Source organism: Lactuca virosa, chromosome 9 (genome assembly GCF_052849685.1).
Source record: "Lactuca virosa cultivar CGN04683 chromosome 9, Lactuca_virosa_CGN04683_v6, whole genome shotgun sequence".
NCBI classification, from domain to species: domain Eukaryota; kingdom Viridiplantae; phylum Streptophyta; class Magnoliopsida; order Asterales; family Asteraceae; genus Lactuca; species Lactuca virosa.
In genome coordinates this window covers 234084941-234157029 of record NC_136434.1, presented here as the reverse complement: position 1 = coordinate 234157029, position 72089 = coordinate 234084941, and the positions used below count along the sequence as shown (strand labels likewise).

Genomic DNA, 72089 nt, shown 5'->3' with positions numbered 1-72089 from the left:
ATTAAAAATACTAAATGAATTTTGTTAAAATTTTGTAGATATAAATAATCCACTCTCGTTACCATGAATAATCTACGCGTACGTGTCATGTGCTAACAGTAGTACTGGCCCATACTACCTTCCGTAGATACTCGTATTTGTCTCAGGAGATCATCACAAAAAACCCTAACAACACACACTAGAATACACATACATCCTATTCTCACTTCCTACATAAAGGCTAGACATTTTTCAACTATCCGGTTGCTTGCATATATCTAGTTGTATAAAGTAAAAGATGGGACAAAGCATGCATTGCTTTTAAGTTATTTAATAAGCTACACCATGCTTGTAAGAGACATGTTCTTTTCTTTGTTTATTATTTGTTCCACGCACGTAAGAGACATGCTTTTACTTTTGCTTTTTTGTCTACATTAGATGGAGGATAAAAAGAGAAGACTTGCAAGAATTTGGAGCTATCGTTTACGTGTCTTTTCCTTCTTCTTTTGTGAAGCAAAACAAAGAGCTCCTTGAGCTCCCAGGGCTACCAAATTTTCATGGTTTAATCCCCTCCCTCTCTTATTTTCTTTTGAAATTTGGTGCTACAAGTGAAGGAATAAAGTGTTGGTTCTCTTGAGACATATTTTCGAAACCTAATAAATTTCCTCTAGACAGAATGAGGCTCTCGTTGGGAGATCCATTAGTGATTTGCCCACCACTCCTTTCTAAGAAAGAATGGTAGGTTCAGGCGATTGATGAAAATATATGTCTTAAAGCTTAAGAACAATATTTTACAAGTGTTATACTAGCATATATGATGGTTCTACTCTTTCTTGGTAGATACTTCTAGAGAGCTTCTATTTTAGAGTTTAAAGCCATCGTCCTCAACTTCCTACTAGCCAAAAGGAAGCAAAGTCTTCAAAGTTTGTAACGCTTTCCTTTCTATGGTTTTTTTTTTATCTTTCAAAGTCTTGCAAAATGATCTTTTGGTGGGAATAAACCTAGTTTGATTTTTATTCAAATCTCAAGTCTTTCGTTGCTATGTTTATGCTTTTGAAACAATTTTTGAATAAAACCCCAGAAATTGGTATCAGAGCCATTTCTGCACGATTAGTTAGATTATTTGTTAAGTTGATGATATCTTTATTTTTTGAAACATGGATTGTCTTCTCTTTGTAATAAAAATTCATACATATTTTCTATGACAACTTTAAAATGTTAATAATTGTTATTTTTTGACTAAATGTTTAGATACATCTTTTTAGTCATAAAAGTAGTCTGAAAAAAACAAAGAGTTGTTTTATATAATTTTGAGTATATAAATGTGTATGATGTGCATAAACTAGCCAATGGCCTTTGTATTGTTGTTTATGTTGATTTGTGAAAAAAGTGGTTGTAAAATTTATTTATTCATATAGTATATAATAATTAAATAGATTAGTTTTCTTCATTTATTTTTGTAAGTAATAGATTGGTTTTTAGAAATAGTTTATTTGTAAAAAAATGTAATAAAAAATGAAGATTGAGCCATTTTTTGAAAAACAAAAGGTAATTTTCACAACTCTGAAGTGTGTGCGAAAAATGCAACCTTTCTGCAAACTGTTGCAAAAGGTGTTGCTGTTGGCAGTTTCCATTGGAGTTGTTAGGCCTAATGCAACCTTTTTTGCAGCCTTTTTTGAAAAGTGTTGCATGTTGTTGAATTATTACTTTCGTGAAGCTTTTTCAACATTTTGCAAGCAATGGGTGTTTTCTCAAGTAGCAGCTTCTACAACAACATTACTAGAAGATTTTTGGTCCCTTTAAATATCACTTTAGGAATGAGCAAGGCTTTTTGTGATGCCTCACCAAATGTAAAATTTTGTTAAATTATCAAAATCCAAATCTTATTTTATAAATGAAGTTTTATTGAAATATTTACAAATGTACTAAAGTTCTCAAATGTAACACTTAATACTAGCTATTAATATTTGATTGTGTCAATTTTATAAAATGAGATTTTATAAAACAACATTGTTAAAGTGTGATATTTTTTTTCATAAAAGAAGATTTTTTAAAGTATACCATGGTTTATTGGTTGCATGCAATAACCATGATATAATATATTTTTTTAAATAGAATTATAAAAACATCAAAGGCCCCTTACAAACCTCAAATATATGCAATTATTTTTGAAGAACACTCACACGTCTCTTGTCTGTAATAGCGGGATAAAGGATACCTAACCGCTTAGTTTTATCTTTTGATGGTCAGGGAGTTTTTGAAATTTCTATAACCAGGTTATAGGTTGATTACACAAGATTTTCAAATTAGATGATATGATCGGAAATATTTTGTGATAAAGGATACCATAGCAAGAGAGTTTCGAAGCAGAGATGGTATTAAACAAGTCTAATTAAATTTGTTATTAGCTAGCCCATAAATGTTGGAATTATATAGTTATATATATTGATAATCGACTCTCGTTATTTGTTTTGCAACTTGGATGGGATAAAGGATACCTAACCATTTATTTGTTTTGCAAATTGGATCCTAGACTTTGATAATTAATGTTTTTGGAAACTACAAGGGTATTTTTTATTACAGATTAAATATTAAAAATACTAAATGAATTTTGTTAAAATTTTGTAGATATAAATAATCCACTCTCGTTACCATGAATAATCTACGCGTACGGGTCCTGTGCTTCCAGTAGTACTGGCCCATACTACCTTCCGTAGCTACTCGTATTTGTCTCAGGAGATCATCACAAAAAACCCTAACAACACACACTAGAATACACATACATCCTATTCTCACTTCCTACATAAAGGCTAGACATTTTTCAACTGGCCGGTTGCTTGCATATATCTAGTTGTATAAAGTAAAAGATGGGAAAAAGCATGCATTGCTTTTAAGTTATTTAATAAGCTACACCATGCTTGTAAGAGACATGTTCTTTTCTTTGTTTATTATTTGTTCCATGCACGTAAGACACATGCTTTTACTTTTGCTTTTTTGTCTACATTAGATGGAGGATAAAAAGAGAAGACTTGCAAGAATTTGGAGCTATCGTTTACGTGTCTTTTCCTTCTTCTTTTGTGAAGCAAAACAAAGAGCTCCTTGAGCTCCCAGGACTACCAAATTTTCATGGTTTAAGCCCCTCCCTCTCCTATTTTCTTTTGAAATTTGGTGCTACAAGTGAAGGAATAAAGTGTTGGTTCTCTTGAGACATATTTTGGAAACCTAATAAATTTCCTCTAGACAGAATGAGGCTCTCGTTGGGAGATCCATTAGTGATTTGCCCACCACTCCTTTCTAAGAAAGAATGGTAGGTTCAGGCGATTGATCAAAATATATGTCTTAAAGCTTAAGAACAATATTTTACAAGTGTTATACTAGCATATATGATGGTTCTACTCTTTCTTGGTGGATACTTCTAGAGAGCTTCTATTTTAGAGTTTAAAGCCATCGTCCTCAAATTCCTACTAGCCAAAAGGAAGCAAATTCTTCAAAGTTTGTAACGCTTTCCTTTCTATGGTTTTTTTATATCTTTCAAAGTCTTGCAAAATGATCTTTTGGTGGGAATAAACCTAGTTTGATTTTTATTCAAATCTCAAGTCTTTTGTTGCTATGTTTCTGCTTTTGAAACAATTTTTGAATAAAAACCCAGAAATTGGTATCAGAGCCATTTCTGCACGATTAGTTAGATTATTTGTTAAGTTGATGATATCTTTATTTTTTGAAACATGGATTGTCTTCTCTTTGTAATAAAAATTCATACATATTTTCTATGACAACTTTAAAATGTTAATAATTGTTATTTTTTGACTAAATGTTTAGATACATCTTTTTAGTCATAAAAGTAGTCTGAAAAAAACAAAGAGTTGTTTTATATAATTTTGAGTATATAAATGTGTATGATGTGCATAAACTAGCCAATGGCCTTTGTATTGTTGTTTGTGTTGATTTGTTGAAAAAGTGGTTGTAAAATTTATTTATTCATATAGTATATAATAATTAAATAGATTAGTTTTCTTCATTTATTTTTGTAAGTAATAGATTGGTTTTTAGAAATAGTTTATTTGTAAAAAAAATGTAATAAAAAATGAAGATTGAGCCATTTTATGAAAAACAAAAGGTAATTTTCACAACTCTGAAGTGTGTGCAGAAAATACAACCTTTCTGCAAACTGTTGCAAAAGGTGTTGCTGTTGGCAGTTTCCATTGGAGTTGTTGGGCCTAATGCAACCTTTTTTGCAGCCTTTTTTGAAAAGTGTTGCATGTTGTTGAATTATTACTTTCGTGAAGCTTTTTCAACATTTTGCAAGCAATGGGTGTTTTCTCAAGTAGCAGCTTCTACAACAACATTACTAGCAGATTTTTGGTCCCTTTAAATATCACTTTAGGAATGAGCAAGACTTTTTGTGATGCCTCACCAAATGTAAAATTTTGTTAAATTATCAAAATCCAAATCTTATTTTATAAATGAAGTTTTATTGAAATATTTACAAATGTACTAAAGTTCTCAAATGTAAGACTTAATACTAGCTATTAATATTTGATCGTGTCAATTTTATAAAATGAGATTTTATAAAACAACATTGTTAAAATGTGATATTTTTTTTTTCATAAAAGAAGATTTTTTAAAGTATACCATGGTTTATTGGTTGCATGCAATAACCATGATATAATATATTTTTTTAAATAGAATTATAAAAACATCAAAGGCCCTTACAAACCTCAAATATATGCAATCATTTTTGAAGAACACTCACACGTCTCTTGTCTGTAATAGCGGGATAAAGGATACCTAACCGCTTAGTTTTATCTTTTGATGGTCAGGGAGTTTTTGAAATTTCTATAACCAGGTTATAGGTTGATTACACAAGATTTTCAAATTAGATGATATGATCGAAAATCTTTTGTGATAAAGGATACCATAGCAAGAGAGTTTCGAGGAAGAGATGGTATTAAACATGTCTAATTAAATTTGTTATTAGCTAGCCCATAAATGTTGGAATTATATAGTTAGATATATTGATAATCGACTCTCGTTATTTGTTTTGCAACTTGGATGGGATAAAGGATACCTAACCATTTATTTGTGTTGCAAATTGGATCCTAGACTTTGATAATTAATGTTTTTGGAAACTACAAGGGTATTTTTTATTACAGATTAAATATTAAAAATACTAAATGAATTTTGTTAAAATTTTGTAGATATAAATAATCCACTCTCGTTACCATGAATAATCTACGCGTACGGGTCCTGTGCTTCCAGTAGTACTGGCCCATACTACCTTCCGTAGCTACTCGTATTTGTCTCAGGAGATCATCACAAAAAAGCCTAACAACACACACTAGAATACACATATATCCTATTTTCACTTCCTACAAAAAGGCTAGACATTTTTCAACTGGCCGGTTGCTTACATATATCTAGTTGTATAAAGTAAAAGATGGGACAAAGCAGGCATTGCTTTTAAGTTATTTAATAAGCTACACCATGCTTGTAAGAGACATGTTCTTTTCTTTGTTTCTTATTTGTTCCATGCACGTAAGAGACATGCTTTTACTTTTGCTTTTTTGTCTACATTAGATGGAGGATAAAAAGAGAAGACTTGCAAGAATTTGGAGCTATCGTTTACGTGTCTTTTCCTTCTTCTTTTGTGAAGCAAAACAAAGAGCTCCTTGAGCTCCCAGGGCTACCAAATTTTCATGGTTTAAGCCCTCCCTCTCCTATTTTCTTTTGAAATTTGGTGCTACAAGTGAAGGAATAAAGTGTTGGGAAACCTAATAAATTTCCTCTAGACAGAATGAGGCTCTCGTTGGGAGATCCATTAGTGATTTGCCCACCACTCCTTTCTAAGAAAGAATGGTAGGTTCCGGCGATTGATAAAAATATATGTCTTAAAGCTTAAGAAGAATATTTTACAAGTGTTATACTAGCATATATGATGGTTCTACTCTTTCTTGGTGGATACTTCTAGAGAGCTTCTATTTTAGAGTTTAAAGCCATCGTCCTCAACTTCCTACTAGCCAAAAGGAACCAAAGTCTTCAAAGTTTGTAACGCTTTCCTTTCTATGGTTTTTTTTATCTTTCAAAGTCTTGCAAAATGATCTTTTTGTGGGAATAAACCTAGTTTGATTTTTATTCAAATCTCAAGTCTGTCGTTGCTATGTTAATGCTTTTGAAACAATTTTTGAATAAAAACCCAGAAATCGGTATTAGAGCCATTTTTGCACGATTAGTTAGATTATTTGTTAAGTTTATGATATCTTTATTTTTTGAAACATGGATTGTCTTCTCTTTGTAATAAAAATTCATACATATTTTCTATGACAACTTTAAAATGTTAATAATTGTTATTTTTTGACTAAATGTTTAGATACATCTTTTTAGTCATAAAAGTAGTCTGAAAAAAACAAAGAGTTGTTTTATATAATTTTGAGTGTATAAATGTGTATGATGTGCATAAACTAGCCAATGGCCTTAGTATTGTTGTTTGTGTTGATTTGTTGAAAAAGTGGTTGTAAACTTTATTTATTCATATAGTATATAATAATTAAATAGATTAGTTTTCTTCATTTATTTTTGTAAGTAATAGATTGGTTTTTAGAAATAGTTTATGTGTAAAAAAATGTAATAAAAAATGAAGATTGAGCCATTTTTTGAAAAACAAAAGGTAATTTTCACAACTCTGAAGTGTGCGCGGAAAATGCAACTTTTCTGCAAACTGTTGCAAAAGGTGTTGCTGTTGGCAGTTGCCATTGGAGTTGTTGGGCCTAATGCAACCTTTTTTGCAGTCTTTATTGAAAAGTGTTGCACGTTGTTGAATTATTACTTTCATGAAGCTTTTTCAACATTTTTTAACCAATGGCTGTTTTCTCAAGTAGCAGCTGTTGGATATAGTGTCTAAGTCCATAACTATATTTGGTATGTACTTGACCTGACCCGACATGGTCCATTTGGGTTGCATGGCATTGCAACACTTGGATAGACAAAATGATAAAAAGGACACTTAAGGTTTATTAATATATTATAAGTTCTAATATATTAATAATATTATTTAATTAGTATTGGTCAAGAATTAATTTCGCGATCAAAAGGAGACTAATTAAATATATGGGGTTGATTGTTTAAATCATCCATTCTTATATAGTGGGCTAATGATCCATGGTTTATGGATTTGGGCTAAAACTCATTAGGTGCTCCATGGATAGTCCATGGGGGTTATAAACCCATGGATCATGGGAAATGAAAAGCCATGTCAATTAGAGTTTACATGTGGTAACCCTACTTGTGACACAACTATAAAAGGAGCCCTTGACTAGCAAAATCGGACCACTAAGTGTAAGAACAAGAGGGCAAGCCGATTTTGTGTCATAGTGAACTTCTCTCAAGTTATTCTAAGTGTTGTGGTGTTGTGTGAAGCATTTGAGGCATCACATTTGGAGTGCTAGGCTCACAAAGTCATCAAGGAATCCAAGCTACTAAAAGGTATGTTATTCTACTTGATTTTATATTACAAGTTCCCCATAACATGCTAGTTAGGATGTAAACCTTGGAAAATCAAATTTGCATGTATATTAGAGAAAACATAGATCCAAGGTTTCTAGGGTTGCATGTACACCATAGGAATGTTAGAATGCTCAAAACCCATCAGTGGTATCAGAGCCTAGGCTTGTTTTCTGTATACTTGATGCAAATTGCTTGAAAAAGTCGAAAACTGTTCACTGTTCGTATGAACTTGCTGAGTCCATGGGGGGACTCGACGAGTCCATGAGTAAATTCATCCTACTTATCGAGTACGATCATGCACTCGACGAGTAGAAGGCCTTGTGAGTAGATTTTCGAGTTTTGCTGCTGGAAATGGACTAGAATCATTACCCTAAACTGTGTTGGACTTATAAAATCTGTTTGTGAAGTGGTAATGATTATGCTAATCCATATTCAATGGTTATTATCAAATTTCAAGTTTTATATGTGTTAATATGATTCTTGAAATTGTTTGATATGAATGGTTATACTTATGAGTTTTAGAAGATCATACGAATTATGTGTAACTTGCTTGTTAGTATGATTCTTGATCTTAATGCCTAATGATGGAGTCCATAATTTGTCGTCAAGTTATGGATAACCAAAAGTCACTTCTTTAAAAGTGTTATTAAAGATAAGAGGTTACATAAAATGAAGAGTCTTTACTTTAATGGACCATTAAACTCATAAGTTATGAAATGAAAAGTCTTGAATAGTTTCAATAATTGCCCTCAAGTATTGGAATTTGTAAAGTCTTACACCATAATACTTTAATTTCCAAATTGAACCTTAGAATTTTAAAAGTTTAATATTCAACCCTTATACTATTATTATATTAAAAGTTTAAATATATAGATATGTATAAGAATAAGTCATTCTTACCGTTAGTAGGCCTCATTCACGAAGCCGGTCTATAAGGGGGGTATAAGGTTACCGCCTATAAAATGGCAGTTTAATGGGTATCCACTCTCACCCATCGCTTCCTTGACTGGTGGAGGGTCGTTAGCCGAATGGGTAGGATAGGACCTTGATGCTGATTAAAAGTATAATGAAATTATAAAGTAACTATAGTTTAATAATTCTCAATCTTAGTTACTTTAGGAAAATGTGAAATATGTGCTAACACATGAAATTACACTTTGTACCTTACCAAGTGGTCAGTGGAGCGCGTGTGGTTAACCGGCACACTAACCAGGACTAGTAAGATTGGCAAAGGGTAACTTAATTTTATCATAGATCGGTGGAGCGCGTGTGGTTAACCGGCACATCGATTAGGTGATAAAAGTTAAGGGTATCAAGTCAATTTGCATGGTTATTCACACCTTGTTTGTGATCCTCGGCATCCCAGTCACAAACTTGAGAGGGAACAATCGAGATTCAAACATGCCGTTGAAAGTTCAATGTATCTCAAAAGATCTAGGAATTTCAAATCCAATAAAACTTAATAATCTATTTTGTTTTTGTGGTGGAAATTGGTAAATCATCACTTACCTACCTATAAATATTTTATAGATTGGATTACGGCATCCCTCTTCCAACTATAAATAGTTTGTTGGGTCCTAGCCTTAATAATTCATTTGGGTGACTTATTAAGGACTCTTTATCTAATAAAACTTGTCTTTCTTTCTTTCAGATGTCTTCCAACACTTCTACTGGCTCAAACCCTACAGGCTCCTTTTCCCTAATGAACTTGTGTGGGAAAGTCACTTTTGATGGTTCCAATTTCAATGAATGGATTAGGAACATCAGAATGGTTACTCGCTATGAGGGCAAAGAGTATGTCCTCGATAAGGAGCTAAAGGTTATCGATGAGTCGACTGCTACTCCTGAGGAGATTGCTGAGTACACTACCCATGTGAAAGAAGCTACTAAGGTGTCTTGCATCATGTTGGCCACAATGACAGCAGAACTCCATAAATCCTATGAAGATTTCTACCCTTTTGAGATGCACCAGGATCTGATGGATAGGTACCATCAGAATGCTTGTCAGGAAAGGTATGAAATCATTTCCTCCATGATAACAGCTAGGATGAAGGAGGGAGAGTCCTTTACCGGTCACTTGCAGAAAATGCAAAGGTTCGTGAACCGGTTATTGAAGCTTAATGTGGACTTCCCTGAGGACATGGCGATTGACCGCATTCTCCATTCCTTACCTCCAAGTTATGATCAGTTTCGTATGACCTATCATATGAACAAGGAGGAAGTCACACTAAGTAAGCTTCAAGGACTTTTAAGGACCGCTGAAAGTGGCCTTAAAAGTAAATCAGTTGTTACTCCTACTCCTACTACTGCTCTTGTTCTGGCAATTGGGCAGGGAAAGGGGAAGAAGAGGAAGACCCCTTCTAAGGGTACCAAGGGAAAGTCTCTTGATGGCTCCTCTTCAAGTGGAACCAAGAAAGGTTCCATTCCACCTTCTTCAAACCCAAAGGAAGCACAATGCTTCTACTGCCAGGAAAAGAGGCACTGGAAGCGAAGCTTCCCCCAAATACTTGCAGGATGTAAAGGATGGGAAAGTTAAACCCACCCATCCAGGTATTTACACTATAGTGTCTAATAACTCATTGCATACTAACTCTTGGGTGCTTGATACAGGTTGTGGTATTCACATTTGTAATGATTTGTAGGGCCTAAGAAGAAGTGAGAAAGTGGAGCACGGGAAAATAAACTTAATCATGGGGAATAGGAAAGCATCACCTGTTACCAAGATATGAGTTTATTCTTTATTGCTTAATAATGGATTAATGTTAGATTTGAATAAATGTTGTTACTCGTCTGAAATGGCGAGAAATATTATTTCCTTTCATGGCCTGTACAAACAAGGGTTTACTTTTTCATTTGATAATGATAATGGTGCTATTAATGTTTATTACAATGATGTATTTTACTTTAAAGAATTACCTTGTGATGGTGTATATGAAGCTGTGAATGTTGTAGATAATCTAGGAAATAATGTGTTGTGTATTGATTCTTCAAATAGTTTAGACAAAGCATACTTGTGGCATTTCCGTCTTGGACATTTTAACAAGAAGCGCATAGGCCAACTCCAAAAGGCTGGAGTTTTGTAATCAATTGACCTAAAGTCGGATGATAGTTACGAGTCTTGTTTACATGGAAAAATGACAAATCACCCTTCACTGGTACTTGTGAGAGGGGTGAGGGTTTGTTGGACCTCATACACACTGATGTGTGTGGACCCTTCAAAGCTGCCACAAGGGATGCTAATCGCTATTATGTGACTTTTACTGATGATTATAGTAGATATGGATACATCTATTTAATCAAGCATAAGTCAGAAACCTTTGAAAAGTTCAAAGAGTTTATGCAGGAAGTGGAGAATCAACTGGGCAGGAACATCAAGATGCTCCGATCCGATCGGGGAGGAGAGTATCTTAATATTGAGTTCCTTGACTATCTTAAGGAATGTGGGATTATCTCACAATCGACACCTCCTAGGACACCACAGCTGAATGGTGTGGCTGAGAGGCGCAATCGAACCTTATTGGACATGGTTCGTTCCATGATGAGTCGAGCTTCGTTACCAATCTCATTTTGGGGATATGCCTTAGAGACTGCCGCCCATATCCTGAATCTAGTCCCTACTAAAAAGGTTGCCAAAACACCTCATGAGATGTGGACTGGGAAAGTTCCCAATTTGGACCACATCAACATTTGGGGTTGCGAGGCCTTCGTGAGGCATGAGTCTCATGATAATCTCGAACCTCGAAGTGAGAGGTGTATTTTCATCGGCTACCCACAAAGATCCTTTGGTTACCTCTTCTACAGACCTAGTGAGAATGTGGTCTTTGTAGCTAGAAGAGGAGTCTTTCATGAGAGAGAGTTCATAAGCCAAGGAAACAGTGGGAGGAAAATTGACCTTGAAGAAATCCAAGAGCCAAGTGGTGAAGGAACCTCAAACCCTAGCAATCAACCTGAGGAGGAAAATCCTGTTGATCCGACTGACGAGCCCATACCTATGAGGCATTCCACAAGAGTTAGGAATGCACCTGAGCATTACTATGGTTTCCATATTACTGCAGAAGGTGATATGCTTATCAGTGATAGCACACTGGTAAGTCTGGATGAACCTAACAGCTACACGGAAGCCATGGCAGGCCCTAAGGCTGCTAAATGGAAAGAGGCTATGGACAGCGAGATACAATCCATGTATGACAATCAAGTTTGGAACTTGGTTGACGATGTACCAGGTCGTAAGACAGTCGGGTGCAAATCGATCTTCAAGAAGAAGACCGACATGGATGGTAATATACACACATATAAGGCACGACTGGTTGCAAAGGGCTTTTCTCAAACTCCGGGAGTTGATTATGATGAGACCTTTTCACCAGTAGCAAAGATTAAGTCTATTAGGGTTATGTTAGCCATTGCTGTATTTCATGACTATGCAATATGGCAAATGGATGTCAAAACCGCTTTCCTTAATGGAAAGTTGGCTGAGAATGTGTACATGAGTCAGCCAGAGGGTTTTTTCAGTACAGAGTACCCTAATAAGGTGTGTAAACTTGAGAAATCCATCTATGGATTAAAACAAGCACCTCGCAGACCGAATCTTTGCTTCGATGAGAAAGTCAAAGAGTTTGGCTATTCAAGGAGCGAGGATGAGTCATGTGTATATGTTAGGGCTAGTGGGAGTATAGCTAGCTTTTTGGTGTTGTGTGTGGATGACATACTACTCATAGGAAATGACATCCCAACCTTGCAGGAGGTTAAGTCCTGGCTTGGGAAGTGTTTCGTTATGAAGGACCTTGGGGAAGCTACCTATATCCTAGGGATAAGGATATTGAGAGACAGAAGTAAGAGACTAATTGGACTTAGTCAGAGTACTTACTTGGATAAGGTGCTGAATAGGTTCAGTATGCAGGATTCCAAGAAAGGGGAATTACCGATCCAGAGTAAGGCTTAGAGTCCGAGTACAGAGGCTGAGATAGCTGAGATGAGTCATGTACCATATGCTTCTGCTGTGGGCACAATCATGTATGCTATGACTTGTACTCGCCGTGATGTGGCCTTTTCTTTGAGCATGGTCAGTAGATATCAAGGGAACCCTGGAAAGGCTCACTGGACTGGAGTAAAGATCATTCTCAAGTATCTGCGACGGACTAAGGACTAGGTCCTTACCCTTGGTGGTAGTGATGAATTGAGAGTGGTAGGGTATAGCGATGCTAACTTTCAGACTGATAGGGATAATTTCCGCTCTCAGTCAGGCTGGGTCTTTATCCTAAAGGGAGGAGCAATTACTTGGAAAAGTTCCAAGCAGGAGACGGTAGCTGATTCAACTTGCGAATCAGAGTATATAGCAGCAAGCGAGGCAGCAAAGGGGGTGATATGGCTAAAGAACTTCATTGGAGACCTTGGAGTTGTACCAGCTATAAAAGAGCCAATGGAAATTTTCTGTGACAGCGAAAGTGCGGTTGCTTTAGCTAAGGAACCAAGGGATCACGGGAGATCCAGACACATTGATAGAAAATACCATTTCATTAGACATCGAATAGAAGAAGGACTCCTTGTGGCAAAGAGGGTATCATCAGATGAGAACCCAACAGATCCCCTCACGAAGGGACTGAGTGGGGTTAAGCATTTATAGCATGCGAGGCGCATCGGGCTGAAGAATGATATTAGTTTTAATAATTAGATCGTTTTTTGAAACTTGTAAAATGTAATTGACATTTGATGATTAAATAAAAGTTGTAATTTATTTATGAGTAAAGTGATACTATCTTATGTTAATCGTTTACTATTGTTTCAATTTTGCATGTTTTGACTTCTAGAATAATTATATTATTCAAACTCTCCACAGTCAGTCATACTTTGGAAGTAGGTATTGAATTAAGACTATCATGAATTGGGTATGTGGATTGTCTAAGGTGTATTAGACATAGCAATGGTTGCTGCAACATTCATGAGTGCTCATAAGGTCTGAGTATTGGACTCAGCCCACGCTCACTTGTATCACTTCATGGAATTTATCTCGAGTGATCGTGAGACGGTAATATCATATAAATCTTCAAACCTAGAGATATGAGTTGTTGACTATGAGTTGGTTATACATTGATTGTACGAAAACGCATTGGTAACTCGATGTTATAAAACGTGCTTTTGTGCATAATTCAACAAGTAGTCAGTACAAGCATATGAGTCGAAGTTTATCTGTTCCTTCTAGGATTAGAAGCGTTATCTGGGCCCCTCGATGATTTTGTTTTGACCTATGTACCAGGCCCGGTCAGAACCTCATTGATGTGTTCAATTTAGTTCTATGTCAAACTGATCAGAGATCGAGAAACAAATGTTGGACAATAAGTAAGACCATGTTCCACGTATTTATCCGGCTGATATCTTAATAGCAGAGGATTATATGATCACTTATCTTAAATGGCGTATCATCATCATCATCTCAGTTCCGAGAGACATTGAAAGAGCTACGATTGCTAGTCGGATTCTGAAGTCATTTCTGCAACTATAGTTATTAGACTTATACAAGTGGGAGACTGTTGGATATAGTGTGTAAGTCCATAACTATATTTGGTGTGTACTTGACCCGACCCGGCATGGTCCATTTGGGTTGCATGGCATTGCAACACTTGGATAGACAAAATGAGAAAAAGGACACTTAAGGTTTATTAATATATTATAAGTTCTAATATATTAATAATATTATTTAATTAGTATTGGTCAAGAATTAATTAAGAATTAATTTGGTGATCAAAAGGAGACTAATTAAATATATGGGGTTGATTGTGTAAATCATTCATTCTTATATAGTGGGCTAATGATCCATGGTTTATGGAGTTGGGCTAAAACCTATTAGGTGCTCCATGGATAGTCCATGGGGGTTATAAACCCATGGAGCATGGGAAATGAAAAGCCAAGTCAATTAGGGTCTACATGTGGTAACCCTACTTATGACACAACTATAAAAGGACCCCTTGACTAGCAAAATCGGACCACTAAGTGTAAGAACAAGAGGGCAAGCCGATTTTGTGTCATAGTGAACTTCTCTCAAGTTATTCTAAGTGTTGTGGTGTTGTGTGAAGCATTTGAGGCATCACATTTGGGGTGCTAGGCTCACAAAGTCATCAAGGAATCCAAACTACTAAAAGGTATGTTATTCTACTAGATTTTATATTACAAGTTCCCCATAACATGCTAGTTAGGATGTAAACCTTGGAAAATCAAATTTGCATGTATATTAGAGAAAACATAGATCCAAGGTTTCTAGGGTTGCATGTACACCATAGGAGTGTTAGAATGCTCAAAATCCATCAGCAGCTTCTACAACAACATTACGAAAAGATTTTTGGTCCTTTAAATATCTCTTTTCGAATGGGCTAGGCATTTTGTGATGCCTCACCAAATGTAAAATTTTGTTAACTTATCAAAATCCAAATCTTATTTTATAAAATAAAGTTTTATTAAAATGTTTACAAATGTACTAAAGTTCTCAAATGTAAGACTTAATACTAGCTATTAATATTTGATCGTGTCAATTTTTTAAAACAACATTGTTAAAATGTGATATTTTTTTCAGAAAAGAAGATTTTTTAAAGTATACCATGGTTTATTGGTTGCATGCAATAACCATGATATAATATGTTTTTTAAAATATAATTATAAAAACATCAAAAGCCCCTTACAAACTTCAAATCTATGCAATCATTTTTGAACAACACTCACACGTCTCTTGTCTGTAATAGCGGGATAAAGGATACCTAACCGCTTAGTTTTATCTTTTGATGGTCGGGGTGTTTTTGAGATTTCTATAAACAGGTTATAGGTTGATTCCACAAGTTTTTCAAACTAGATGATATGATCAGAAATCTTTTGTGATAAAGGATATCATAGCAAGAGAGTTTCGAGGCATAGATGGTATTAAACATGTCTAATTAAATTTGTTATTAGCCATCCCATAAATGTAGGAGTTATATAGTTAGATATATTGATAATCGACTCTCATTTTTGTTTTGCAACTTGGATAGGATAAAGGATACCTAACCATTTATTTGTTTTGCAACTTGGATCCTAGACTTTGATAATTAATGTTTTTGGAAACTACAAGGGTATTATTTATAAAAGATTAAATATTACAAATACTAAATGAATTTCGTTAAAATTTTGTCGATATAAATAATCCACTCTCGTTACCATGAATAATCATTTTCTTTAAATGACTTGATAAAACAATAACATTCAATAGATACAACTTCAATGAATGGGTTCATGTATTGACAGAATTCCATGAGAGGTGTGAAATTGTAGACACTTAAAGGTAAAAGGTCCTTGTCCTAAACAATTTTCATTGAGCAATAGATCTGAATATGATACCAAGTAAAGGCTGTTGGGTTTTGAGTATTCTAATACTCCTAAGTGTACATGCAACCCTAAATACCTTAGATCTATGTTTTCTCTATTATACATGCAAATATTAATATTCCAAGGTATTACCCTAACTAGCATACAAAACATTAATTCATATGTAATATAGCAAGTTAAAAGACATACCTTTTGATGTATCTTGATTCCATGAAGCTTAAGAGCCTAGTGCCCCAAGTGTGACACCTCAAATAGTTCACACAACATCAAATGCACTTGGAATAACTTAGAGAGAAATGAACACCTTCATGAAATCGACTAGCCCTCACCATTCCTTCATAGTCTCACATGGTCGCCGATTTTGGGAAGAATAAGATGCTTATATAGTGTGTCACAATTAGGGTTACACCATGTAAACCCTAATTGTGATGGCCTTTCATTTCCATGATCCATGGGTATATAAACACCATGGATCATCCATGGAGCATTCTATGGGTTTTAGCTCAACTTGATAATCCATGGAGCATTAGCCCACTATACAAGTATGGATGATTTATACAATCAACCCATATATTTAATTAGTCTCCTTTTAGTCACTTAATTAATTCCAAATTAATTCTTGATCAATACTAATTAAATAATCTTATTAATATATTAGAACTTATAATATATTAGCAAACCTTGAGTGTTATTTCTCTCATTTTAGTCTATCTAAATGCATGATGTCATGCAACCCAAATGAACCATGCCAATCGGTTCAAGTACATACCAAATATAGTTAAGGACTTAGACACTAATCCAACAGTCTCCCACTTAGATAAGTCTAAAACTATTATTGCGTATGTCTCCAAAACCCGACTAGCAATCGTAGCTCTTAAAAGTTGCTGCTGTCAAACTCTGAACAAATCAATGAAGCGTCCATCAGATAAGGGATCATATTTTCTTCCATTCTAGATATCATATGGACTGGGACATGGATTAAAATCATTCTCTCTGTCCATTTGTTGTTTCCCGATTTCCGATTTATGACGACTAACTAATTGAACAAATCAAATCAGTCCTGCCTTGGCCAAGCATTTCAGGGTGTCATCACTAAATCATCGAGGGGCCCACAGATATCGCTTTTATCCCTTTAAGGGTAAAAGGAATGGATAAACTTCGACTCATATGCTTGTTCTACTACTTGTTGAATCATACACAAAGGCACGTTTTATAACATCGAGTTACCAATGCGTTTTCGTACAATCAATGTATAACCAACTCATAGGCAACAACTCATATCTCTAGGTTTGAAGAATATTAATATTATCGTCTCATGATCACTCATGATAAAATACATGAAGTGATTCCAATGAGCGTGGGTTGAATCCAATACTCAGAACTTATGAGCACTCATGACTGTTGTAGCACCACTTTGTACAACATCTTAGACCTCTACAAGCCAACCCATGACAGAATTGATTCATATCTACTTCCAACATATGACCGACTGTGGATGGTTTGAAAAACTTAGTCATTGAAGAATGACCTAGTTATTCTGGAAGTCAAAACATGCAAAGTGAAACACAAGAATAATCGAATCCAATATGGTCTCATAACATATGAATATAAATAAAAACACCTTTTATTTATCACCATATTGATTACACATTATAATGTTTCAAATTTATCAACTTACTACTTGAATTAAAACACTAGTTGTCCCATGCTCCAAGCATGTACACTATGTTTTCTAAGCACTAGACATGCCACACACCAAGTATGCACACTATGCTTTCCAAACATTAGTTATGCCATACACCAAGTATGCACACTAAGTTTTTCTATGATCTTTACTTTGTGAAATAGATCGATTGAACATAGTTCCAATGATTCTCATTTCACAATCCCAAATCTTTACCGCAAATACAAGAATTCCAAATTCCTGCCATTTACCTAATTCTTGTTAGATTCTAAACTTATATGCATTGATCCTCTTGTAATGATTATGCACAAAGTCACAAAGACTTGTCAACAGACATTACAGAGTATTCCAATGGAGATCATTCCATGGAAACGAAGTCTCAAATTCAAAGTTCATCGCTTTGAACGTCCTTCTTGCATTAAGTTACCTAATCTTACACAGATTTAATGAATAACTTCCACCTATGGGAATATTTTCATATTTCCATTTTGACTATCACTTCTGAACAAGAGTTGCCTCTTTTCAGATTATGTCAATATGGTCCTTCCAAAACTAACATTATACTACCAACTGTCCCTGAGCAACCAATCTTTGGTAAACCTTAGATTGTTCTCGACAATTTCTTAATCATTTTAGTCATATCCAATTCTAGACCTTTTCACTTCTTAATGCCCCAGGCATTTGGAAAATTTTAGAAAGGATGAATATAATAGCACATGTAATCGATCCTATATCCGAAGCATATGGGACACGATTCATGATGTATCACATAAAGACATGATACTAGACCAGTCCTTTTGCTACAATATTTCTATTTGCCAAGTTCTCATAATTCAGATTATGAAAAGGGATGTCGTAATCATAATCGAATTTTAGAACGCAAATAATGGACCCATATATAGAATTTCCTTATGTTGAGCCATTCCAACACAAAATTCATAAATATCCTTGACTAAAGATGATTAAAACCTCAATCTAAGCTTTTAGAATTGAAATGAAGTATAATTTCCTCTCCCTTAATTATAGCAAAACAACTTTTCAACCCCTACAACTTCACGAATTGAAACTTTTTTTTTCTATAATTAACATTGCTAACTTGCACCACTTTTTATAAATATCATACTCCCACTTGCATGATTAGCATAACACTTATGCTCCCACTAGCTTTAACATGTACTCAGAAATCAGCTGAACTTCTAGAAATCAATACTTTATTGACTTTCTTATCGAAGTTCAGATTTCTAATATGAGATGCTTTGATAAAACTTTATCAAGATCATACACCTTTCTTTAGATAGCATAAATGTGTGTCTAAACAATTTCAGAACTATGAAAAAGGATGTTGTAATCATAGTCTCAATTGTTTAGACCTTTGCCATTTCTCACAAGTCCATGTTAGTGTGCTGGTTAACCACACACGCTCCACTAACGACTTTGAGAATGCAAATATCACTATTGCTATCTACTTAAAATCTACCTAGTGAAAGTGTTTCCTCACCATCATTTTCATGAATCGGAGAGAAACCTTATGACACTTAGATTTTATGGTGTATGTGTTCCTATCCATGTGAATTTGTCAAAACCATAATCACAAGACAAGGTTAGTGACAAATCTAAACTCATATGGATTGATCTTGTGCAGTCTTAACTTCTTGCCACCTAGCAGCACAAGAGCCTGCCATTGCTTCCAAGTTGTTATGCAACCAATTAAGAACTCTCAGAACTCATATGCAAAGCCAATTTTAACTTGAATGGGCACAAAAATAGAAATATGTCAACACGATAGGTTATTAACCTCACGTCGTGTGCTAGTGTCAAACTACAGTTTTTTATTCTTGATTAGATCTTGAAATTCTTTCAGGATATTTAAGACTCCTACTGTGCTCTTGACATATAAGACTATCTTGCCAAATATTCAAGAGATAGTGCCGATTCTTTATCACGACAAACACTTCACACAATTGGCCTTAGTTGGTCTTTGTTTTATCCAAAACATCACAACTTACCAATTTCAAATGTACAAGAGTAGAAAACATTTTACTCTTACATTTGACAAGTGTTATAAACCTTCTTTAAGATGTGTCACTCAAGTTACAATCTTGGAGTATGACTCTAAGACTTGTTTTGGAACGAAGTATGACTCATCTTCTTGATTTAACCATTTCAACAATTCATGACTCTTCTTCTTAGCCATAAGAATGCACTAAGATGTCCCTAGAAGACCAATTGTGATATGGATCTTTAATCATTAAGTTGATCACAAAACATGATACTAAAGTACTCTCCCGTCTTTTCAGATTTGAGAAACTTTTATCTTTCTGCCTAATTTGATTCTTCTCATTCGTTCTGCCATACATCGAAACTTTTCTAATGCTTCAGAATTATACTTAAACTTGTAAGTATAACCATATTTACTAAACTTTAGAAAATCATGACGAATAGTCTTATCAATCTTTTGTGGTGGACTTTTATCAGTGCACAAGAATGTGTACTCGATCCCTTAGTCCTTCACTTGACTCACATATAGATGTGAACAAGTAACTAGTCTTAATTTTCCAAAGATGAAAATTCTCATTCATCATACAATACAACTTGCATGATTCCAAGTTTCTATCCAACCGAAACTTGGGTCATGAGAATCTTTCCTTATTTGGTAAATTATGAGACTACCACAAACGAAAGAATCAAATCCATTTTCCAATGTTGCTATCAATGGAATCATATAAACAACAATTTTTCACAAATGCCATTGTAAGGATACTTCAAATAAATAAAAACAAATTTTTTAATTTTAAAACTTACGGAAAAACTTATCCTTACAATGCAAAAGCATATGAAAAACTTGTTGTTATCTATTCCAAAGCAATATATCATAACTCCTAAGCAACAGCTCAAAATTCTGATCATCGAACCATGCGATCGAAATCCATCTTCGCGATAAGAATCAGCATATACTTCCTTTAAGTTTCTTCACTTTTCTTTGATTTTTAAAACATCAACATGTGACCCAGTCACATCATGTAATAAGAATCTCAGAATAGCAACTTAACAGAGTTAGATAGTGGACTTTACCTGAAGTAGAGTCAAACTTCTATACTTGATCAACCTTATGATCTTTCAGGTAAATAGGCACCTTCGCAATCAATGCCCCTTCCTTTGGCAAGAGAAACATATGGACTCTTTGAGAATGGTACATGGTACTATTGCAAACTTAGCCTTTCTCTTTACCATTTGGTCAACCGAGTTGACTATGGATGATCCCTTTCCATTCGGAAGAGAAAGCTTTCTGGATTTCCAATTTCACCAATTGTCAATGTCCATGGTAGTTTGGGAAGTTGATCTACTAATCAAATTTGCTTTACCAGAGCTCTAAACCATTGCTGATTCAGCAGCACCTAGTAAAGAGATAAGATCATTAAGGGTCATGTCATAGTCTGTTTCATAGTAGTCCCAAAGGAACTCACTATGTGACTTAGAAAAGTGATTGAACATCCAACTTTCTTAAGACTTTGACACCCAACTCTCCCGGCTTGTCAATAGATGCGATCACACATAGACCTTGCTTGCCAATAGGGCTTGAGTGACCTTCAACTTGTGGGTTAGGGAGAATAATTGGAGGAGGTGGAGGAAGTGAAGATCCAAGAGATTTGGGAAGATCATAGACGTCTGAACTAGACATCTTTTGGGAGATATTCAAGATATTTGATCTGAAGTTCTTAATATAACACCCAATATGAAATATTAAGGCTAGGACCCAACACAATACTTTTATAACTTGGAAGAGGGATGCTGTAATCCAAGCTATAAAATATTTAAAGGTAGGCGAATGACGATTCACCAATTTCCACCATGAAAACAAAATAATTTAATTAGGTTTTACTTGGATTTGAAGCTCCTAGATCTTTTAAGATTCATTGAACTGTTCAATGGCAAGTTTCAATCTCGATTCTGCCCTCTCAAATTTTGTGACTGGGATGCCGAGGATCACAAAACAAGGTGTGAATAACCATGCAAATATACTTAGTACCCTTAATATTTACCCCGCAATCAATGCATCGGTTAACCACACGCGCTCCACCGATACTATGATAAACATTAATTTACCATTTGCCTACCTTGTTAAATCCAGGTTAGTGTGCCGGTTACCCACACGCGCTCCACTAACGACTTAAGCAAAGTGCAATGTGTAATTTCATGGTTTAGCACCAAATTCACATTTTCCTAAGTAACTAAGATTGGGAATTTATAAAAGTTTAGTTACTTAGTATTTATCATTAATACTTTTAATGAAGGGAGAATTCTAGTCCTTGTCCTACCCGTTCGGCTAACGACCCTCCACCAGTCAAGGAAGCGGTGGGTGAGAGTGGACACCCATTAAACTGCCATTTTATAGGCAGTAACCTTACACCCCGCTTATAGACCGACTTCGTGAATGAGGCCTACTAACGGTAAGACTAACTTGCTCTTATACATATATATATTATTAACTTATAATACTATAAAGTATAAGGGTTGAATTTTAACTTTTAAAATTCTAAGGGCTTAACTTGGAATTAAAGTATTCATAAGGGAAAACTTTACAAATTCAAAAACTTGAGGGCAAGCTTTGAAACTATTCAAAACTATTCAATTTCCATAACTTATGTGTTTAAAGTAGTTTTAATACAAAAAACTCTTCAAGTTCCATAACTTGAGGACAAGTTATGGAAGACTTTAAACTAATAAAAGAATATGACTTTTCTTTATTCATAACCTATGGAAATATTTATGAGTTTTAATCTTAAATGTGACTTTTCATATAACTTGAGGACAAGTTACAAAAACACATTTTAGAACCAACTCTTAGATTAATTTGAATTGAAAACAACAATTTCACATAACTTTTCTATTAATCTAATCAACTCATAAGAACAAGATAATTCAATCAAACTTTTTCATGTAATTAGCCTAACCATTAAACTAATAGAAAGCATGAATCTATTGACAATTATCTTTGAAATTGGATTAGCATGAACATTACCACATCAAAAACAGGTTTATAAGTTGAAAAACAGCTTAGGTTATTGTTCCTAGTCCAATTCCAGCCAAAACAATCGAAGATATGCTGTCTGGGGGTCCAACTCGTCGAGTGCATGAACCAATTCGGCGAGTTGGATGAGTTTAGCCTTGGACTCGTCGAGTCCCTTCATGGACTCGGCGAGTCTGCTATTCAGACAGCAACAAACTTCGATTTTTCAGCCAATTTTGCAAGTATAACAAGAAAACAAGCCTAGGCTCTGATACCACTGTTGGGTTTTGAGCATTCTAACACTCCTAAGTGTACATGCAACCCTAAATACCTTGGATCTATGTTTTCTCTATTATACATGCAAATATGAATACTCCAAGGTATTACCCTAACTAGCATACAAAACATTGATTCATATGTAATATAGCAAGTTAAAAGACATACCTTTTGATGTATCTTGATTCCATGAAGCTTAAGAGCCTAGTGCCCCAAGTGTGACACCTCAAATGGTTCACACAACATCAAATGCACTTAGAATAACTTAGAGAGAAATAAACACCTTTATGAAATTGGCTAGCCCTCACCATTCCTTCATAGTCTCTCATGGTCGCCGATTTTGGGAAGAATAAGATGCTTATATAGTGTGTCACAATTAGTGTTACACCATGTAAACCCTAATTGTCATGGACTTTCATTTCCATGATCCATGGGTACAAAAACACCATGGAGCATCCTATGGGTTTTAGCCCAACTTGATAATCCATGGAGCATTAGCCCACTATACAAGTATGGATGATTTACACAATCAACCCATATATTTAATTAGTCTCCTTTTGATCACTTAATTAATTCCAAATTAATTCTTGATAAATACTAATTAAATAATCTTATTAATATATTAGAACTTATAATATATTAGTAAACCTTAAGTGTTATTTCTCTCATTTTATTCTATCCAAATGCATGATGCCATGCAACCCAAATGGACCATTCCAATCGGGTCAAGTACATACCAAATATAGTTATGGACTTAGACACTAATCCAACAAAGGCATCATTGTCATGTTCAAGATGCTTCAAACATAATACTAGGAATAGTGATTCCTGACTTCCAGGAAGTCTTGGATAATTTAGTTATATATCTGATGATATAACAAGTTAAGCAATATTCCAATAAATAAAGTGATATTTGTTTTAAACGTTTTCAAACAATGGAATAATGCAAGACAGAAAATAGTCACTTTGTGTGATCTAAGAAGCCTATGTTTTATGGACTAAACATATTTAAGCCCATGAAATCCAAGAATGACCACATAGATGGATCTTGTTTTATTTGTAGAGAATTTGGATACCAGAAGAGAAACTGCTTCTCTTATTTGAAAAAAATGTTTATAAGAGACTAGTAGTTCATGTATCTACAAGATAGAACTTGTACTTTTCATATAACTCTGAAGTACTTGGTATTGAAATGTTAATCTAATATTCGTAACTTGCTTGTAGATATTTATATAAGAATAACTAGTTGAACACAACCAAGTTGGAACTACACTCTCGGAGTTTAGTTCATTATTTATGCTTAGAGCATAAATTACTTGTAATATAAAAAATGTCTGTTTTGGAACATGTATAATTTAAATTTAGCATGTCAATATATATATATATATATATATATATATATATATATATATATATATATATATATATATATATATATATATATATATATATATATATATATATATATATTAGTTGTTTTATTTAAATGTTCGATTATAAAGTAAATATCAATATTTTAATAAATAAAATTAGGTTCTATATGCAAGCACTTTTGACTTAAACTTGTTTTAAATCGAACTTATCTATAACACTATTATCTTTATTATATAAATGAAATATACATATGCCAACTTCAAGAAAGGGATCTTTGATGTCAAATAATGTAGTTTATTTGACATATGTGAATCTTATTTATATATAAAGGATTTCAAATCACATTTTCACTAAACTATAGAGACAATAATTATCAAGGAACTATACACTATGGTGTATGACTTCTTTTCTAATGAATGTCTAAGATTTAATGCAAGATACCAAATCAACTTTATTGACAACTATAGTAGTTATAATTATATTTACATGGCCAAGATATGGCCAAGAGCTTGCCATGTCGTGGGGTGCTCAAATGATCAACTGTTTTGTCCTTAGGTGGCCACGATGTGGCCAAGAGCTTTCCATGTCGTGGGGTTCATTGACCTATTGAACATTGACTTTTGTTGACGTTGACAGATTACTTTTTGACCAGTTTGAATTTGGGTCAAACTTGTAGGAATTGGTTCATTGAAAAAGGTTTCACCTTGTTTTAGCACTAGTCGGTTTGCGGGAGCGATCAACGCATGTAGTGAGTGGGTTCTTGTGTTTCCTTGTGTTTTTGATTCAGGTGAGTTTCCTCACTATAGTATGTATTACAATGTATGTCCTTGTATGTTAGGATATAGGAGTAGTGGTGTGCTGGTTAGAGTACCAGTAGGTTATGATCGTCTAGTAGAGTGCCCTAAAGTTTGTATGTAGTCACGTAGGATAGCCTGAGAACTCTTGATCTAGGCTTTCTTTCATGTTCCTTATTTGGTTGTGGCTCTAGAGTGGGATCTCCTGTTCGAATGTCTATCTCACCTCTGGTTAGATATAGCTATGAATTCATTAGAGATCTGCTAGTAGTGGCTTAGTGTATTGTATGAGGCCTAGTATGCGGTGGAAAGATGTTAGACATGTAGACTAGGGTAGATAGTTTTCTATGCTTATATGTTTACTTGATTGCTTGTTTGTTTCATATGTCGACATACTGTGGTGGGGTGGGTTGAGGCGATCCTGCTTTGTGCTGAGGGCCAACATACTCGGGCGAGCCAGCGGTGTGTTGTAGGACTGTGGTGGGTCTGTTGTATGTTGAGAGAGAGAGAGAGGATTCCAGGTAATTTAGGCCTTACCAAGTGGGCCATCCATATTGTAGGCTCAAGAGTTATCTAGGCATGTTGTAGGGCTTGCGACGCGGGATAGACAAACTAAAGGCTCGTGTTTGTGAAAGCATTATATGTATATTGTGGTGTGTGGTATTTTTGGGGAACTCACTAATCATTGGATTAAATTTGTGGATGAAATATTTTTCCAGGTACAATAGGTGATCGTGGGAAGGCAAAGGCGTGACTGTACACATTCATCAACAGCCATAGAGATTCCGTTTTTATTATATTACTCTGATTTTTAAACAAATTTCTTTTGGAACAAATGGTATTTTTAATTGGGATTTTATAAATGTGAAGTTTTACCTAAATTCACAATGAAAATTTTGTTATGAAAATGGGATGTTACAAGTTGGTATTAGAGCCCTAGTTTGAGGGATTTGGAGGAACACTTGTGTGAATCCAAACTCAAACTAGGATTTGAAAATTTTTACAAAATGCTTTTGAAAAATAAATTTTAATAAAACGGTTAAGTCACGGACATGGGCTTGGTCTCTTGCAATATTCTTGTTTGATTGTTGGCTTGGGATTGTGAACATGGATTTCTCACTCGTCCTCAGTTTTACAAAGAGATACGATGTGTACAGTCAACCAGAGCCCAAAAAGGAAAGTTATTCCCAAAAAAACCCTACTTGTTATGTATGTTGAATTTGAACTTGTTGATATATGAATTTGTTAGGAAGTAAACCGGATAACTAGCAAAACCAAAAGCACACAAGACACAATATTTATGTGGTTCGGTCAAGGTGACCTACGTCCACCGGCAGGAGGGGAGTATTCTTTATTTCAGAGCTCTCAACACAGGGGTTACAAGTACAATTACACAGATATTCGCCTACCACTCTAGAATTCAAGATACAAAAAATGACCTAGCATGCATCCCTATTTATACTTGAGGGATCAGACCTAAATACCCTAATGGGCCAAGCCCATTGGCCCATAGGCCCATGAAGGCTGTCAACCAATCACAATCCGCCATGCAGCATCTTCTGGAACATTCTTCATCATTATCATCTTCTATGCATACTTTGATCAACATAGCACAACAAAGGAATTAATATGGTGCATCATGTACCAAGATGGTCCATGATGGCACAACAACTTCTTCATGGCTCAACGGCAACCCTAGTTGGCGCAACAGGGATGTAAATGGTACAAGAGCATAAAGTATGGCGCACAACATCAATCTTGGAGTAACAGCATCACCATGAGCAACAGGCACATGCATGGCTCAACAAGGTCGTGCATGGCTCAACAAGAAAACAAGATGGGTCAAGAGGAGAACAAGATGGCTCAAGAGCATCAATTTTGGCCAATATCTTCATCATGTGGATCAACAAGGACCCCTTGTTGATCAAAACCTCTTCCAAGTGATCCAAACTCCTTCTAGGTGCTCCAAACCCCCTTGTACACGATCCATTCCTTTGACACTTGATCAATTCCTTTGTCTGATGATACATTCCTCTCTTAGAAGATCCGTTCCTTTGTCACATGCTCCATGAACCCCAAGTTCTCCATTGAGGTCCAAGTGCTCCAAATGCTTCATGAACACGATCCAAATGCACCGAATGCTCGAGTCACATTTAACAATCTCCACCTTGACTTTAGCATCCTCTGAACTCGACCTCGAACAAGAACTTCCTCTCCCTTCCTGCCATTTGTCTTCGAAGGGACCTACCTCCTGCGAACACCAACCAAGTCCAAGCAAAGCTTGAAGTTCTATGTGGGCAACGACTTTGTCAACATATCTGATGTGTTGACCTTAGTATCAATCTTCAGTATTGAAAACTTGTCTCCTTCCAAAATACCCCGAATGAAATTCAGCCTGACATCAATGTGCTTCGTCTTCTCATGATACACAGGATTCTTTGCAAGACTCAAAGCACTTTGACTGTCACAATACAAGACATGTTTCTCCACCTTCAGACCAAGACTCTGAATAAGCCCTTGCAACCATGTCATGTACTCGGATTCAGTTGTAGACAAAGCAACGGTATCTTGTAACGTTGACTTCCAACTTATGTGTCACACCCCAAAACCGAGAACAGCGGAATACGTTCTGGGGTGGAGGACGTCATGTACAGTATCATAACAAAGCATAATAGTAAAGACAAGCAACAACATCCATTGCATTAAGATAATAATTGTAATACAAACGTGTTCAGTACAAATGTTAGACACCCAAAAATACAATCAAAATAAAGTGGAGTCTTATGTGTGCTCCGTCTTCTCAAAAGCTTCATCCGTACCTGTCTACTGATGACCTGAGAATACAAGTTATTTTGAAAACGTTTATCAGCATAAAGCTGGTGAGTTCATAAGTATTTAGTGTCATTTCCTGTATAAAAATATTCACAATTATTCATTGTAAAAGAATGTTTTGGTGTTCGAATATAGTATGAGCCCTAGAAAACCCTATGTTTTCCAGAAAAAGTAGTCTTCACCAATACCCAATGGTCTGTTTGTTCCTTTGATCATGTACAAGTTTTCCCAGTGGTTATTAGTTTGAAAATATAGCTTTAGACTTTATTCATGTATAGTAATGAGAAAAATGTTTTACCCCAACAGTATCACTGTCGGCCATATGTAATGAAATGCAGACTCCAGGTAGTATTAAATGTACAATACTCCCCAGGGAGTCTGTTGCCTTTAATTCTTAAAGTATTAATTAAAGGTTTGAATGTGAACTCGTACGTAACCATGCTGATTGACGATCGAATCCCTTTGACCCTCCGAGTCATATGTAGATGTGACATTTTGTCACCCCTGGGCCTAGACGGCTCGGACTGTAGCTAGCAGTCGGGATGTGGGAGTGCCTGTCCCGTATAGATCTATACACATAATGCCCGCTCTCCCTCCAGGAGACTCTGGTTACGCGGTGATCGCACAAAGATGTGTCCTATCGAAAAATAGTATGTCACATTCTATTTTAGTAAGTTCTCTTGTATAGTATGTATTGTTCTCTTTGTATAGCATATAGTGTTCTCTTTGTATAGTATGTAATGTTCTCTTTGTATAGTATATAGTGTTCTCTTGTATAGTACATAGCATATATTGACTCACAACAGAACTGACTCTGGTAGTTGTCATGGCAATAGTAGCATTGAGTAGTATCCCTTAACTATACCTATTATAGTTAAATAGTACTGTTGGTTGCATGTCTTTGATATCCAAAGGCATTGAACTGATATGAAAACTTTTATATCTGACACAAATATATAAGATATATAACTAAGAATTCAACGAGAGTCGGACTAATAACAAAATACCCTAAGCCCACAATCAAACAAGAACAGGAAGTAAGGTGAGTTATTAGTCCTAAGTCCTTCGGGTCTTACTTATATAAATATATTGGTGTAGATATGGTTTGAGAATAAAAATTTGTTGAAACGAATTTTGGAAAATAGTTTTATAGTGATTTAACACGAAAATGAATTTGGTAAGCATTTGAAAACAATTTAATTGGCAATATAGTTGAAAATATAGAAAATCTCTTTTTGGTGGTAAAAACAGTTAACAGTGTAGAAAATCCTTTTGGTTGCAAGTTATAGTTCACATGCGATTGTTACTATAACTTATTTGGTTCAACTTGTATTCCCCCCCATAAAACAGTTAAAAACATTTAAAAAGGTTCATTTAGGGGTATGAACTCACCTGTAGTGAGTGAAGTGGATGGAAACGCCGGGTAGGATGCTAGGTGTCAAGTGAGGACTTGAACACACACACGGATCCTATGTAACATGTAGTGATGTATAAAGTATCTAATTAGTTGTGTAATCACTAATTAAGGGAGTAAAGGCACTTCAATGTATGAAAACACTTGGTTTCAAGTGTTAGGAGTGCTAAAGGTTGCATCTAAGGAGTGTATGGCCTCACTATGGAGTTTACACTTCACTTGGCCACACTTAAGTGTGTTTACGGTTGGGAGACCATTTCCCCCATGAGTTTACGGCCGTAAACTCATGGAAATGGTGAGTTTGTGTGTCTAAAGGTCTCATGTATCACAAGGAAGGCTTCTTGGATCAATTCAAAGGCTTGGGAAGTGATTAGGATTCAAATGGGTACTCCCTTGGAGTTTACGGTCCTTGGACCACTCCTTGGGAGTTTACGGTTGTAAACTCTAGGTTTTACGGCCGTAAACCCTTGACCACTTCAACCATTTCATGTTTTAGGGTCCTAAGCTCATCTACACTAGTTTCTAGTTCATCAAACAAGCTAAGGAAGTGTTTAGGGGCATCAAAACACCATTTGAGGTGTTTACGGTTTTTGGGTTTACGGTTCTTGAATGTTCAAGAACCGTAAACTCAAGTTTATGGCTAAAAAGTCACGATCTTGGGTTCCTTAGTCCATGCATGTAAGTATCTAAGCTATATCTAAGCATTAGAGAAGGTTTGGATGTGTTTTTGGGGCTTCTAAACCCCTTTTTGGGAGTTCACGGTTTTGGGAGGCTCCCCAAACCGTAAACACATGCATGTTAAGGCATTTGGATGATTCAAACTTGAGATGGCATGAATACTAAGTTAAACAACAAGTTAGGAAGATTACCTTTGATTTTTGAGCTTGAATGAGGTGATCTTTTGGCCAAACCCGATTTTAGAGAGAGAAAGCTCCAAGGTGGGAAAAAGGCTCTAAAGGTGGACACTCCTCCTTTATATATGGCTGCCTAGTGGGGACCCACCATACACTGTCGGTTAAACGGAGCTAAATGTTTTTACCGGGCAAACTAACCGTAACCCGACTTAGTTGTTTTTATCCCGTTAATAAATATATTATAATAATAATTCAAAAATGAATTATTTAGATAAATATAAGTTAACGGAAAATTTTAATAAAACTAACTTTTATTAACGGAAACGGGTTATAGTGACGGAGTAAATTTCGGGTTGTCACATCATCCCCCCGTTAGAGGGAATTTCGTCCCGAAATTCAGGATTCAAGTAGTTACGTTATTACAACACAACTAAGCAAAGAGATGAGGATAGTTAAGTTTCATTTGATCCTCGCGCTCCCAAGTGAACTCTGGTCCTCGTTTGGCGTTCCAACGAACCTTCACAATCGGGATGCGGCTTTGCTTCGTTCGTTTGACCTCTCGGTCCATGATCTCCACAGGTTCTTCCACGAAGTTGAGGCTCTCATTGATCTCGATTTCATCGAGTGGAATTATAAGAGTCTCTTCGGATAGGCACTTTTTCAAGTTCGAGACGTGGAAGGTAGGATGCACATTACTAAGTTCGCGGGGTAAATTGAGTTTGTAAGCTACAGGGCCGATTCTAGCGAGAATCTCAAAAGGCCCTATGTATCTTGGATTCAGCTTTCCGCGCTTTCCGAAGCGTATCAAGCCTTTCCAGGGTGAGACTTTCAAAAGGACTCGGTCTCCCACCTGGAATTCCAAGGGTTTCCTCCGTTTGTCTGCGTAGCTTTTCTGTCGGTCTCTTGAGGCTTTAAGTCGTGCTCAGATTTGTACGATCTTTTCGGTGGTCTCGCGGATGATTTATGGACCGGTGAGAGTGCTGTCAGGAACTCGTCCCTTAGCTAATTGAGTGTCGCCTACCTCGGCCCAGCACAGAGGGGATCTGCACTTCCGGCCGTATAGGGCTTCGAATGGGGCAGCTTTGATGCTTGTGTGATAACTGTTGTTGTAGGAAAACTCGACTAGGGGTAAGTGGGTATCCCACACCTTACCAAAGTCCATCACACAGGCTCGCAGCATATCCTCCAAGGTTTGAATAGTTCTCTCACTTTGTCCATCGGTTTGAGTATGGTATGCTGTGCTCATATCCAGCTTAGTTCCAAGAGCCTTCTGTAGTGACTGCCAGAACCTTGAGGTGAACCTGCTATCCCGATCGGAAATAATGGACACAGGTACACCGTGCAGTCGGACTACCTCTTGGATGTAAATTCGCGTAAGTCTCTCCATTTTGAAATTTTCCTTGATAGGAAGGAAGTGGGCGGATTTGGTTAGCCGGTCGACAATTACCCAAATGGTGTCGTACCCACTCGGAGATTTGGGCAATTTGGTAACGAAATCCATAGTAATTCTCTCCCACTTCCATTCAGGTATCTCTGGCTGTTGGAGAAGACCCGAGGGTTTCTGGTACTCGACCTTGACCTTAGCGCAAGTAAGGCACTTATTCACGAAGGTAGCGATTTCCGCTTTCATGTTAGGCCACCAGTACGATTTCTTGAGATCCAGGTACATCTTATCTGAACCTGGGTGAATGGAATATCGAGTGTTGTGCGCTTCTTTCATGACCAAGTCTCTGAAGCCACCGTGTCGCGGTGTCCAGATCCGGTCCATGAGGTAGTAAGCTCCGTCATCCTTGACTACCAGATTCTTATCCATTCCTCGCAGGGACTCTCCCGCCACATTTTCCGGTTTCAAAGCTTCGAGCTGTGCTCCCTTAATTTGTGCGGGTAGATGCGAATGGATAGTCATGGTTAGGGACTTGACTCTTCGCCCAGAATATTCCTTCCGACTTAGGGCATCTGCTACTACATTGGCCTTACCCGGGTGGTAACGAATTTCACATTCGTAGTCATTGAGTAGCTCGACCCACCGTCGTTGTCTCATGTTGAGCTCCTTCTGGTTGAAGATGTGCTGGAGGCTTTTGTGGTCGGAATAGATGGTGCTCTTTGTACCATACAGATAGTGTCTCCATATATTTAGGGCGAACACGACCGCTCCTAGCTCGAGGTCGTGCGTGGTGTAGTTGACTTCGTGTGTCTTCAGCTGTCTTGAGGCGTAGGCGATGACCTTACCTCGTTGCATCAGAACACAGCCGAGCCCCTGATTGGATGCATCGCAATATACTACGAAGTCTTCTGTCCCTTCGGGGAGGGACAATATCGGCGCGGTGCACAAGGCTCGCTTCAGGGTTCGGAATGCCTTCTCTTGTTTTTCTTCCCAGTCAAAGGCCACGCCTTTCTGGGTCAATGCCGTAAGAGGCTTCGCAATCCGAGAGAAATTCTGAATGAATCTTCGGTAGTAGCCAGCGAGGCCTAGAAATTGGTGAATTTCTGTAGGTGTCTTCGGTGCTGACCAGTTCTCAATAGCTTTAACCTTGGATGGGTCCACGTGGATTCCTTCTTTGGTAACCACATGTCCTAAGAATTCGACTCTTCGGATCCAAAATTCGCACTTTGAGAACTTTGCGTAAAGCTTCTCCGATCGTAGAGTTTCCAGGACCTGTCGCAGATGATTGCTATGCTCTTCCTCACTTCTAGAGTAGATAAGTATATCATCAATGAAGACGATGACGAACTGATCCAAGTAAGGACGGCATACTCTATTCATCAAGTCCATGAAGACAGCGGGCGCATTGGTCAGTCCGAACGGCATCACTACGAACTCGTAGTGCCCGTAACGAGTCTGGAAGGCTGTCTTCGGAACATCCTCCTCGAGCATTCGCAACTGGTGATACCCGGACCTTAGATCAATTTTGGAAAAGTAACTCGCCCCTTGCAGTTGATCAAATAAATCGTCTATACGAGGAAGGGGATAACGGTTCTTGATTGTCAGCTTGTTGAGTTCTCTGTAGTCGATGCACATGCGGAACGATCCGTCTTTCTTCTTTACGAACAAGACTGGTGCTCCCCAGGGTGAGAAGCTTGGTCTTATAAAGCCCTTGTTGAGCAGTTTGTTAAGTTGGCCGGATAGTTCTTGCATCTCAGCAGGCGCTAGACGATAGGGCGATTTAGCTACGGGGGTAGCTCCTAGAATTAAATCGATTCTGAACTCGACTTGACGTTTGGGAGGTAGACCTGGCAGTTCCTCTGGAAAGATGTCAGGGAAGTCGCACACGACGGGGAAATCTTTGAGTTCTTTGGTTTTCCGGCTCGTGTCGACAACGTGTGCAAGGAATGCGCGATATTCCTTGCGCAAGTATTTCTGGGCTTGAATGCTCGAAATGATGCGAAGGCTCGTACTGGGTTTGTCTCCGTAGATCATCAATGTTTCATTGTTGGGCAGGTTCAGACGGATGGCTTTGTCGAAACACAGGATGTCGGTATGATGGAGACTCAACCAGTCCATGCCTATGATGACATCAAAGCTCTTGATCGCTACTGGTATGAGATCGATAGGAAACAAATGATTATCTAGCGTGAGGGTACAACCTATGTAGATTTCGTTAGAACTTTCCGTCTTGCCGTTAGCCATTTCTACGACGAAGGTTTCTTTCAGTGATTGCGGTGATTGTTTTAGTAAGTGTTTAAAGTTTTGATTTACGAAACTTCTTTCTGCCCCACTATCGAATAGAATACAAGCATAAGAGTTATCTAGAAGGAACGTACCCGTGACTACGGTGGGGTCTGCTACAGCCTCATTATGGCCAATAGCAAGTAGTCTACCTGCTCCTCCCGCGTTGCCAGCCTTTGGACAATTTCTTTTGAAATGTCCGACTTTGCCACAGCCATAGCAGGCCTGGCTTGCTCCCGAACTGGGAACTTGGGAAATAGGTTTGGGAGGTGCTCTGCAGAACCGGATGGTGTGGCCCTTCCGGTCCCAATTGGTGCAGTGCATTTCACGGCATGGTCCGTTATGATGGAAGGCGCACTTATCGCACTTGGGTAGATTCCCCGCATATGTTTTGGTGGGTACAGGGGCAGTAGGAGTAGTGGCAGCATGGACAGCCACTATTTGCTGGTTACTGGAAGAGGATTTGACTGATTTACCCTTCTTTCGATCTCCCTGTTTTCTCTTGTTGTCGGAGGCGTGAGTTGGAGCAGTAGTGATGGTTGTAGTTGTTGATGGAGCACGGGGAACTTCATGATCGATAAGCATTTGGGCCAACTCCTTGGCACTTTTGAAGGTCGTTGGTCTTGATGATAGAACGTTCCCACGATACGGAGGCACTAGGCCCCTGATGTATCGCTCAATTTTCTTGGCTTCCGAGGGGATCATGTTAGGGCATAAGGCTACCAGCTCGCAGTACCGGGTTGTGTAAGCTACTATATCGGAACCCTGCATTTTGAGATTCCAGAGTTCCTCCTCCAATTTCTGAATTTCTCCCTTTGGGCAGTACTCTGTCATCATTAGGTCTTTCAGTGTATCCCAACCCATGGCGTTAGCTGCTACCAGGGAGAGGGCTTTGACATGGCCATTCCACCATGTTAGGGCCCTTTGGGTAAGGGTACAAGTAGCAAACTTTATCTTGCTCCCTTCGGGGCAGGAGCACATTTCGAATACTGCTTCGGTTCTTTCGAACCATTGGGTTAGGGCAAGGATTCCCCCGGTCCCGTTGAAATAGGTAGGCTTGCAACTGATGAAATCTTTGTAGGTGCATTCCCGAGCATGGGGGTGGGTTTCACCCTGGCTAGAGTTAGTGCCCATTCCACCTCCACTGGCGCCACCAGAATTGACTTGCGCCAAAGCGGCGGTCACGGCTGCAGTCACGGCTGTTTGGAACAACATCGGGTCGAACTGCGGAGGAACCGGCGGTGTAGGTGGTGGTGGTGGAGCTTGAGTCGCAGGAGTTCTCCTGGTTGGACGCTTGCGAGGCGGCATCCTGTACTGATAGGTTACGAAAACGATGACAATAGTAAGAATCGATTTGTAAACATGATAAGAGTGTTTCTTGGACTAACTCTCTATAGTCTAACAAACAAAGGGAAATGTACTGCTAGGTTAGGGACACCCAAAAGTACAACTTCCCCATCGATTAGATACTGCCAATAATACTGGTATTATTGATGTATAATGAGTTTGGGAAAGAAAATGACCTAGCAGGAGGTCTTACATCAAACCATCAAGGAAAAATGTTGGCAGTTTAGTAGTCTGGCTAGAGTACTTCCAAAGTTAGGAATGTTTACAGGCATGTACTCTATTGACTATAGAAAGAAGGCTATTCCTTAATCAAAAGAGAGGGATGAGTTGGCATCTTTTACTGGCGACGGGGATCCTTTGGGGCAAACCCTAAGATCAGCCAGTTGGCACACAACTCCCTGAAGATGTCGCTCGTGCGTCCTCCGACATGCTCGGAGTTCTATGACTTCCGCTCGGGATGCGGTTATGCCATTTACGCGAGAATGGGGAAAGAAAATTGATAGGCGCGCTAATCTATGATAATTATAAGATGATCGTTATTAGTCGACCCAATATTTGCATAGTGCATACCAATTACATGTAATCGAAGCAGAATAGACCTTCGAATAAGTGACCCTAACTCCAAGCCCACAATCAAACAAGAACAGGAAATGAAGCAAAGGTCACAGATTCTAAGTCTATAACGCCTTAGTCACATGTAACCATGGTGTATCCACTTAGCAACTATTGCCCTACTAGTAACGACCCTTTTTGTTCTCACATATGTTGTAACTAGAATGCAGAATACTCCTATAGTATTCTTGTTCTGATGTTCTTGTAGCAGTATTGATAAGTTTTAGACTTGTTGCAACACCACAACCATTCTTAGGCACATGCTAGCCACTCCTAGGAAAATGTAGTTGATCAGGATACATCCGCCTAGTTTTGGCCATATGTCTCTAAGCCTAACTGTGCTGTTCAACAATCTTAATACTTTTGTTCTGTTCTAGTATGATACTGACCCTTTGTATGAATGAATGTATATATATACTTAGTTAAATATTTTATTATTTAAAAGTATATATTCTTGTTCAGAGTGTTTTAGTCCCGATGTGTTTATAGTTTGTATATCTTTTATGGGTTGATATACTCGATTCACTATAAACAGTGCTCTGATACCAATCTGTCACACCCCAAAACCGAGAACGGCGGAATACGTTCTGGGGTGGAGGACGTCATGTACAGTATCATAACAAAGCATAATAGTAAAGACAAGCAACAACATCCATTGCATTAAGATAATAATTGTAATACAAACGTGTTCAGTACAAATGTTAGACACCCAAAAATACAATCAAAATAAAGTGGAGTCTTATGTGTGCTCCGTCTTCTCAAAAGCTTCATCCGTACCTGTCTACTGATGACCTGAGAATACAAGTTATTTTGAAAACGTTTATCAGCATAAAGCTGGTGAGTTCATAAGTATTTAGTGTCATTTCCTGTATAAAAATATTCACAATTATTCATTGTAAAAGAATGTTTCGGTGTTCGAAAATAGTATGAGCCCTAGAAAACCCTATGTTTTCCAGAAAAAGTAGTCTTCACCAAGACCCAATGGTCTGTTTGTTCCTTTGATCATGTACAAGTTTTCCCAGTAGTTATTAGTTTGAAAATATAGTTTTAGACTTTATTCATGTATAGTAATGAGAAAAATGTTTTACCCCAACAGTATCACTGTCGGCCATATGTAATGAAATGCAGACTCCAGGTAGTATTAAATGTACAATACTCCTTAGGGAGTCTGTTGCCTTTAATTCTTAAAGTATTAATTAAAGGTTTGAATGTGAACTCGTACGTAACCATGCTGATTGACGATCGAATCCCTTTGACCCTCCGAGTCATATGTAGATGTGACATTTTGTCACCCCTGGGCCTAGACGGCTCGGACTGTAGCTAGCAGTCGGGATGTGGGAGTGTCTGTCCCGTATAGATCTATACACATAATGCCCGCTCTCCCTCCAGGAGACTCTGGTTACGCGGTGATAGCACAAAGATGTGTCCTATCGAAAAATAGTATGTCACATTCTATTTTAGTAAGTTCTCTTGTATAGTATGTATTGTTCTCTTTGTATAGCATATAGTGTTCTCTTTGTATAGTATGTAATGTTCTCTTTGTATAGTATATAGTGTTCTCTTGTATAGTACATAGCATATATTGACTCACAACAGAACTGACTCTGGTAGTTGTCATGGCAATAGTAGCATTGAGTAGTATCCCTTAACTATACCTATTATAGTTAAATAGTACTGTTGGTTGCATGTCTTTGATATCCAAAGGCATTGAACTGATATGAAAACTTTTATATCTGACACAAATATATAAGATATATAACTAAGAATTCAACGAGAGTCGGACTAATAACAAAATACCCTAAGCCCACAATCAAACAAGAACAGGAAGTAAGGTGAGTTATTAGTCCTAAGTCCTTCGGGTCTTACTTATATAAATATATTGGTGTAGATATGGTTTGAGAATAAAAACTTGTTTAAACGAATTTTGGAAAATAGTTTTATAGTGATTTAACACGAAAATGAATTTGGTAAGCATTTGAAAACAATTTAATTGGCAATATAGTTGAAAATATAGAAAATCTCTTTTTGGTGGTAAAAACAGTTAACAGTGTAGAAAATCCTTTTGGTTGCAAGTTATAGTTCACATGCGATTGTTACTATAACTTATTTGGTTCAACTTGTATTCCCCCCCATAAAACAGTTAAAAACATTTAAAAAGGTTCATTTAGGGGTATGAACTCACCTGTAGTGAGTGAAGTGGATGGAAACGCCGGGTAGGATGCTAGGTGTCAAGTGAGGACTTGAACACACACACGGATCCTATGTAACATGTAGTGATGTATAAAGTATCTAATTAGTTGTGTAATCACTAATTAAGGGAGTAAAGGCACTTCAATGTATGAAAACACTTGGTTTCAAGTGTTAGGAGTGCTAAAGGTTGCATCTAAGGAGTGTATGGCCTCACTATGGAGTTTACACTTCACTTGGCCACACTTAAGTGTGTTTACGGTTGGGAGACCATTTCCCCCATGAGTTTACGGCCGTAAACTCATGGAAATGGTGAGTTTGTGTGTCTAAAGGTCTCATGTATCACAAGGAAGGCTTCTTGGATCAATTCAAAGGCTTGGGAAGTGATTAGGATTCAAATGGGTACTCCCTTGGAGTTTACGGTCCTTGGACCACTCCTTGGGAGTTTACGGTCGTAAACTCTAGGGTTTACGGCCGTAAACCCTTGACCACTTCAACCATTTCATGTTTTAGGGTCCTAAGCTCATCTACACTAGTTTCTAGTTCATCAAACAAGCTAAGGAAGGGTTTAGGGGCATCAAAACACCATTTAAGGTGTTTACGGTTTTTGGGTTTACGGTTCTTGAATGTTCAAGAACCGTAAACTCAAGTTTATGGCTAAAAAGTCACGATCTTGGGTTCCTTAGTCCATGCATGTAAGTATCTAAGCTATATCTAAGCATTAGAGAAGGTTTGGAAGTGTTTTTGGGGCTTCTAAACCCCTTTTTGGGAGTTCACGGTTTTGGGAGGCTCCCCAAACCGTAAACACATGCATGTTAAGGCATTTGGATGATTCAAACTTGAGATGGCATGAATACTAAGTTAAACAACAAGTTAGGAAGATTACCTTTGATTTTTGAGCTTGAATGAGGTGATCTTTTGGCCAAACCCGATTTTAGAGAGAGAAAGCTCCAAGGTGGGAAAAAGGCTCTAAAGGTGGACACTCCTCCTTTATATATGGCTGCCTAGTGGGGACCCACCATACACTGTCGTTTAAACGGAGCTAAATGTTTTTACCGGGTAAACTAACCGTAACCCGACTTAGTTGTTTTTATCCTGTTAATAAATATATTATAATAATAATTCAAAAACGAATTATTTAGATAAATATAAGTTAACGGAAAATTTTAATAAAACTAACTTTTATTAACGGAAACGGGTTATAGTGACGGAGTAAATTTCGGGTTGTCACATTATGGCACATCCGAATAACGTGAATATGTAGCACGTCCGCGATCTGCGCTTCAACAAGTCACCACCATAATCAGAGTCAGCATATCCCACCAACTCACTCTTCGTATTTGCTCCATACACCAGGAAAGCATCTGTCGTTCCCTTCAAGTATCGCAAGATCCACTTTACAGCTTCCCAATGAGTCTTCCCTAGATTACTCATAAACCTGCTAACCACACTAACTGCATAAGCCAAATCAGGTCTGGTATAGACCATAGCATACATGAGACTTCCAACAGCACTAGAGTAAGGAACCCTGCTCATGTACTTCCTTTCTTGATTAGTAGTGTGTATAGTGCTTGGACCAAGTTTAAAGTGAGCCGCCAAAGGAGTTCCAACTGGCTTGGACTGATCACAGTTGAAGGATTGCAGAACTTTCTCAATGTACTTCTATTGAGAAATACACAACCTCCCTGCTTTTCTATCCTTTTGTATCTCCATCCCACGAATCTTCTTTGCTGCTCCCAAATCCTTCATCTCAAAATCATTCTTCAGGGTTTCCTTCAAGTCATTTATTCCAGCCATGTCTTTGGCTGCGATGAGCATATCATCAACATATAGCAACAGATATATGTAGGAATCTGGTGACAATTCCTTTGAGTAAACATAATTGTCAAGCTGGTTCTGAGTGTAGCCATTCGAGATCATGGAGGAATCAAATCTCTTGTACCATTGTCGTGGAGACTGCTTCAAGCCATACAGGGATTTCTTGAGCAAACATACATGGTCCTTCTTAGCATCAAGGAACCCTTCTGGCTGGGACATATATGTATTCTCTTCTAAATTTCCATGAAGAAAGCACTCACCATGGCCAAAAGAACCTAAGCACTCACCATCAAGCTGTTCAAGCTCCAGATGAGTGAGAAGGGCATGTCAGTTCTAAATTTCACATCAAGCTGTTCAAGCTCCAGATCAAAAGCACTCACCATGGCCAAAAGAACCTAAATTGTCTTGTGCTTCACGACCGGTGAGAACACCTCGTGATAATTAGTTCCTTCTTTCTAAGAGAACCCTTTTTCCACCAACCTTGCCTTGAACCCAGCAGGTTCAACTCCTGGTATCCCTTCCTTCTTCTTAAAGATCCACTTGCATCCCATTGGCTTTGCTCCCTTTGGTAATGGAACAAGATCCCATGTTTCATTCTTCTCTAACGATTGCATTTCTTCATTCATGGCCATCAACCAGTCATTTGCTTCTTTACTCGCCACAGCCTCTTTATACGATTGAGGCTCCTCGGTGTCAATGTCTTCTCCAGTTGCTAAAGTAAAAGCAATGGAGTCAAGTTCACCTAAATTCACACATCCCACATATCTGTCAGGTTGTCGAATAAAGCTCTTCGATCTTCTCCTTGCTATGGATTCAAAACCATCATCTTTCCCAGTATCAACACAACTAGATGAAGATCCCATGTGTTGCTCTTGGGTTTCATCTTGTCCAGGCTGTTCATTGTCGCCTTGCTCTTTGTCACATATCACAACTTTGTCTGGACTTTGAGATGCAAACTCCACCTTCTAGCTAGCACCATGATCTTTGTTCCCTGCTTGACTTGTTTCACATCCTCCCTGGTTACCCATGGCAGATTCATCAAAGGTCACCTCTCTGCTCATGATAATTTTAGGAGTTCTTCCGTCTTCTGTACACCACAGTCGATAACCTTTTACTCGTGTCGCATATCCTAGAAATATGCACTTCATTGCCCTTGGCTCAAGTATACCATCATTCAAATGAGATAATGCGGGGCATCCAAATATACGTAAACCAGAATAGTTAGAGGGTTTCCCAGACCATACCTCTTGAGGAGTCTTCAAGTCTATTGCAGTTGATGGTGATCTGTTCACCAGATAGCATGCAGTGTTAACTGCTTTCGCCCAGAATTGCTTGGATAAGTTAGCAAATATCCCCATGCATCTTGCACGCTGCATGAGTGTTTGGTTCATACGTTCTGCCACTCCATTTTGTTGTGGTGTGTGTCGTACAGTGCGGTGCCTCACTATACCTTCTGCCTTGCAGAAGTTGCCAAATGGAGCATTGCATAACTCCAACCCATTGTCTTTCCTCATAGTCTTGACCTGTTTTCCAGTCCTTTTCTCGACCATGGTCTTCTACTCCTTGAACTTCCCAAACACCTCATCCTTCGTCTTCAGAAAGTACAACCAAACCTTCCTTGAATAGTCATCAATGAACGTCAAGAAGTATGAGGATCCTCCTTGAGACTTCACTGGTGCAAGACCCCACAGATTTGAGTGAACATACTCCACGATTTCCTTGCTTCTGTGTTGACCGGTACCGAACGTCACTTTGCTTTGCTTTCCCTTCACGCAAGCTTCTCAAAACTTTATCTTTCCAGTAGCCTCTCCACCAAGCAGTCCTTGTTTACTTAGAACTGACATGCCCTTCTCACTCATGTGCCCCAACCTACGATGCCACAACTATGTCTTGTCATCACTTTCCTTCAAGGATTGGGAGATAGCCACCGTTCCCATAACCCTACTGCCTTTTAGGATATAGATCCTTCCACGATTCATTTTCCCTTTCATTATAACGAAAGAGCCTTTGGTCACTTTTACCCAGTCGCCTTCACCAGCGTACCTCATCCCATTCTTAGCCATTGTGCCAAGAGAAATTAGATTCTTCCGAAGTTCTGGAACGTACCAACAATCTAACTTCCTGACCATGCCATCATGCATCTTGATCTGCACCGTGCCACAACCTTTGATATTGCTCACCCAATCATCACCCATCTTGACTATGCCATCCCACTCTTTGAAGGAGTCGAACCAGTCACGATTATACGTCATGTGATAGGATGCTCCAGAATCCAAGACCCAAGCATTAGCAGAACTTGATGTACACACAGTCAGTACATCACCATCGTCCCCTTCATCTGAACTTTCCTGAACCATAACAACAGTGTTATTGTTGCTTGGTTCACTCTTGGACTTCCCATTCGTCAGTTTTGGACAATTTCGCTTGAAGTGCCCCTTCTCCTTACAGTTATAACGCTTGGCATTCGATGAACCTTTAGACTTCGATTTTGAACGTGATCTCCCTTTGTATCCCCTTTTCCTCTCTTCTGTCCTTCCTCTCCCTACAAACAAACCGGAACTGGACACCTCCTCTTCACCTGAAACTTTTCTTTTCAGTTCCTTGGACATCAGAGATTCCTTCACATCATTCATAATGATCATTGTCCTACCATAAAGCATGGTATCAACGAAATTGTCATATGAGTTAGTAAGCGAACATAAGAGAATGAGCGCCTGATCTTCATCTTCAATCTTCACATCAACACCTTGTAGATCCAATATGATACGATTGAAGTTATCCAGATGATCTTTCACTTGGGTACTTTCAAACATTTTGAGAGTGTACAACCTTTGCTTCTGATACAACTTGTTCGTCGGTGAGTTGTTCTGGTACTTGTCATAAAGTTTATCCCAGAGCTCAGAAGCAGTTTTTTGGTCCACAACCTCCCTCATTACTTCATCTGTCAAGTACAATTACACAGAGATTCGTCTATCACTCTAGAATTCAATATACAAAAAATGACCTAGCATGCATCCCTATTTATACTTGAGGGATCAGATCTAAAAACCCTAATGGTTCAAGCCCATTGGCCCATAACCCATGAAGGGTGTCAACCAATCACAATCCGCCATGCAGTATCTTCTGGAACATTCTTGAGCATTATCACCTTCTAGGCATACTTAGATCAACATGGCACAACAAACGAATCAATATGGCGCATCATGTACCAAGATGGTCCATGATGGTGCAACAACTTCTTCATGGCTCAACAGCAACCCTAGTTGGCACAACATGGATGTAAATGGTACAAGAGCATCAAGTATGGCGCACAACATCAATCTTGGAGCAACAGCATCACCATGAGCAACAGGCACATGCATGGCTCAACAAGAAAACAAGATGGCTCAATAGGAGAACAAGATGGCTCAAGAGCATCCCTTTTGACTCATATCTTCATCATGTGGCTCAACAAGGACCCTTTGTTGATCCAAACCTCTTCCAAGTGCTCCAAACTCCTTCTAGGTGCTCGAAACCCCCTTGTACACGATTCGTTCCTTTGTCACTTGATCAGTTCCTTTGTCTGATGATCCATTCCTCTCTCAGAAGATCTGTTCCTTTATCACATGCTCCATGAACCCTAAAGTTCTCCATTGAGGCCCAAGTGCTCCAAATTCTTCATGAACACGATCCAAATGCACCAAATGCTCGAGTCACATTTAACAAAATTGTTAGAAATACATGCTAGTGGGTAGGCTATGGATTCCTTCAGGAACTGGCTGATAGTATTGCTTGATTTTTGTGATGACTTATTCCCTAGGGAATTTCTTGTTATATGTTATTTTTGTTAAATTAGGTGTCTAAGCCAATAACTGAATTAGTGTATACTAGAATTATTAGCAAAGTCCTTTTAAGTTGCCCTCAAATATGGTAATTGAATAGGATGACTTTTAGAGAGGGAGAGACTCTGGTTTATTGATAAATTATATTATTAATAAATAGCAATGAATGAATTTATTAATATGTTATGAAGATAATATATTAATTAGAAACAATATTGTATAATTAATAATTAATCAGAAATTAATTATAATTAATTGTAGGATTAAATGTATTAATTAAAATGCTAGGGTCTAACTGTAATTGTTCAATAGTTACGCAAGAGGTTCCAAAACTTTCCTCCCTTAGGGTGGACGGTTTCTGGAGGGAATATTCTAGGGTTTCTAGAATATCCCTTATTGATAATTAGGGAGTAAATAATTACTTAATTTGAGATATTAATATAATATTCAAATTAAGGTAATCTAGGGTGTCTTAATTCAACTATAAATAGACCCTAAGAGCTTCAAATTTCGGACACTTGATCATTCCAAGGGATAGCTGGAATTCTACTTCTCCCCCCTCCTCTCTCTTTAAGCCTCCTTGTTGCTAGGGTTGGGTGTAAACCATTAGAGGCATGAGAATTCTGGTGCTAGCCTCCAAGTGACTACAAGAAGGATTGTGATTGATTATCTATTAGTATAATAAAAGGTATGTAGCTCTAAACCTTTTTGTTATTTTTAAAAATATTAGGGTTCTTGTAGGGTTCTAGATATTCAATTGGTTATTGCATTCATAGATCCTTTAGGTTGCATGTGAACTTAAGGTTTATGTTTTTCTGCTAAAATATGATTTTTGTAACCTATAAAACCCTTCATTTGTATAAGATCCATTGTTTTCAATTGAATATGCATAACAGTTGAATAGATCAAGATAATAGTTTATAGAAATTAAACCCTAAAGGATGCAAATTTCGACTTGGGCTAGGGTTGTTGAAACCCTAGCCTCCACCCTTAATTTCGAAATTACTAGGGCTTCCTTATTTGATAACTATTACTTTTAAAATGTTATTGGATAACCCTTTATACATTGATTTTCGAAAATTTAGATGGAAAGGGATTAGGATTAAATTTAAATTATTTGACTAATAGTTAATGGTAAATAATTATTTATTCCTCATAAGATTTAAATTAATTTAATTAATTGTTAAGTAAAGGATAAAGAATAAATCTTAATTGGTTTATTTTAAATTAAATTATTAGTTAATTTTGAAATTTAATATAAGCCTTGTATTTTAGAAAAGTTTTAAAATACACCTTATATGTATATATCATTAAATGACAATTTCTATATGTATATGGAACGCCCGCAGATTCGGGCTAGTCAATTTAGATATAATGAGCATCAAAAATTATTTTTTGATGGAAGATTATTTAGAAGGAGTAATCTTAACCAAGTTATATTATATGGCACAAGGATTCCGTACATATAAAGAACGCCGATATCCGAGTTATAACGAAGAAGTTATGGCTCGTCGAAGTTTCGCGACAAAACCGGCACGCCACTGCGTGACGTAAATAGTGAATTTACAATAGAGGACTTTCTAGCATTATAAATCTAAACAAAAGTCATAGTACACGTTAAACCGAGAGCGTGCATCAAAAGAACGCCCAAATTTGACTTCGTATGAGGAAGTTATGATTATTCTATGATTTGGCCTAGCAGTGCACAGCCCGAAATTCAAATTTTAGATCGATCGATTTTTGGCCAAGGAAACCTAAATAAGAATTGAAGATCTCATTAATAGGAGATCAACGATAAAAAGACAGACGAAAACGGAGTCTGTATGTAGAAGTTATGAATTTTACGCAGTCATTTAACAGTATAATCTCCTCATACTATTAAATTTAAAATCGGTCGATAATTAGCCGACAGAGTCAAAAGGAAAGTTATAGATCTTGTCTTTATCTACGTGTGGACATAAAGAATGTTAAAACGGAGTTCGTATGTTGAGTTATGAGACTTTAGGTGACGTGGCACAATCTTGGTCGTTGCTTCCTCCTCACAGCTAGCCACCAGATGATGACATCTGGCCTGAACTCGGCGAGTAGGAGTCCCAACTCGGCGAGTTGGGCTGTCTTGCAGCTTATAAATAGAGGCATAAACCCCCTCCATTCATCACACCATTTCCCTTCTTTCTTCTCTCTACACTCTCTCTAACACCCCACAACCCCCCCCCCCCAAAGCCTAGGGTACCTCCCTAGCACGAGAAGGAAGCCCCGGAATGCCCGATGGCTCCAAGAAGAATAGCTTTCGGCTCAGAAACGCTGCTTCAGCGAAGCCCGGTTTTGAGAAAAACCTGTCGTAAGTGAGATACGCTTACCCTACCTTAAGTATAGCTGTTATTTAAATATAGTAATGTTATTAGGACCTTATAATAAATATTTGGGCTATTATTATGAGTTATATAAGTGTCGTTATAATATCTTTTTAACCACTCGCGGTACGAGGAATCTGGTTCGAATGGTCGCTTGGGTTGTTGGATTTCAGAAGTGCTATATGCCAAAATGGTCCTACCCTCCGGTGTCTCATGTATGGCCCCTGTCTGTACATAGTGGGTGAAGAGTATTCTTTTAACGCTTATACAATAGTAATAATACCAAGACTATTAGTTAGTCCCATCGAACATTAGATTAAACTCTAGGGGTAATGATACTAGGTTTTGTCAAAAGAAGTTGTTTTAAGTAAACGAAGCGTTGTCCGAGTACCGAGTCACCACCTTATCAGGTGAGTGCATAGTTACTTTCATCTTAGACATAGATATGAAGTATTTTATATAAATTACGTGCTATGTGTATACTTGCTATCTATGCTGGATGAATGATTTTATACATGTTTTAAATGATGTAAATTGTATATGTGTTTTATATCTACAAAATGTGTTGGGTGAAACATGGGTAGATGTAATAGTTGATGTGTGATGAAATAAAATGATGAGAGGCCTCAGTGTTGTTGTTGATCCAGTCATCTAGCGAAGTATAGATGACGACCACGGACTTTTCTAGACAGTCCAGTGGAACGCTAGCAGGCTCGGAACCTGTAGGTGTTTAATAGAACTTAGTGTTCGCAAGCAGTACTCCATCCCCTACATGGTTGCCTTATTTGACATAAAATTTTGAGGAACATCCGAAGCGGTGTTGTCGCCCCGGTAAAAAATCCTTAGGCTAGGTCCCTTATATTAGATGCTTTAGGGACATAAAGTGAGGATAACGAGAATGGGTAATTCGGTTGATTGTTTGATGTTTAAATATAATTATATTATTGTGGGTTGAAAACCCTATGTACTCACCAGGTTTCCCAATCTGACCCACTCAAGCTTATTTGTATCACAGGTGTCGATATGAAGTTACATTACACTGAGCGATTAAGGAGATATAAATCACTAGTGATAATAAATGTAAGTTCTGTTTATGGTTATGTTTCTGTATTGACGTTGACATCCCAAATGTTTAATAATGAATAAAAATACGTTTCTTCGGAAATGCTTGATAACGTATTTAGCATGTTTTTCTGGGAAAAAATTCCGCAACATTTTTATTAAAAGAAGTACTCTGATTTTTATAAAGCATAAACAAAATCGGTATTTTCTGGCCGTGAAAATGGGGATGTCACAGTTGGTATCAGAGCATTAGTTTAAGCGAACTAGGAATAAAGATTTATTTCTAGACTTAAACTTAGATTGCTAAGAGATGAATGTGAGGAGTGTGTCTATTATATTTTAGGTAGTACACCTGAATAGGCACAAGCACTAGCTAATTTAGGGAAAATGCCTAACATGCTTTTATATGCTAAATGAATTGTGATGTTTTATAATACTATCGTCTGATCGGATCTATGGTGTGTTGCCGACCGGATCTAGAAATTTTATGTGTTCAGATTTCTAAACGTTTAATTACGGTATTAGAACTAGCATGTAACTTTTCGAAGTAATAAGGACTATTACACGTCTAAAATCTTCTATATCTATATTCTCGTCTCGATGAGCTGAACGCATGCTTCCGTGAATGTAACGTCATGGTGAAGGCTCGTAACGAATTGAGTAAACAGAGGAAACGAGGAGGCTTGCGATAGTGAATGACGCTTATTGGAAGATATCGTAAGAGAGGTATCTTGCCTTTAGAATGTGTCTAATAAAGAATACGTCCAGTACGGGAGTATTACAATTTCGATTAGCCTAAAGAAAGAACTTTTGGTATAATCCATGAAGTTATCCCATCGTCTGGCTTTTCCACCACCAACCGAGTTGAAGCAATTTTGATGATTGAAGCTACGAATGGAAGAAGTCCTAATAGAGTCTAGGGGAAAATTTTGTGATTGTTTGGACACATTTGTATGTGTTAAAATTGTTTTTGTGATAATAACTTGGAGAACCGCGAGACAATACTTGGGACGAGTATGAGTAGGTATGAATGGTAGTATAGGCCTATACTACCGGAAGCACATGACTCACGCTTGGATCAGGGAAAGTCACAAGGTTACCAATAGGCTAGTAATTGATTCCGTTTTGTTCATGTATGTCATTACCATTGTTTCGGTAATGATTAATAAGATGATTGTTATTTCGACCCTAGTGGTCATATCAAATCGAGTCCGACTAAGATGAGTATGTTACGTGGTTCAGAGAACTAAGTTCGATGTCACATCTGACTTAAACCAGAAGATTGAAATCAAAGCGATCAATAGAAGTATCGCGACCGTTGTTAAAGAAGTTGGTAGCTAGAAATGCTATATGTTAAAATGTGATTATATCAAATTAGAACATAAAGGAAAGTATATTCCATTCCGGAATTTGACTCTAAGAGACCTGAGTCTAAGCGTTGCAATTTACGATGAGTGGTCATTAGAACGTGACCCATCGGTCTATTGTGGAAATCAAACAAATTACATTAATTTTGTTAAAAAGAAGAAGGGGTCTTTAATAAAGATCGACATTGTGACATGAAGGTCGCGATTTAAAATCTAACATGAGATAGATAGTGGGTACAAGATCAAGCACCGCCTGCGGTCAAGAAGCCCAAGAGTTAGATACTCATTAAAAGGGATATAGAAGTTACGATTATTACCTAGGATGAAGATATAACGTATGGAGTCATTATACAGCCCTGTTTCGTTGATGATTCCGGGACGTAATCATCCTAAGGGGGAGATAATTGTAACGCCCGCAGATTCGGGCTAGTCAATTTAGAGACAATGAGCATCAAAAATAAGTTTTTGATGGAATATTATTTAGAAGGATTAATCTTAACCAAGTTATAGTATATGTCACAAGGGTTCCGTACAAATAAAGAACGCCGAAATCCGAGTTATAACGAATAAGTTATGGCCCGTCGAAGTTTCACGACAAAACCGGCACGACACTGCTTGACGTAAATAGTGAATTTACGATAGAGGACTTTATAGCCTTAGCAATCTAAACAAAATTCATAGTATACGTTAAACCGAGAGCGTGCATAAAAAGAACACGCAAATCTGACTTCGTATGAGGAAGTTATGATTTTTCTAAGATTTGGCCTAACAGTGCACAGCCCGAAATTCGAATTTTAGATCAATCAATTTTTGGCCAACGTAACCTAAATGAGAATTGAATATCTCATTAATAGGAGCTCAACGATAAAAATACAGATGAAAACGGAGTCCGTATGTAGAAGTAATGAATTTTACGCAGTCACTTAAAAGTATAATCTCATCATACTGTTAAATTTACAATCAGTCGAGAATTAGCCGACAGAGTCAAAAGGAAAGTTGTAGATCTTGTCTTTACCTACGTGTGGATATAAAGAACGTCAAAAACGGATCTCGTATGATGACATCTGGCATGGACTCGGCGAGCAGGAGTCCCAACTCAGTGAGTTGGGCTGTCTCCCAGCCTATAAATAGAGGCGTAAACCCCCTCCATTCTTCACACCATTTCTCTTCTTTCTTCACTCTACACACTCTCTAACACCCCAACCCCCCTTCCCCAAGCCTAGAGTACCTCCCTCGCACGAGAAGGAAGCCCCGGAGCGCCCGACGGCTCCGAGAAGAAGAGTTTTTGGCTCAGAAACGCTGCTTCAGCGAAGCCCGATTTTGAGAAAAACTCGTTGTAAGTGAGATACGCTTACCCTACCTTAAGTATAGCTTTTATGTAAATATAGTAATGTTATTAGGACCTTGTAATAAATATTTGGACTATTATTATGAGTTATATAAGTGTCTTTCTAATATCTTTTTAACCACTCGCGGTACGGGGAATCTGGTTTGAAGGGCCGCTTGGGTTGTTGGATTTCAGAAGTCCTATATGCCAAAATGGTCCTACCCTCCGGTGTTTCATGTCTGGCCCCTTTCTATACATAGTGGGTGAAGAGTATTGTTTTAACGCTTATATAATAATAATAATACCAAGACTATTAGTTAGTCCCGTCGAACATTAGACTAAACTCTAGGGGTAATGATACTAGGTTTTGTCAAAAGAAGTTGTTTTAAGTAAACGAAGCGATGTCCGAGTACCGAGTCACCACCTTATCAGATGAGTGCATAGTTACTTTCATCTTACACATAGATATGAAGTATTTTATATAAATTACGTGCTATGTGTATACTTGTTATCTATGCTGGATGAATGATTTTATACATGTTTTAAATGATTTAAATTGTATATGTATTTTATATCTACAAAATGTGTCGGGTGAAACATGGGTAGATGTAATAGTTACTGTGTGATGAAATAAAATGATGAGAGGCCTCGGTGTTGTTGTTGATCCAGTCATCTAGTGGAGTATAGATGACGACCACGGACTTTTCTAGACGGTCCAGTGGAACGCTAGCAGGCTCGCAACCTGTAGGTGTTTATTAGAACTCAGTGTTCGCCAGCAGTACTCCATCCCCTACATGGTTTCCTTATTTGACATAATCTGTTGAGGAACCTCCGAAGCGGTGTTGTCGCCCCGGTAAAAAAATCCTTAGGCTAGGTCCCTTTTATTAGATGCTTTAGGGACATAAAGTGAGGATAACGGGAATGGGTAATTCGGTTGATTGTTTGATGTTTAAACATAATTATATTATTGTGGGTTGAAAACCCTATGTACTCACCAGGTTTCCCAACCTGACCCACTCAAGCTTATTTGTATCACAGATGTCGATATGAAGTTACATTACACTAAGAGATTAAGGAGATATATATCACTAGTGATAATTAATGTAAATTTTGTTTACGCTTATGTTTTTGTATTGACGATGACATCCCAAATGTTTAAAAATGAATAAAAATACGTTTCTTCGGAAATGCTTGATAACGAATTGATCATGTTTTTCTAGGAACAAATTCCACAACATTTTTATTAAAAGAAGTACTCCGATTTTTATACTACATAAACAAAATCGGTCTTTTCTGGCCGTGAAAATTGGGATGTCACAGTATAAGACTAAGTTAGTCGGATCGTTAGTATGCCTCATTCACGAAGCCAGACTATAAGGAGGGTATAAGAAAACTGCTTACAAAATGGTAATTGAATGGTTGCCTACACTCACCCACCGTTTCCTTGTTTGTTGGAGGGTTGTGAGCATTAAAAGTATAATTCTATTAAAGTACTAGAACTCTTTTATAAAATCCCACTCTAGTTATTTTCGGAAAAATGTGAAAGTATGTTAATCCGTGAAATTGCACAGTATACTTTATTTGTCGTTACTGGAGTGTGTGTAGTTAACCAACACACTAATAGGGACTATAAAGAGTATTAATGGGCATCTCAAGAATTATCATTGTTGATGGAGCATGTTGGTTAATTAGCACATCAATTACAGATTATAAATTATATCGAGGTTGCCAAGCACATTTGCGTGGTTATTCACATCTTGTTTGTGATCCTCGGTATCTCAGTCACATATAGAAAGAGCATAATCTGAGATTAAACATGCGATTCATAGATTCAATGAATCTCAAAAGATCTAAGCATTTCATTTTGATTAAAATTGGTATATTTCTTTTACCTACCTTTATAAAATTTACAATTAGATTACGAAATCCCTCTTCTAGATTGTGAATTGCATAGTTGGGCCTAGCCTCAAATATTTATTATGGGTTAAATATTAAGGATTATTTAATCATCTAACTAAAACTACCTTTTCTCTATATATGTCTAATCTTGGTGATGTTTTTTCTTTTTCATTGTCTACCCATAACTCGGGTTTCTCATTACCTTCGATCGTGTCCAAGGTGACATTTGATGGAACCATATACAACAATTGGATGTGTACCATAAATATGGCTCTTTGATCCGAGGGAAAAGAGTATGTCCTTGAAAAATAAATTGTTGAAATCAATGAAGCCACTTCTACTCCATAACAAATAGCCTCATACAAGAAACACTACGACGATGCAATAAAAGTTGCTTGCATCATGTTCGCTGTTGTGGCCCCCGAATTGTAGAGGTTCTATGAGGACTATGGCCATATGATACGAACAATGAACTTGTGGAAAAGTACCACAAGAGAGCTCGTCAAGAGAAATATGAAGTGGTCAAAGCTCTCATGTCTTATAAGAAGAAAGAGGGAGAGTATGTGTGCAACCACATGCAGAGAATGTAAAGGTACGTGGAACGCCTTGTTAGGCTCAATGTGCAGTTTGATGTGGAGTTGGACATTGACATGGTCTTGAAATCCTTGCCAAGTTGTTATGATCAGTTCATTTTGGCTTATCATTTGAGCAACAAAGAAATAACATTAGCCCAACTCCATAACTTGCTACAGACTGCTGGGTCAGGAATGAGGGGAAAGAATCCAGCCCCTTCCACTAATAATCTCGTTCTCGCCATTAGGCAAAACAAAGGGGAAGAAAAGGAAGGTTGCTCCCAAAGCTAACTGGAAGGGTAAGTTCCATGTTGGGTCATCTAGCAATGGCCCAAAGGTGAGGCCCAGGTCGGACATTCTAGCTGTTAGTGACCCCAAAGAGGCCACTTGCTACTATGCTTAGTAGCGATGGAATAAAAGAAAGTGAAGAGGTGGAGCATGGAAGGATTAATCTAATTATGGGGAATATGCAATCTTATCATGTTACCAAGATTGGTACATATCATCTTATGCTTAGTAGTGATGTTAATTTATATTTGATATATTTTTGCTATTCGTCAGAAATGACGTGAAACATTATTCCATTTCATGCATTGTTCATACAAGGTTTTCGTTACTCATTTAATGATTTGAATAGTTCAAATTTAGCTGATAAAAATGGTGTTTTATATTTGAAGCTTTACCTTGCAATGGTGTGTATGAAGTAGTGAATTGTGTTGATAGCTTAGGAAATAGTGTATTTGACATTGATTCGTCTAGTGGTTTAGACAAGGCATGCTTGTGACATTTTCGTCTTGGGCACATTAATAAGAAACGCGATGCCCAACTCTAAAATGGTGGAGTGATGGAATCATTTGACCTAAGGAAAGATGATGAATGTGAATAATGTATTTTGGGAAAGTTGACAAAATCACCTTTCACTGGATCTTATAAAAGAGGTGAAGGTTTATTGGACCTCATTCACACAGATGTGTATGGACCCTTCAGATCCACCATAAGAGATGCTAATCAGTTTACGTAACATTTATGGATGATTATAGTAGATATGGGTACATATACTTGATCAAACATAAGTCAGATACCTTTGAAAAGTCCAAAGAGTTTAAACATGGAGTCAAGAATCAACTAGGAAGGAAGATAAAGATGCTCCGACCTAATAACGGTGGAGAGTATCTTAGTATCGAGTTCCACAACTACCTCAATGAATGTGGAATAGTTTTACAATGGACTCCTCCTAGAGCACCACAACTTAATGGTGTGGCTAAGAGGCACAATCAGACCTTGTTGGACATGGTTCGTTCCATGATGAGTCGACCCACCCTTCCCATCTCTTTCTGGGGGTATTCCTTAGAGACACCCACCCATATCCTTAATCTTGTCCTTACTAAGAAGGTTGCCAAAACACCTCACAAGATGTGGACGGGGAATGTTCCCTCGTTGGCACATATCAAAGTCTGGGGTAGTGAAGATTTCATTAGACGAGAGACTCATGACAAGCTGGAATCCATAAGTGAGAAGTGTATTTTCATTGGATGCCCACAAAAGACTTTTCGATATTTGTTCTACAGACCTAGTGAGAACGTGTTCTTTTTAGCACGAAGTGGAATCTTTCACGAGAGAGAGCTAATATTCAGAGAGGACAGTGGGAGCACAATTGATCTTGAATAGATTCAAGAGTCAACCAATGAAGGAACCTTTCAACCAAAGGAAAAAGTTCCAGTTGAACCGGTTGACAATTCATTACCTCTTCGTCGTTCCAATAGAGTTAGCATGCCACCTCAGTGTTATGGTTTTCGTATAATTACAGATGGTGATACATTGATCAGTGATCGTACACTGGTAAATTTGGAAGAACTAGCTAACTACAAGGAAGCAATGTCAGTCACTGAGGCTCCTAAGTGGAAAGAGGCAATGGACAGCGATATCAAGTCCACGTATGATAACTAAGTTTGGAATTTGGTTGATCATGTACAAGGTCGCAAGACAGGCGAATGAAAATAGATCTTCAAGAAGAAGACCGATATGGGTGGAAATGTGCACACATTCAAGGAAGGACTAGTTGTGCAGGGATTTACTAAAATTCAAGGGATTGACTATGATGAAACCTTCTCAGTGATGGCCAAGATAAAGTCTATTAGGATAATGCTCGCCATAGTTGCCTTTCATGATTATGAAAATTGGCAGATGGATTTCAAAACCACTTTCCTTAATGGGAAGTTGGATGAAGAATGGTTACATGAGTCAGCCAGAGGGTTTTGTTGATGTAAAATTTCCCCAATAGAGTTTGTAAGCTTGAGAAATTCATCTATGGATTGAAACAAGCATCTCACAGCTGGAATCTTTGCTTTCATGAGAAATTCAAAGAGTTTGGTTTCTCTAGAAGTGAGGATGAGTCTTGTGTGTATGTCAAGGCTATTGGGAGTATAGTGTGACATCCTGGCATTTAGGTTTGAATCTGTAAATGGTCAGTTCACTGCAGACCTTTTTGTATCTTGAACGATTAAATTTTAATGCATATTTTAGTAGAAATATATAATCTAATATCAAACGGACAGTTTATACTAGCTATATATAATCTAATATCAAACGGACAGTTAATTGTGTGAATCTGCCCTAAGCCCACAACCAAACAAGGAACAGGAAATGAGGCGGAAAGCACACATCCAATTGCCTGTCTGATATTAATTATATAATACCCTGATGTATAAACTAAGGTATTAGAGAATTAACTACTAAAGATCCTTTTCAAGTTATACTGGTTTAATAAGAAGTATTAAACCCCTTTTTATAAATAAGTTTCTAGTTCCACTAACTCAATTGTGAAACGTTGTTTTTGGTAAAACGCTATTGTTTTCAGAAAGTACAATCAAAACTGTTTACTTTAAAAAGAATGATGTTTACCATAGAAAATCCTATATTTTCTATAAAAACCGACTGGATGTCCATGTTGTTCAAAGATTGAAAAGTACAAGTATACTCCCTATACTTACTACAATGATGTATAGTTTTGTTGATAAGTTAAACTGAATAAAGACTTGGTTGTTATGGATACATGTTACGACGATACTACCCTCCTATGATTACCTAATACATACGAGTTGCATATAACCGAGATAGAATAGACAGTTGAATGGGTGAATCTGCCCTAAGCCCACAACCAAACAAGGAACAGGAAATGAGGCGGAAGTCACACATTCCACTGTCTATCGGACTTCAGTTCTATCTAACCCTATATTATACATTAGGTAATCACATAGTTAGTGTCCTTTTGATATTTGTCCATGAAAAGTTTATTACTACGTAAATATATCGTTGTTATCTATTTGTGAGTTTGACGACCATACTAATTGGACTGGTTAAACACGACGTATGGTAGACGTCGAAAAGAATATGACATTTGTCACCCGCAGACTTGCCGGTCCAACTGTAGCTAACAGTGAGGTGCGGGATTGTCAATCCCATATAGATCTATACAAAAACTCACGCTCTCCCTCCAGGAGACTCTGGTGGTAAGGGTAGACTTTCACTGGTACTTATATGAGTGCTCAAAGACGTGTCTCACAAGCTGGATTAACAACTTTACAAGTAATAATGTGGAAAACCCTTTTTATATTTTTCAGATAAGTTTATAAAAAGATCCTTTTGTTCCTTAAGTTAAACTTACTAAAGTTTATAAGCTTATTTCTATGTTCTATTCACAGTTTCATGTTCTACATACAGTTTATTGGTACAAAGACGTAATAAGCAGATATTTTAAAACACAACATTTCTTGTGTTTTACTTGTATTCCCCCCCTTAAAAGCATTTAAAACCATTTAAAAGATTGATTATAGGGGTATGAACTCACCTTATGTGGGTGATTCAATTGAAGATTCGAGTAAGGATGAGAAGTTCCACGAATGAAGTACCGAGGCACAAACGAGTCCTAAATGACATATATGGATACATATATGTATATAATTAGTGTTTAAAGCAACTAACATGAAGGGAAACAACCTTAGGAACTAGGAAACACTCATAATGGAGTCTTAGAATCATATGTGATTGATCACAAGGAGTTGACGGCCAAGATCTAGGAGTTCACGGCCATGGGAGGGTTTACGGCCCAAGATCCTTTGAAGGGTTTACGGCCGTAAACCCTTCATGATCTTGAAGATCTTGAAGATCTTGCACAAAGTGGTTGTTTCATGGGTGGAAATCAAGAGCTTCTAATGGACAACAAGTAGATGAGAGAGCTACTTACAATTTGGAGGCTTTTAGGGTGTTCACGGCCCAAGAACAAGTGTGTGTTCTTGGTGTTCTTGGTGAATAAGATGGTGATTTGAAGATCTAAACCCAAAAGAGTTGAATTCACAGATGAAATCAAAGGGTTTCACTTGATCAAGAAGGATATCAACTAAATATGGAAGAATAACTTACACTTTTGAAGATCAAGGAGGATATCCTTGATGATACTTGAGAGAGAATGGGAGTTCTTGGTTGGAAAAAGTGAGAAATGAAGAAATAATGAAGTAAAGCTATCCATATACAGAAGTGATTGCGGCCGAGGATTTCACGGTCCGAGGTTCACGGCTGAAGCCTTGTTTACGGCCGTGATCCGAGGGTTCACGGTCCGAAATGGTTTACGGCTCGCAGGTTTATGGCTCGGTGTTCACGGCTGCAAGGTTTACGGCTGCAAGGAGTTTGCAGCCATGCGAAGGTTCTTGGTTATTTAAAGCTTTTCTCTTCCAAACCTTAATACTCTTAGTTAACTAGGCTTCAACACTTATAACCCAATAAACCATCTAATTTAAGACAATGGAAGGATTAAGTTTGACCAACGTTGACTTAACGAGAATAAAAAATTTTCGGGTTGTCATAGCGTTTATGTCAATTAAACTTTTGGTACGTAATCTTTTATAAAAAAGTTGTTTCTAAATTCTAACTTTCTATTTTCTAACCACTTGTTATGTTTTTGTTTCAAACAATTTCAATAGTTGTGGATTACTATTACTATGGGAAATGGACATCATCTGTTATGAATATCTTGGTGTACAATGTTTGAGGAGGTGGAGAGAGTCATTTATATGGAACTGAAGGGCCTTTATTTTACTTGAAGAATTGATTTAATAACTTCAATTTTGCTCTTGTTGTTGCACTGATGTTTGTGGTTCTTTTGCTATTTACAAATAAGAAATATGCCCCTGATATCGACTTCATCCAAGGTTTCTAATGCTTCCATCAAATGAGTAACGTGGGTCCACCACAATTGATGTTTCTAGAATCATGTAAGTTTCAACTTCAGGTGTTATTTGCACTCGTAGGTGAGGGTATTCATTTGAACCCATCTGTAAGATATTTAAAAACCTAAAAATTAATATCTGAGATAAATAAAATAAAATAAAATAAAAGTTAAAAACAAATATGTTTTTATTTTTACCCGTGTCAATGAACTTCCATTACTTTCAACCACACGTAATAAATCTTGAACATGTGATCGAGCATCGTCTCTTTCAGTTGTTAATTCATCAATCTGCTTCTGCATCTGTACATGAGATCCAATTTTTTTTCATTATGTAAATTTATTAGTTTTTGTGTAATGTAAAGGGTAGAAAAGTAATTTCTTTATTACCTTTTCAAGTTGAAGGTCTTTTTCCCTTAACAATGCAGTGGTGGTATCTGATGTGAAACGATTAGAGCCCGGAATTCTTAACTCGTTTTCCAATCTATCTAATTCTCTTTGAAGATGCTTCACTAAAGCTTTGTCTGAAATTACCGTATTGACCTGGGCATTTGTACTTACTTCTTTTGCACAATTTGCAAATAAAAGTGTGTTTGGTGATTGTTCAACATGACTTCTTGTAGGGCTCATAGTACATTTATTTAAATAAAATTTAACTTGGATGATACTTGATTATTGTGTTGTGTTATTGCATCTCTCACTCTGAATTTGTTCACCTTCTATGAATTGACTAAGTTCTATAGTTACTGGTCATGAAAATGAATTTGGAAGCTAATAACTGTGCATTTTCAGGCACTGCGTTTGCTTATGGACAAACAAGTAGTGGAAAAACATTTACAATGAATGGGTCTGAGAATGATCCGGGAATTATTCACAGAGATGTCAAAGATATTTTTTCCAAGATTGACATGGTATATGACTATATTCTTATAATTTCACTAGTATACTTTTTTTTGGAAATTACAATATAATTTTGTTGATTTTGGTTTAGATATATTTTCAATCGTTAAAAATGGATGATGTCACCTGTGAATTAATTTGGATGTGATTCATATGTTTACGTGTAAATCACATGTGATTCACATGTAAATCACATGTGATTCATATATGAATAATATGTGATTCACATGTAAATCACAAGTGAATTACATATATATGTACACATTCATATATTAATCACATGTAATTCACATATTAATCACATTTGATTCACATGTAAATCACATTTGATTCACATGTAAATCACAAGTGATTCACATGTAAATCACATGTGATTCACATGTGAATCACATGTGATTCACATGTGAATCACATGTCATTCACATGTGAATCACATATGATTCATATGTGAATTGCATGTGATTTACATACAATGTCATATGTAAATGTGATTCATATGTGAATCGCATGTGATTCATATGTTAATCACATGAAAATCATATATGTATTTTTGTGAGTGTTTGCGCATCAATCATTTTTTTTTTAATTTTCCAGTAGATTTGGAAGAAATTGTGGTGAATATTGAACAGGTGAAAAATGATAAATTGAAAAAATAAGGAAATATTGACACGAATAAATGAAAACGCTTTGTAATTTGTAGCATTTTTTATTTTTTATATTTTATTTTATATCGAATAAAATACTTGTACTACTATGTTTATAGATTAATTAATAAAAATGATATTTTTTAAATAATATACTTACGAATATTATAGTATAAGAAATATGCATATATGCACCTAAAACTTTGATTTTTATTGTTAAAAAAATTAGAGTATTTTTTTTTAAATATTCTAGTTCTTTTTTTAAACTTATTGATTTTTAAAAATTTACTTTTTAAAGAAAATGCAGTTTTTTTGAAAAAATTGCAGATTTTTTTAAATGCAGCTTTTTTAAAAAAAAATTGCAGTTTTTTTTAAATACAGCTTTCTTAAAAAAACTTGCAGTTTTTTAAAAAAATTACAGTTTTTTTAATTAAAAATGCAGTTTTTAAAAAAAAATTATAGTTTTTTTTTTAAAAAAAAATTCAGTTTTCTTTAAAAATATTTCAGTTTTTTGAAGAAATTGAAGTTTTAAAAAAAAATTCAATTTTTTAAAAAAAATTCATGTTTTCTATAAAATATTAAAAAATCTGTATTTTTTTAAAAAAATCCAATTTGACCAAAATATGCAAGCATGAAAGAGTAAATGAATGCAAAAGTTGTCTGGTTCCTCCTTGAACCACCACCCATGTCTATGATGACCCTCCTCCTTCACCATCTTTAAACTATAAAAATGAGAAGCTCTAACCTCCTCATGCCCACCAAATTCACAGCCAAAAACGCTCAAATCTGAAACACCACCACTGCACAACCACTACTCCGCCATAGAACCTCCGGTAACCACCCTGAACCACCACCATTGGCCACTTGTTGTCAACCAACAACCCCCTATTTCCCTCACCTATTCAGATAATTAATCACCACCACCGTTTCTGTTGTTGTGACCACCGAATACCACCTAACACCACCTTCCAGCCGCCACCCACCACCATCAAACGCCCATAACCACCACTGCTGTGAAATTCCGAACACCACCAAGTCCCTCCCCTTCCCCAATTATTTTTCCCATCGAATGGAATTAGAAACGAAGCAGCAGAAGGCCGCCGGAGTAGCCCTCTGCCGCACACCACCACCGACTGCCCTTCCACTGTCGTTTGCCGTTGCTGTCGCCGATAATCTCCAGTCGCCGCCACCGTTCGCAGCTGCTGTCGTCGGTAAGCCATCTCCACCCTGGAGATTTCGCTTGTGTATCCCGTTCCTCCAATCGAAGACCAGATCGATTCCCGTTGCTTTTTCTTTCCTTTGGCTCATACGCTCTCGGCTCTTCGACTGTAATCGCGACCATGGAAGTAGACGAGGGCACTGTGAAAACATTAATTCGTTTTATATAAATCTAACCCTAAAGTATGTTGTAATTACAAGTATAGTCCCCCTTGAGAAATAAATCTCATCAAAGTCAAACTGCCAAGTAAAATGACTTAGAACAGTCCCTCCCTTCGAAAACCTTAGCAAGATAAGTCCAAATTTTCAACTTAGGCTGAGAATGTGCACATTCAGCCCCTGATTTGGAAATACATTACGAATCAATCCCTAAGTGAATGATTTTAGCAAAATCAATCCTTAGAAATTATTTGTTTTAACAAAAACTACCCTATACATAATAATTAATACCAAAACTACACTCTTGGTTTTATTATGTAATATAAATATACTAGGTGGTTCGTCTTAAGAATAAAGAACGTCACGTAACAAATTTCACGACTAGTTTCACACCTCAAGCCTTGTCCAGGCTACGAAGGTAAGTGCTTACGGCCCCTTTTTAACGTTTTATCATTTTTGGGGAGAATACGTATGAAAAACATTCATGGATTATGAAATATGCATGTGAAAACTTATATCTAGTTAAAATCGATATTTTATCAAAGTTTTATAACATAACTAATTTATCTTGATATACCTATGATAATTTTGTTTACACATGATAAAAATTACAAAATATAACTTATTATTCTCTAAACGGTGTTATGACTTTACAAGATAAATGCATGTCATAAAACGTGTACAACAAATGTTTATCAATTTTCTATCATTGTATCTATATTCTGCATGTATTTATACATACGTTGAAAATGTATGTATAAATTATAACACTCATATCCTGGAATTTAGACATGCACTTGAGAAGCTTACCATATATTTAAGCGAGTAAAAGATACTTTTATGGATACATCGAACTTACTCGGCTTTTATAGGGAACTTTATCGTATATCATAGTTAATGACCTTTATAGTGAGACACTATTCATTACCTAAGTTTAACCACTTAGTATATCAATTCGACTATAATCGTTAATCCTCGGAGCAAGATACATATGCATAGATCTATACGGGTTGACACCCTCACCTGTGGTTGCTAGCTACAACCTCGACGGATCAATCGAAGCGGGTGATAATTATCTTTAGTTTATCCACGACGTCAAATGAAGTGTCTTAAGGGTTACATCTAGTCACATAGCTCGGTTATAGAACTCACTATAGGAGTTTACCGGACTCTTTATCTAGAAACCATAAACTCGATTTCTCTTTCTATTAAGCATTAAGTGGATCATTTATCTAGAAACTAGGGATTCGATTTCTCAATTTATCAAATATTTTAAGTATGGATTTACTTATGATTTATGTGACAACCATCAAATTTCGGTCAAGTCAAAGTCAAACAAAGTCAACTAGTCAAACCGGTCAACTCCATTAACCCTTGTATGATAGGGTTTACGTTATGTAATCACTGTATAATTCGCTATTTTAATGAGAAAACATCATTTGGAAAGTTCATGTGTTTGATTTTCCTTAGCCTTAACAGTGCTAAACAATGAACCAAAGCGATAAAACACTATTGCACAATCATCGGGATTGTGTAGGACACTAAATCATGGCTTAACGGGGTCTATGGACCTTGCGTTGCGAAGCCGGACACTCAAAAAGATCACAAACGAAACCTCTCGCAATCTCATTCAAACCCTACTCAAGATTACTTGACGCTAATAGGATCGAAACTCATACACTACGATATAAATTGACGTTAATAGCAACATAGTATAGTACAACGTTATAACTATAATCAAATTAAATTATGATACCATATTAAAATCAAATCAAAGTATAATGCTCTAATTAAATTTAAAAGAATCAAACTTGAATGCTATAATTAAACTTCAAATCAAAGTAGATTGTTATAATCAAATAATAACTCATCTTTTATAAAACTCCATTTTTATAAACTTTACATTAAATTTTATAAAACTCTATTTTTATAAACTTTACATTAAATTTTATAAAACTCTTATATTAATTATGTAAAAGATGCTTGTGTTAGTGGGAAATTATGAAGACCATCAAAAGCAAAAAGATTATTCTCATGGTCTCCCACTCACACCTCCCATCCAATTTCCTTTCTTTTTTCTCCCAACACATTATTCTCTTCACCACTTAAACCTTCTCTATTCTTTCTCTCTCTCAATCTCGAAATTTCCTCCAAGAATACTCTTATTCCATCCAAGAACAATCTATTATACTCAAATCTTCATCCCTCTTGAAGCATTCATCAAGGTATGTTGTTAAAAGTTTGATATTCATACAAGAAACAAATTAAATCCACCAAAATATCTAAAACTCATTTTATGCATAAACCTGATTTTTCTCAGAATCCCATCAATAAACTAAGAAGTTCTGGAAATTTTCAGAAAATAATTTATTTTTATTGAATTACTATAATTATTGCAATAAAGTAGGGCAATAATTCACATAAAATACTTTTTGCATTCAATAAATTATGAGAAAATTCTGGGATGACATGTATACTGATTAAACATGATATATGAAGTTTCATGCATTTATATTACTTTTTACTATTATTTATGATTTTATTGATGAATTAATAATTAAATATATAAAAAATACTTCCCATAGTCACAAATATCTGAAACTTATACACTGAGCTCTACATCATGTTATAAAACTATGGTTAATTCTACAGATGTTTTGAGAATCATTTACTATTTTTCCCGAATTTTGTGTTGTTTAATCATTAAAATATTAAATAAATACTAAAACAGTTCAGAAAAATATACAAATTTTACAGTAATTCATATTGTATGCAATAATGATTTCCTAATAATTTCATAATTTTTCAATACTGTTTACTATTTAAAACTATTTTCCTAAGTATTTAAGCATGTAAAAATGCATTTTAATGATTATTTCATATAAATAATTGTTAAAATCTGTAAATAATTATAATTGGGCAAGTTATTATTTTAATAAGAAATTATTAAAATCTGGCCTAAATTGAAAATATAAATTAATTATGCAAAGTAAGTAATTCAATTTAAAATTCATTTAACAAATAAATACCTTAATATTATAATCAAAATGAATTATTGTTAATGCATCTAATATAAGAATATGTGTCTAATTATTTGTATTAATACTCCATTCTCGTTTAGCAGTTCCTAAACCAAAACTATTAATTATATTAGGTTCTACGCCATTTAGACTCGAATCGTCTATCGTACGACACACGCATTTCGTTTTGGGACTAATGTGAGTAATCTACCCCATACTTTATAATTTTCAATACTTTTGGGGTGTATCATGTGGTTCTAATATATTCCAACTTCATTTTATTGTTTTATCACAATTGAGACATTGTTGGGACATTTATACGTGAGTCATTAATTGTATAACTATTGTTTGTTTACGCTACATGTACTTGTAGTGCATTACCATTTTTAGTCTAATCTCCATGATTATGCCCGTATTCTTGAGGTACGTTATGGACAATAATAGCGCTATTGGGTTGACCACCCCGCCTTGGGACGCTAAGGTGATTGATTGCACGTGGTTGAGTGTGTATGATGATTAGATGCTCCATCCTATATATATTTATATATATATACATATGTATATATAGGGTGAGGACTTATTGTTGTTGTTATCATTTGTTAATCAATTTTTGATTTATAAACCGTTATCTCAAATACAATTGTTTGCCGACTTCAAAAGAAAACAAATTTCCAATTATAAAGGTTTCAACTTCACAATTTTCTCTACTAAAATTAGATTACTCACCAACTCTCGTAGTTGACCTGTTTTTACCCATGATGCAGATTTGAAGAATGAAGTTGATGAAAAATAGGTTGTGCCTTAGAAATCCACAAGACTATTTAAATTTGATGTAATAAATGTTGTTCATATTTGGATTTGTATTTGTATGTTGTGGATCTTGGTTGCATACTTAGTACTTAATTGAATCTAATCATATTATAACATAGTTGTCATGAGACTTTGAACAATATATCACGCCTCAATCGATTCCGACAAGGATCGGGTTGTGACAATTTATCCCTTTATCAAACATTTTAAGTATGAAATTACTTATGAGTTATCTCTTGGTCAAACATTTCAAGTATGGATTCACTTATGAATTATTCTTTATCAAACATGGTTTTAACTACAAGTGAAATCCTTTTTAGACTTTTTAAAGGTATGATTATTGCGGTTAACAGAAAATCTGTAACTCTCACCAACTGTTGTGTTGACTCTCAAATTACATGTATTCTCAAGAGATTATCGAACTGTAACATCCCAATTTCCAGGCATGGAAATTCTAGGAAATTCATGCATTGTATAAGTTCTACTCGACGAGTTGATGGCTTCAACTCGTCTTGTAGAATTCAAGAAGGTCGCAGATCTTTTTGGACCTACTCGACGAGTTGAATGCTGAGCATGAAAACCCTAACTTTTTTAGGGTTTGCACCCTATATAATCTCTTTAATCCATTGAGGCTGACCCCTTATCAGCCTCCAAACCCTAATTGCGATATTGCAAACCCTAATCTCCATTTTCCTTCCATATTGTGAGCTAGTTAGTACTTTAGAGCAAGAAGAGAAGAAATTGGTGAGAAAGAGGCAAGGATTTGGCATGTATCTTCGGTTTGGCACTGTGGTGGACTATTGTGAGTATTTTGTAACACCGTAAATTTTCAAAACAAATTTTTCATTTAGAATCACATAATTCTCATAATGTATCTTACAAAAATCTCATTATTTTGATTACAATTCAAAATTCCACAATTGCTCGGTTAAAATCCAGGATCCTCAAAACGTAACTCTTTCACTGGTGTGTGTACAATCAAGCCGGTGCCTTCCCGCGATCCTCTGAGATACCTGAAACACATAACACATAACACGGTAAGCACAAAGCTTAGTGAGTTCCCCAAAATACCACACACAACAAATTAGCCACTCGAGGCTATAACTCTGTATGACCCTCAGGTCAATGTGTCTCAGTGGGACCCTCCAGTCCCACAACTCTTGTCGATCCTCCGGTCCTAACTCTATGAACCTTCCGGTCCTAACTCTGTGGACCTTCCGGTCCTAACTCTGTGGACCTTCCCGTCCTAACTCTGTAAACTCTTAATAATACATAGTATAAATCACATAGAAATAATGCATAGTACACAAACAACATATAAGATACTCTGTCACACAACTCTGATTACCACTCTAGGTATGTATAGTGAGAAGACTCACTTGTTGAACAGCAAGTAAATAACATCGCACCTGAATCTTGAACTAGTCTCCGCCTAACACAAGGGATGAATATCTCTAATTAATTCTCTTTTCACAACTCAAACAACCGAAGACTATTCTTTCTCTTTCTAACTCTTTGAAGTGGATAAAAGACCATTTTACCCCTCCATGGTCTTTATTACTTATGTTGACCAAAACCCCAAAGTCAAAAGAAGTCAACACTGGGGTCAACAATCCGAATTTGACCTGACTCGTCGAGTCCCATCGTTTTACTCAGAAGTTTCGCGAAGGTTGACTCATCTCGTCGAGTTGACTCCCAACTCGCCAAGCCATCGCACGATTCATCTCTTCGGGACAAACCCTAACCAACTCGTCGAGTCGGCTCACCAACTCGTCGAGTCGGCTCACCAACTCGGCGAGTTCATTCAGACCCAAAGCTCATTCAAACGATTTAAAACAAATCTATCACTCCAAACACTAGATCTGTCATCTCAAGGCTCAATAGTCACGTAAAGCTTCGATCTTTACGTTCATGCATGATGTTATTGCTCCAAAAATGCTAATACATGCCCTTCATGAGTGGTTAATCCCAAAAACCCTCCTATGGATGAATAAAGCTGGGACACCTAGACTCTAAGGACCTCACAAGGTCCAGATCTGAGGTCTAGACTCTTTGATAACTCATGATACTCAAAAACCCAAAAAAAAAGATGGCAAAAAGCCCTAAAACTCCATAGATATGAGATCTATCCAAAATAAGAAGAAAGATGAACACTTCATACCTTCCTCATGAGCTCTGGACAGGAAATCACTGGATCCAACAGCCTCACCTCCAGCTCCTAGCTTGATAACCTCATCCTCTTCCTCAAATGATGCACAAGAACCACAATATGAGCTTCTCTCTCACTCTCTAGCTCAAATAGCAGTTAGGGTTTGCTCTCAGGGGTGTAGGGTAACTAATGAGGCGGAAATGGGGGCATAAGTACCCTTATATAGGCCCCAACCCGAGGAAATTAGGGTTTCTCTGCCCAGCACCAACTCGTCAAGTCTGCTTCCCGACTCGTCGAGTCCATTCATTAAATCCCACACGACAAATCGACCCTAATCGGCGAGTTGGACTCCCAACTCGTCGAGTCACTCCATAAACCTCAGGAATTCAACCATACGATAAAATACCTGAAATTCCGGATGTTACAATTCTCCCCCACTTGAATTAGATTTCGCCCTCAAAATCGCTCCTCAACCACACATAGCTTGAAACCTATAACCAGAAAAGCACCACTGAAAGGATCTCGTACCGAACCCGATATCCTTCTCCATGGACAACTGAATCCAAACAGGAACTCCTACATCCGGAACAAAACCGGCCCCTCCGATTCTCACAAAACAAGGTCCAACAATCGGCTACCGATCACTCATACCAGACATACTAAACGATCCAAATCACACTCCAAGGAACGAAAAGGGTCACATTAGACTGGAGACCCATCCACTGCTCTGCAATCGAAACCCACCGGATTAATGAACTCTCAACGCCCTGTCCTCAGACACATAATATAATCATGCTCACTCAGAAATATCCTCTGTCGTCTAAAATCAAAAGCTCCAGCTTCCTCCCCAATATTCCATTCACAACAACTATCTCGGCCCGTTGTGACACACAAGTCATAAGCTCCAGAACGTCTTTCCGACTTCCTTCTCACAACAACTATCTCGGCCCGTTGTGACACACAAGTCACGAAGTTCTCTTTACCCCCAAGCGAATACTACAATCCCAACCTAAGATCGACTCACCCTCAACCTCTATCGTCTACTGCGCATTAGTTCCATGCGTCTCGCGGTACCTCCCGTACCAAAGCACTGACCTAATCAGGTCTAAGACATCAAATGACAAACAATACCCCTCAACATGGAACCCATCTCTGAATCTGGATCTCATCTTGCCTACCCAACGCACCACCAGAGCCAAACTCCAACCCGAGAGTCTGGTCCGCCCCAGAATTAGAACCACTCGTCCCAATGAACCACTCAACTCATGACCCATGACCCGCAACCCATGCGTACATCACTTATCCAATTCCTTCTGATTGTGATACTCACACCTTACTCAGAATATAAAGATTCCCGATCATTGAGGAGACCCCAGTCTCGCCCCTGGTCCGACCACCAGGCTTCCAAAAACTCAAATATTAGGGCTACCCAAGCCTAAAACTCTTCTTCATCATGCTCTGACTAGTGTATAATACAGCTCCCCATGGTATCATAACATTCCATCTTATTGACTAGTGAGTACTACGGCTCCCCGCAATATCACAACACTCTCTCGCTGACTAGTGAATACTACGACTCCCCGCAGTATCACAACACTCTCTCGCTGACTAGTGAATACTACGACTCCCCGTAGCATCACAACACCCTCTCGCTGACTAGTGAGTACTATGGCTCCCCATAGCATCACAACACCCTCTCTCTGACTAGTGAGTACTACGGCTCCCCTTAGCATCATAACACCCTCTCACTGACTAGTGAGTACTACGGCTCCCCGTGGCATCACAACACCCTCTCTCTGATTAGTGAGTACTACGGCTCCCCGTAGCACCACAACACCCTCTCTTATTTCCCCACAATCTCATCCTCATGTCAACAGCACACTGCGTCCACTAACTCATGCTCTGCGGACCATCATAGATAGGTGCTCACACTCATCCAAATTATGCATCCCTATTTCTGACGACAACCGTCATAACAAAACAGTTCTCCCCGCTGCAATCCACATTCTTAAATAATCCCACTTGATGTCAATAACCAAAGGGCTCCCACTGGAACCGTAGATACTTGATACACCACTTGTCGTCTCAAACTCAATACTAAAAAATAATTCGAAATTCAGGGCATTATACTCGGATACCTCGGCACACCATCACAGAACATCTTGATGTCTTGCCCCAACCACTGATCCCCTACTTACGACATCATACACAGATACATCAATGCATTCCATCAGAATCTGATAACTAATCTTCATTTCACACAATGCGCAACTTCGGAGTATCCCAACTCTCAATTGGAACACGGAGGAATCGTCAATGACTCAGAACACGTTGATGATCATCCGAAACTCTTTCCTCTATTGCTCAAAACCCAAGCAAGATTACACATACCGACCCGGAAGTTGGCTGCCCGATCACCTCCTACCCTTCCCAAAGAGCATATAACAGTCCATTCATTGGACCAGGAATTCTCAATCGCCGAAATTGTCCTTACGAGCCACCACACGGTCTTCGTCTGATGGCCACCAGCCGTGGAGACACTCATCCTTTCCTGAACACGAACAACCTGCATTATCTCGCTCTGCACCTCGCCTCGACCACCAAAAACCTTGGTCTTATGCTTCCGTACCGTACGTTACTATATATCCAGTCCTCTAACCGTTCTTGGACAAATCTCTGATACTCTCAATACAATGCCCGGTTCTCCCCCACTCAGGGCTCGAACCATCACCATTTGGCACACCAACCATTTATTCTACAGACTGTCTCACCAGGTACATTACACTTGACTCTTGGATTCGTACAACGCAACACTCGATGGTCTTCCGATGCAAACCAGACAACTCTAAATATCTCGTAGCTCATACAAAAGTCTCATAATCCCCTAGACGTGACTGCCTCTAGTCATCTCGAAGCCTCAGACCGACACACCGCCGGATACCCCAACTGTTCCAAACAGTCGTGATTCTAAATCTGGAAATAATGCACTATCATACACCTCGTCTCTGATTCCTCAACCAGCCTCTTATCGCACAAGCCATCATAAAAGCAAGAGACCTCACTCTCACAATCGATACACAATGTAGACAGCGAGGGCCACCGCCCCAGTATACTCCTATTGATCACTTGAAAGTGCTGCTAAAAGTATGCCTGACTTGACTAAGGCATCTTCTTGTCCTCATCTCAGTCTCCACTAATAGATCTCTCGTGGTATATGGGATACCTCGCAGCAACCATACTGCCCAAATACTCTGGTGAAAAAGGTTACAACCCTATGCTACCCCACAGGGTTTACCCCCAAGCTCAGAAACTGAAAGTCTCAATATCGCTTCTGCTTCTCACAGGAAACGGAACTAGCACAACACTGGTCCCAGAAGATGACATCCCCTTTATCGGCCGATTGCTCAATTCAGATCGTAATCCTCCATAAATCATTATCTTCTACTCCTCTCTGAGTCTTGCGACTACAACTGGCATCTCACCAAAAATCCCTCGGGAACTAACTGGTTTCCCCCCCCCCCCCCTCGAGGCCTGCTTCATTGAAACTTGTTCAATCATGGACCGCTGGCAACATAATCTTTCACATCTGATCTCAGACTAACCAATCACAACAAAATAACTGGTAAACCAGGAGCACTAACCGCCATGAGTAATGGTACTCGAACCATGTGGCCACCTCTCGATCTGCTATGAATCATGGTACCCGAACCATGTTATCTCTTCTCAATACGCTACAATCATGGTACTCGAAGCATGTTCTTTCTTCTCAATCTGCTATAAATCATGGTACTCGAACCATGTTCTTTCTTCTCAATCCGCTATGAATCATGGTACTCGAACCATGTTCTTTCTTCTCAATCCGCTATGAATCATGGTACTCGAACCACGTTCTTTCTTCTCAATCCGCTATTTAGAACATCTAGAATTCTCATTGTTTCGAGTGTGGGTCCTCTGCTTTCATTAGTACGGGCCCATACTACCTGCCACATCTACCCATACTTTCCACACGGATCATCCCAGATTTCCTAAGTAGCTGTTCAACCTTCTCAATCACCAATCTCGTTACTCAAGTTCACCCTCCAGCGAATACTCTCATCTGTCAGTGTGCTCATCTGACCAAATTCACTCCCTAGGCTCTTCCTAGGTTCTCACACTCCTCTGCTATCAGCTGCTGAAGAACTCCTCATGATTCCAGCCATCTACCTCCTGAATATCATCATATTCACTTAGTAGTTGTCTCCCATCATCAAGAGTTCCACAAAGCACGAAGCAAGCAGCATTCGGGCATCGGGAAATCTCCACTAGCACGTAAAACCCCTCTAGGTTCTTACTCCACTTCCTCTCCTCATAATCGAAGGATATCACCGAACTAAAGCAACTTTACCCCACGCAGGCATCTGACTACTCTCCCAGTAGGCTGTTCCAATGCTCATCTAGGTATCTCTCCTAGATTACTCCTCTACTCAAATCCCTCTCTAAAAGGATTCCTGCTGGATATCCTTACTTAACACATACTCAAAAGCAAATCACAGATAGCAGCAGCTCTAGGCTAAGGCATCACATATCAGGCCACTCTAGTCCTAGAGTATGAAATACCGAACTTATCTCTAGGATGCATAATATCTCATAAAATATCTCATAACACAAAAGTAAGGGTATTTTGGGAAATCACCGTTCGGGCTCTGGCTGATTGTACACACTGCTCCTTCTCGTTTTTCTATTAAAAACTCTTACTCGTTTTAAAAAAATCTTTTCTTTTTGAAAACTTTTCTCAAATCCTCAGTTTGAGTCCAGACTTACCCGAAGGTGCATCCGAATCCCTCAAACCAAGGCTCTAATACCAACTTGTAACACCGTAAATTTTCAAAACAAAATTTTCATTTAGAATCACATAATTCTCATAATGTATCTTACTTAAATCTCATTATTTAGATTACAATTCAAAACTGCACAATTGCTCGGTTAAAATCCAGGATCCTTAAAACGTAACTCGTTCACTGGTGTGTACAATCAAGCCGGTGGCTTCCCGCGATCCTCTGAGATACCTGAAACACATAACACGGTAAGCATGAAGCTTAGTGAGTTCCCCAAAATACCACACACAACAAATTAGCCACTCGAGGCTATAACTCTGTATGACCCTCAGGTCAATGTATCTTAGTGGGACCCTCCAGTGCCACAACTCTGGTGGACCATCCGATCCTAACTCTATGAACCTTCCGGTCCTAACTCTGTGGACCTTCCGGTCCTAACTCAGTAAACTCCAAATAATACATAGCATAAATCACATAGAAATAATGCATAGTACACAAACAACATATAAGATACTCTGTCACACAACTCTGATTACCACTCTAAGTATGTATAGTGAGAAGACTCACCTGACGAACAACAAGTAAATAACCTCACACCCGAATCTTGAACAAGTCTCCGCCTAACACAAGCGTTGAATATCTCTAATTAATACACTTTTCACAACTCAAACAACCGAAGACTATTCTTTCTCTTTCTAACTCTTTGAAGTGGATAAAAGACCATTTCACCCCTCCATGGTCTTTATTACTTATGTTGACCAAAACCCCAAAGTCAACAGAATTCAACACTGGGGTCAACAATCCGAATTTTACCTGACTCGTCGAGTCCCATCGTTTTACTCAGAAGTTTCGCGAAGGTTGACTCAGCTCGTCGAGTTGACTCCCAACTCGCCGAGCCATCGCACGATTCATCTCTTCGGGACAAACCCTAACCAACTCGGCGAGTTCATTCAGACCCAAAGCTCATTCAAACGATTTAAAACAAATCTATCACTCCAAACACTAGATCTGTCATCTCAAGGCTCAATAGTCACGTAAAGCTTTGATCTTTACGTTCATGCAT

At 37.5% G+C, this 72089-nt stretch overlaps 1 pseudogene; it reads right to left on the bottom strand.

Moving 5' to 3' along the window:
• Positions 1-39098: 39098 nt before the first annotated feature.
• Positions 39099-39407, bottom strand: LOC145140399 (secreted RxLR effector protein 161 pseudogene; annotated as a pseudogene).
• Positions 39408-72089: the final 32682 nt, after the last annotated feature.